The following is a 70,971-nucleotide window of genomic DNA, read 5'->3' on the forward strand; positions in this document are numbered from 1 at the left end:
ATTTATGGTTACAGTCTATTTATTGTTAGAGTTTTACAATGGAAGGAATTTTTTCAGAAGTAATTCAAAGCTAGCAAACACCAAATCACTGGTGGACTTCCAATGACACTTTTGCTGTCTGGAGTCCCTAAAACCAAGTGTAGTTGCTGGAGTTTCTCCTCTTGTTTTACATAAATCTTATTCCTCCTGGTTTCTCTTCCCCTGTATTCCAGGACAGCAGCCAGACCTTCTGACACTTGCATGATGTGGAATTTTCACCCATGGGACTCTAGCTCCTGTATCAGCTCTTTCCTGTCTGAGGCCTGGTCAAGATTAGAGTTTGTTAAAGGTAAAGCCAGGAGAGTTGCACCAAAAAAAAAAAATAAAAAAAAAAAAAAAAAAAAAAAAAAATAAAAAAAAAAAAAAAAAAAAAGCCACTAAAACAGAGCAGGAACTTTGATTGAATGAAACATCCCTGCTTCTTTGCTTCTTTCTTCAGCAAGACAATAATCATGGCAACAAGGAAAAAAAATACAACCAAAAAAAGAAATAAAAAAGTGCATCTTTTGCAAATAATATTATTCTCTCTTTTTTTTGGACTCATCTTCTTTTTCAGAGTTTAAAATAGCAATTTTTTCTCTTCCTTTTTTTTCCTAAGTGCAGCATCAGTCATTAGTTTCTTCTTTAATTTCTGAAAAAAAAAAAACCCCAAACAAATTTGTAAGAAAAGGTGACACAAAATACCTTGAATTTTTCAAATGTTTTACATCTCAAAATGAGGTGCACACCACCCACAAAGGCACCCTTCCAAAGAATATTTATGGCATATTACACCTTTCAACAATTCTAGAGTAAGGTAATTCTGTTTTCAAGATAAAAGCCTGAGAATCCAAGCAGAAAACCATCCCTTCCCCTTCTTGGTGAAGTTCTGCCTTGAAGAGAGGTGTTTATGCCTCTGGAAGTCTTAGAAATAATCAGTTGTGTGGCCATACAGCTCATAACAGAGGATGTCTGAGGAAATTTCACATCTATTTTACTGACTTTTCTGTCCCCATTTCCAAAAGCAGATGGATCTAAGAACTAAGATCATGGGAGCTGTCTCAAGCAGCAGCTCATAATAAAAAAATTATGCCAGTTTCCATCCTGCATTCAGGGGAGATACTGCTCTTAGAACTCTTTCCTTTCCCCCACCTCCTTCTCCAAGAAAACAATCAGCTGGTTACCATCACCATCAGTCGCTCCTTTCTCGCTGCTGCTCTCTAAGTCTTCTTTTTCAGTGAGTGCTGCCACCTCTGGCTCTGTTTGGTGGCTCTGGAAGGAACTTGGCTCTGGTGGTGTCAGTGCCTTTTGTTTTCCAGCCTGTGGCACGGATTCAGGCACTGCTCCGTTGGGCACTTGAAGGAGGTAGGACTCTGTGAGGTACTGTCCTCCTGCTGTGCTGGGAAAAGGCATTTGAGGATGCAGCTGATTGGAGAAAGGAGCTCCCTGCATGTAGAAATCACTCCAGGACACAGCTGGATAGGCAGGGATGTCTGCTGAGGGAAAAGCCACCAAGAAAAGAAGAATAATGAAAATAAAGGAAGCACATCTATGTACAAGATGTGTGTTGTGCTTTGCTCAAGGCAAACACAGCATTGCAGAGCAGCAATCACCACACACATCAAGGATCACTTTGCTCTTTACACTGCAGTGTATTTAACCAAAACATGGTTCTTTGGAAGAAAAGCTTAGGAAGTTCATAGCATTATTATAATCTATAGGAACTCCATGCCACTCAGCACTGATCCTGAGTGTATGTTATGACAGTAAAGACATCCCCAATTTTTTTTTCCAGCCTCATTTTCCAAGTTAGCTCTGCCAGGCACAAGATGGATGCTTAATCTTCACTTTCATTTATAAAAGCTGTAAACCAGGAAGCAGGATTATTTTGTTAATTATTATCCATAATTCAACTAAGCTGCTCACTTGCTTATGTGCTGATGTAAGACTCACAGGTGTGCCTGCACTGATAGACTGGTTTCCAGCCCTGCACTTTGGGAATCCTGGAACCTTTTCAGGAAGGAACTGCTCCCTTGTGAGGGTGGTAAAGCACTGGAACTCAGAGGAGCTATGGCTGCCCCATCCCTGGAAGTGTTCAAGACCAGACTGGATGGGCCTGGTCTAATGGAAGATGTCCCTGTCCACAGCAGAGTGTTGGAACTGGATGAGCTTTAAGACCCTTTCCAAACTAAGCCATTCCAGCATTCTCTGATTCTGTGAACTTGGTCATCAACCCCATTTCATAACCCAAAATCCATTCACTGCTGATTGTGCCCTGGACAGAAGTATGGAGTAAGAGAATTATCAACTCTGCCTCTGTTCCTTCAACAACCTTCTAATTTTACCACCTTGCACCTTTACACACCCTTTGATGCTCATACAACATGCCCCAAGGAATGCAACACACGCTTGGGCATCAAGCTAGAAAAACTGATTTCATGCAGTCAGGGGTACAGCCCTCTCATTATTTCTGGCACTTCAGACTGAAAAGCCACAGAAGATAATAATTATGCCTTGGAACTAGAGCAGGGAGCAGGGCCAAGTGTGTTAGATGGCAGGGGTGCTGCCAACCTTCTCCTGCAGAGTGTCAGCTGGGAAGAGTGGGGACAGGAGCCAGCTTGCAGCCTGATGTGAGTCACACTTCCCTCCCTGACAAGGTCCACACAACTGGTACAAAAACAGCAGCAGCATCTGTGGGCTAAAACTCTTTGTTCTTTCATGTCATCAGACAAGGGATGGAGCATATGGAGCGTGACCTTAATTTAACAAACCTGTCAGCCCAAATGAATTAACTACAGCAGTCTGTCATTTGATTATGCTTGGGCACAAATAACTTCAAAATACAAAGCCCAGACACAAAACAAGGAGCTTGACAATGCCATTTTTACCTAGAGGTTTTTGGTTTTTTTCAGAAAATTATGCTGGAATGCCTTTATTTCAATGCTGCTGCAAACTCAAGTCAGAGGAAGAACCTATGTCCATACTCTGTTGGCTCCTGTCTCCCTCTTCTTTTGTACTACCCTAAGATCCATAACATGATATTTCAAAGTGGTTTCTGCGAAGCCAAACAGTGAGAAGGCTGTTTTTCCTCACTATCTCCAACTATCCCATCTGCTGTGGCACCTTTTCCACTTTGCACCCTCGACTCCCACCACATACAACAAAAGGATGTTTGTGTATACAACAGGACACTCCTGGAAAAGAAAAGTCACTTCTCCAGTCCAGACAAAACCTCTGCACTATCTGACACATTCACATTTAATGCTCTTCCTGACATGTGCAGTCTGAGTCATAACTTTGAATTCAAATGAACAGATCACTCAGGACTTAAAAAAAAAATAAATCAAGCATGTAAGGAAATTAAGGGAAAAAAAGATGGGCACATCTATAGATTTGTGCAGGCATATGGATGTTCCTTCTTTCTGCCACAGTCATCAGTGAACCCCACTGACCATGCTGAATGTTTCAGGGTATTATTTAGTTATTCCAGAGGAGCGAGACACCAAAATATTTCAGAAATTTACCTGAATTGCCACTTGGCTGCTGTGGCATGAGTGGTCCCCCTGTGTGGTTTTGTACATAGCCTTGTGTGGCTCCATAGCTCATGGCCCCACTGTTGCCAGGTAAGTCAGGCAAGGCTGGATGGGACTCCAGGAGTGTTGGAGGAGGAAGGTGGTCACTGGAGAACATATTGCTGCCCAGGTGACCTTGGTGACAGAACTGGGGGAGCTCATAGATTCCCTCCTGGCTGCTGTACTGACAGTAGGTGGCTTCCAGGTTGTCTCCAGGCTCCAGCTGCTCTAGGTAAGGGCAGGAAACTGGTGAATTGAAGCTGCAGAGAGCAAGGAGAGAGGGAACCCAGAGATCAAAGGAGAGTCAACAGCTACACCAACCTGTCCAATTAACAACTCTTTTATCACCAACCCTCCCTTCCAAATGCCAGGCACAGGACAAGGGCCACAAAAGCCACTCTAGTGAAGTGCTTTCACAGCAGGATTCTTGAACAAGGGGTTCAAGTGGGGATTACCTTCCCACTCTGCAAAGCTTGGAACACCCTCACTTTGACATGACAGGCACGCAATTCTGAGAGCACTCTGAGTACAGGCAGCACCTGTCTCTTAGCAGGCACCCCTTATTATTCACATCATACAGCTTTTCACTCTCCCTTTAAAGGATATTGTCACATGTGCATCTCACTTTCCATTAATGCTCCCACCTAATTCCTCATCCCCCTGTCCCACATTCACCTTCCCTCCCCAAGGCTTCTCCCAGGGGCTGCTTTTCCCGTCTCCCTCAAAGACACTCTGATCTGCTCCTACCCTTGATTCTGGATGTCGTAAGAGAAGGATTCCCCAGATCCATTTTCCTGGCTGCCCAAGCAGCATTCACTGCCAGGCATGTCCAGCATTAGAGGAACAGCGTGGCTGTGGGGCTCGAAGGGCAGGCTGAGCGTCAGGCTGGCCCTGCGGATGGGAGGAGGGCTGGGGAAACCCGGGAAACATTCCACGCCGCTGGAATTGAAGTGCAGCTGTGGCAAAGCCTTGCCCTGAGCTTGTGCTTCGCTGGCTGCCACCATTCCTGCCACCGAGGAGGCTGGGAATAAAACAGAGAGATTGTCAAACTGGGAATCTGCAGGAGCAAGCAGAGGGAATGACAAGAGGAGCAGGACAGAAAAGCAAGATGCCAGTGAAAAGAGTGGATATTAATTGATGGGAATAAAAATAAATGAGGATCAGCGCTGCTGTTGAGAGGCAAAAGGGAGTAGAAGCAAGCTCTCTGGAACACAGGATGATGTTTATTTGGTTAAATAAAATTACCTTTGTGATTTCAGTCTCTGCATACTATCTTTATCCAGCTCTCAAGAAGGCAGCCAAATGAAGCAAAGTACTTCTTGGAAAAGAGCCAGGAACAATCCCCCAGTCATCTTCCATTTCTCCTGCCCTCTGGGAGAAGTGAGCTGCACAGATCACCCTTTTGAAAAAATGAACTGTGCTCTGAGAGAAACAAAGCTGTGCCTTTACAAATCCACTGTCTAGGCTGCATTGAAACACTCCTGGTTTGGCCTCTGATGAGTCATGGCAAAAACAAAAATTAAAAAAGTAGAGATGGCGGCTGAAGGTCCTTGGGAAAAAAGAAGATGGGAGATGGAAAAGGAAACCAACACCTTTTGGTTGCTAGAATCTTGTTTGGTGACCTGTCTCCTCAGTCACTGCTGGAAAAGGAGAGAGGAACAGTTTTCTACAGAACAGCCTCTGTGGAAAGAGGACAATAGAGGAAATTAAAGGCCAGAATGAGGTATGCTGGTGATCCAGAGTAACAACTACACATGAAGCTCAAGAAGCTTGGGCATGGTGCAAGAAAATGAGTTTCTCTTTAATTATGGCAATTAGCAAATGGTTTCTCTCTTCACAAATGTGTGCAGGAAGCTGCAATGATTTCTCCAGCCTAGGTAGGCTGAACCAGCACAAGGATGAGGAAGAGAAGAGAAAATATCACCAGCTGCTCAGGTGAAGCTCTCCCACACATGGCAAAGCTTTCAGGCAAAGTCTGCAGCTGCACTTCACCCTTGCAGGCATAGAGAGTAACATCAAATGCACTCCACCAGGTGTGACTCAAAGGCCTTAAACACAAACCTAAATATAAAAATGCCACAAGTATTAGCACCCTGTAGAGAATTCTGGAATGCACGTCCAGAGAGCTGAAGGGGAGTTTCCACTTCAACATCTTGCAGAACTGTTTCTCAGATTCCCAGTGTGCTGGGCAGTTTTGTGCCTCTTATTGCATCTTCCCACACTCTGTTTTTTTCCAGCTCTCTGCTGGAGAGAAGGAATGGAGAAGGAATCACAATGTTTCAATGAAAATTTTTCAAGTTTTCAATAGCCCTGACTTTGGGCTTAGTCAGAAAACTGAAGCAAGATCTAGGATGGCATCTCTAAAGCATTCACACACCCATGCAGTTCTCAGTAGTTTATTCTTCTTGTTTGAACACACTATTTATCCATACCAGGTAGCATTTCTGATGTACCTGTCACATTCCAGGTTTTTGGCTTAGCCAGAAATGAAACTGAAGATCTCTTCTGATCTTTTTAAACCCTTCTTTAGCACTGGTTCCCCTGACCATTGTGCCCCAGACTGTTCACACCAACGTTCTGGAACAGCAGTGATGGGGGACACAACTTACCTGAGAAGCAGCTCCTAACCAGGTAAAGCTCCAGTTCAATAATGACAGCAGGATGAGCTGTTCTGCAGATGGCCCTGCTCTTCCTCAGGATGAACACAAGCAGCCCAGGAAATCACTTCTAAACCTACTTTCATACCTACTTAAGATTTTAATTTTTTAAAAAAATATTTGCAATGCTTAGTGCAGGTAATCTTTGTGGATGGTGGCAATAGGACCTGCAGGCAATAAGACTCTGAGACAGCACCCTCCATCTCCTAAGAGCTGGTTCAGCCTTTTCTAAAGTCACCTCTTCTTCTCTGTCCTTTCAAAGAGACACTGAAATTGCGTCTTCTAAATAAAGTCACAAATGCTGTAGGAAGAAACAATTCTCAGAGAGGTCATATCTGCTGAACCTGACATATCCACAAAAGATTCTAGAGCTGTTCCATGAAGAATTCTGACCCCTGGCTTGAGATAATACTTACATTGTACAATTCTGTGGCTCTTCCTGACACTGATGTAGAGAGAGAGGGAGAGCCTCAGAAGGCTTTCCAGTGAACATGGGAATGTAACAGTAGGATTTTTATTTCTTGCTTCCATTACTTCTGGGTTCTCAGTCCATGAGACAACCTTGGAAGTTTCTGGAGAGCAATTCAGTAATTTATAGCTCCAGATCTCTGAACCAGTCCTAGCACTAAACTTGACTTAACTGGTCAATAACAGAATGGTTTTTCTGTTTCAAGCCTTTACTGGAGCATCAAGGGCCACCACAAAGCTTTTCATAGATTTGTCCTTGTCTTGAAATCATGAGAAAACATATTTGTTCAAAATTTGTTTGAAAGCCAGAGTCCTGTAAGTGAAGTCATGGAGCTTGTCATTTATTTCATGTTCTTTGACAGACCATATCCAACTTCATCCAATTGCTCCCAAGATTTCCATTAGAATCCCATCTCTGCCAGTGAATTTAATCACCTTGCTATTTGCTTAAGAGTTACCTGCACAGGCTGAGCTCCTGACAGGTGTCCTCAGCAAAGCAGACACATGAAACAAAGGATCTCCTGCAAAAGCAAAACCAGTGGGGCAGAAAAATCTCCACCCACAAACCAGAGGCACAGAAAGGAACTTTTCTTTCTAAGGGGTTAATTCTAAAGAAAACATAAGCCAATGGATCACAGACATATATGTATCAGGAAGAAATCTCAGAAAACCAAGAAAAACTTCAAATAACTGCCAGCATCAAAAAAAGCCCCATTAATTTCAATCATGCTGTCTAGCAAAAGTTAAAAAAAACATACCAAAATAAACAACAAAAAACCAAAACATTTCTAAGATCAAAGCAAGCTCAAAACTGGAGTTTTGAGGCACAAAAGGCTCTTATGGCAAGTAGTGTGGCTACCATATCCAAATCAGAAGCCATAACTGCCAGCAAGGTAACACACATCTCAAATACAACTCACTGACATTTTCAATCAGCTTGTTTGGAGAACTGGTAAAAACAGTGGGACATAAAAAAAAAAAAATACACAAACCAACAGACAGTCAGAAGAACTGGGTAGAGCAAGGAAAACCAATGGAAACTGCAGCACTGAACACTCTGCAAAGGTCTGGGGTAATAGATGACACTGTTCTCTGCACTTAAATAATTTTCTTGTCCTGCTGAAAGTGGTTAAAAAGGAAAGCACCTGAATAGCCACTCCAGCAGGTGTGGGGCCAACTGCACCATGATCACAGAGGCTTTTGCTGAAACCATCCATGAGCTGTTTCCACAAGGGACACTTCAAAGCAATTGGTTTTGCCTTGTAAATTGATAACCTTTTTTATTAATAATAATTTTATTATTATTTTCCTCTTTTGTTTTGCCTCTGTTAATCTGGATTTTATCCTATCCAAGTTTTGTCTCCTTCATTTTCTGAGCAACCCTAATAAAGAAAATAGGTGGTCCATGGATGGCCCTATTTCCAGGCAAGCATTTTTCTGAACAAGGATGCTGAATGTATTCGAGTCATGTTGGCTTTCATTTTCCTTCTGTTTCATTGTTTGTTTCATTCTTAAAGAGAAGAAGTCTGACTTTGCAATGGTAAACAACAACAAAAAAAATGAGTGAGTTTCATTCCCCATAGCTGAGTTATCCTACACCTAGTAAGGAAAAACTGCAACTGGAGCTTTCCAGGTGATTGTGCCATGCAGATCTCTCTTCTACAAGGACTCTCTACATGTAATATCAGTCCTTTTCCTCAGAGAGGACACTTGCCCTTTTTCTTCCTTACACACTGCACCAAGAATTCAGATGGGACTTTTCTTTACTATCATAAAGAATTGCTTGTGTTTTCCATATGGAGAGTTGCATCCCAGTGTGCAGATCCCCTAGGAAGAGTACAAGCAGAGTACAAGATCATGTCCCTGAATAAAACTTTTATTTCTCTGACAGACATTATCTAATAGGGAAAATGGCTTCACACTGACAGGGAGTAGGTTGAGGTTGAATATTAGAAGGAAGTTCTTCCCTGTGAGGCCCTGGCACAGGTTGGGCTCCCCCATCCCTGGAAGTGTCCAAGGCCAGGTTGGATGGGGCTCTGAGCAACCTGGGACAGTGGAAGGTGTCCCTGCCCATGGCAGGGGGGATGGAATGAGACAATCCTTAAGGTCCCTTCCAACTCAAACCATTCCGTGATTCCCTGATATTCTCTCCTGACTAAATACTGTGTCTGCAGAGGTACTTTAAGAACCAGGAGAGGTTCCTAAAGCATAGAAATCAGAGGATATTTGGCTTGTTTCCTTTAAATAAATTGTTACGCAAAACCTTGGTTTTTATCCAATTAAATACAGGGCTCAACAGACTACACCACTTCATCACCCTGAAAGCAGTGAATTACTCAAACACTTTGACCATATTTACTCTGTTGCAAGAAGTGGAAAAACTGGAACTAACTGAATTACAGTCCTACTGGTTAAAAAGGTCATTGGATTGACTAAAGGAGCCCCTGCCTTGAGAGGATGACAGGCAAATTTAAATAACAGAAGCACCAGATTAGGTTATACAGAAAGTATCTCAATTCCATACTTTTAGCAACACATTCTAAACTTATTGATGCAATCTCATGGTTGCTTTCCACCATACCAAAATACCTTTAAGGTAAAAGCACTGTTAAAAAAAATTCAGTAATTCTTAGAAAATTAGTTGCAGGAACTGGCCTTAATACTGATATATTTAGAATACAAGGGGACAGACATAATGGCATGAAATTCCAAATAATGAATTACACTGGCAAGCAGGTAAACACACACAGCAGTACCACATGTCAGCACATCCACTGCTTGGGAAATCCATCCCTAAGGAAGTGGTGGAGTCCTCATAACTTTGAAAATCTTTTCACATTGTGCCAACTTGGAAACACAAACGTATCTATGGAAACGCTTTAGGGAGCACCCCTAAAGCTCCAGGGAATGCTCTTGCACTGCACACATCAACAAACAATTAGACAAATCCTCTCTCTTTCGTTGCCATCAATCTTTTAACGCAGCTCCTCGGGTAGAAAACTGGTTGAACAGCACACCCCACTGACTTAAAACTCCACTGCAACAGTGAATCCAGCCCTCAGCTTTGGAACTCAGCTACTCTCACTCCCTCAAGGTCTTGCACAAAATAGCAACCTGCCCTGCCTGGAGAAGCCAAGGAAGGCCCTCTGGATGTTTTAAGGTGTGGAGTACCTGATGGAGCCTCTACAACACCAGCAGTTCACAGAGTGAATCTTCCTTAAACAGCTCACTTGGCTCAGGCTGTAGCCAGAATGTTTCCTTCTAAACCAGAATATGGGGAGTGTGTATCTGCCATAGAGAGCATCAGAACCAGAACAACACTCCCCTCATCATTTACAGCAGCAGGACCAGTGTCAAACACTGTTATGGAAGAATGCCCTGCTCACTTATCCTTATGAAGTCCTACTCAGAATTCCTTGCTGGCTTGTGCTAGGACAGAAATAAGGACTGCAAATCCGTTTCCAGAATTAGCACAGAATCACCACAGGGCTGGTACATAACTGGTAGAGACTCAATCAGCAGGGAGCTGTTGTTCCTACAGTCACAGAATCATTGGAAGAGACCTTAAGGACCATCTCATTCCATCCCCCTGCCATGGACAGGGACACCTTCCACTGTCCCAGGTTGCTCAGAGCCCCATCCAACCTGGCCTTGGACACTGCCAGGGATGTGGCATTCACAGCCTCTATGTGCCAGTGCCTCACCACCCTTACAGGAAAGAATTTCTTCCTTCCAGTATCTAACCTAAAGTTCCCCTCCTTCAGATTGAATCCATCCCCTTTTGTCCCACCACTACAGTTCCTGATGAAAAGTCCCTCTGCAGCTTCCTTGTAGGCCCCTTCAGATACCAGAAGGTTCCTCTGAGGTCTCCACAAAATTTTTTTCTCCTTCAAGCAGAACAGCCCCAACTTTCTCAGCCTGTGGAGTGACTCAGTATCACCTTTAGCACTGTTGGCATAAAGGCTCTGACATGGCCTTTCCTAAAGCATTTGGGAACCTCCCAGTTCCACCAGCTGATGCTGCAGCTGTGCAAAACACTCGAGGCTGGTTGGGGTCTTACCTGAGGCAGAGATTGGAGATGTAGGGTGTGTGCTGAGCAGGCTGGAGGAGTTCCCAGCTCCAGGGTCTGCTCCCAGCAGGGCAGGCTGGTCTCCAGCAGCATCAGGCAATGGAGGCACAGGGAGAGGATGTGCCCTGCAGCAGACACAGAGAACAAGGCAGGGCATTATGACCAATCTTGCACTCTTCTATCCAACAAGGGGCAGCAAGTGCAAAGGGAAAGCACTATCTGACTACAAGCACAAGGAATGTCGTACCAAAAGTCTTTGGGGAAGCAGCCCCAGGTCACTTGTATAGGACAGGCAGAAGGAGCAGTGCAATGAAGTAAGGTGCTCTCCAATCTTTCACTTTAATTTCTCCTCTTCCACTTAATTTTTCTTCTTTTCATTTGGTTTTGTTCATAAGAAGACACTCACTCCAGACTGCCATAAATACATCCCTATGGAGATTGATTTTTCCCCTCCCACATTCACCATCCCTCAAAAGACCATCTATCCTCTTACATATTCCCTTTCCCCCTAATAATGCCCCCTGCTCACATATGAAAGGTGCTACCTTGTATTTCTTCAAAGAAGTCCATGACTTTTTAAGACTGATCTAAGCAAGCACCATTTCCATCACCAAGTGAAAATCCATGGAAATGGAAAGCAGTGGTGGGAGAACTGGGTTAAAAGAATCCCCAAGCACACCCAAACCACCTGGCCCATGCATTCATAGAAACTAAAAATTAAGAGATGATTCCATAAACTTTTCCATCTCATCCCTTGATGAGGAGGACTACAGACAGAGAAATTTCAATACTTTTAGTTCAAAATTAATTTGATTAATCTGTGCTACAAGTTAATCAAGAGGACTTTCAGGAGGGGCCACCACAATTTACCCAGAGACCTGGCAGGCTACCTAGGTCCAACTCAATGCTCAGCTGTACACTGTTTAAAGGTAAAGGGAAAATAGCAAAAGAAAATATTTAATTTCTTAGGTATCAATCGTGGAAAAACAACAAAACAGAGTAAGTTCCTCACCCATAACTCTCTGATCCAAAGGGAACTGACAGAGCTGATGATGCTGGATACTTTCTGTTGCCTTTTATATTTGACTTCTGCAATTTCCGCCACTTTGCCCTGCGATTCTGAAACCAGACCTGAAAAATGGGAGGAAAGGGATGCATTCAGGAAAGAACCATCTACACATGGGGACACTGGCCATGTCCCAGTCCCTGCCCAATCCTTTTCTGCACAGAACCCACAGCAGCACTGTCCCCCAGCAGGCATTACCAGGATACACTTTGGTGCCACACCAACCACAGCCGCAATCTCCCTCCTCTTCTCTCTGTCAGGATACTGATCTTCCTGGAACATCTTCTCCAGCTCTCCTAGCTGCTCTAGAAATGATGCATTGTCCAAAGAGAGTGAGAGATGGGAAATATGTGACAAGAAAACAAGGAAAAAAAAAATTAACAAGAGAGAGAAACATTAGAAAATGAACATTTTTACTATACATGAGTAACAGAAAAGTTTTTTTTCTAAGTGAATCACAAAAATAAACAAAAATCTTCTTTTGCTGTTTCAAAAGCAAAGAGCATTGCTAGTGATGCTTCAAATGAAAGACACTCAGCAACCTTTATTAGTGGAAGTCTTCACACATCTAATGATGTGGAGTGCAGTGCAATACCAGTTAGAGCAGACCAGCATAGGGAAGGGAACACCAAGTGCCACTGGCACTGCCAATGTCACTGTGTGCCCTGGGATCTACCTGCACTGTAGAAGGTGCGGGGCTTCTTCTTGACAGGTAAGAATTTTCCTCCCTTGGCCAGGTTAAGGCTGCCTCTGGACTCCAGGACTGAGGAGCCCTTGTAGGAATTCTGAGCTGCAGCACTTCTGGATCGGTGAGGGGCCGGGCCGGTCTCCTCCTGCCTGCAGGGAGCTCCAGGTACTCCACTGGATGCTTTCTGAGTTATTTCCTTCTTTGCTTCCATTTCAGTGCCAGCAGGGCAGTAACTCTCAGAGTGCTCTTGTGACCCTGACTGACCTGTGGGCTCCTGTGCTAATCCAACCTTTGTGTCACCACCGAAATCCAATGGTTGCCCAAAGTCACGCTGGCCATCAAGGACAACAGAGCCTTGGGAAGAAGACCCAGCTACCTGCAGGGTGCTGTATACCCCATCTCCTTCCACCTTCTTCACAGAGCTGTTCCTATCTTCTATTCCCAAGTCATCCTCAACTTTTTCTTGTCTGGGTGTGCCTGGGAATGCAGGTAGCACACTGCTCCCTGCACCGTGGCTGCCAACAGCATCAGCATCCACCACGAAGTGCTCTGTATTCAGCAGCGTGTTCTCCTTCTCCTCCTGGAACTCTACAAGGCAAAAATTGGGGAAAAAACCCAAAACAACAAACCCCACCCCACATGCCCATTGCCTAAGGTGGATGTGCCTGGATTGGGAGTCACAGTTATGGGGGAAGGAAAAGCCCACACAGCAAAACCCAACAGTGACAAGAACCAGAGAGCTCAAAATAAAGACTGGTGCCTGCCAGGAAAGCAACAGCAAAGAATTTGATATGGTCAACCTGGAGGTATTCAAATGTGTGATGAGAAAAGCCTCATTTAAAAAAAAAAACAACTGTAAACTACAGGAGAGAGTAATTCCAGGCACAGAGAATAAAGGGAAGCTTGCACATATACAAATACAGTAGTGGGAAAACAGTCCCAGAGGTAACACAGGTCTCTGGAATAAGCAACAGAACAAAAATCAATGACCTGGCAAGATTCTGTCACCTTATTAAAATGAGCAAAAGAAAGAAGGAAAATTCTTGTCTACTGTGTCAGCAGGGATTACCTGACAAATATCATCACTTTTTTACTTTTATAGAATTCTATCATACCAAAGCTGGCCAAACAATAAAACATTTAAACATTTGTTGTATAAACTTCTAATAACTGCCTAAAATTATTTCTCTGCAGCTTCAGGCACACTTCTAAATAACAGACTTACAAGACAGTGAAAAATGGGGATGAGGACAAAATTAGGTACAGAAGTCTAACTACGTTTAACAAAAACCACAAACTGTATTACAATAAGAAAGACTGAATAGTAGAAGACAGGTCAGAAAGAACACAGCAAGAGAAAGAATTAAAACAGGCAACAGAATAATACAGAAGCCTTACACTTTCCCAGCTGACACACAAATAAAAAGTTCCAAAAACCTCGCAAGTGGCTCAGAACATGAGAGTCAGTGTGATTTCTGCTACTTGAAATTTTTAAAAAAGTGATTATTTCATAAGAATAGGAGGTAGAATAATAAACCCAAACCCAAGTATTTGCCTCTGTCTAGAGAGAAGAAAGTTTGAGCAGACTGTTGGCAGCATTTCAATAGCATGTGACAACAGAGAAACTTGATTTTTTAGGGGTTTTTTTTGTTTGTTTGTTTGTTTTAGTTGATTTTTTTTTGCGGGGGGGGGAGAGATAAAATAATTTCATTTCACTGTGCTCTGCCTTTGATAATATATTAGTACAATTCCAAAATAAAGGATTTGCTTCTGCCTCAGTGTCTCTTTCTGAAACAACTTAATCAAGGAGGAGCCCCACAATTCCAAGCAGATGAAGGAAACTTCATAGAAGTCTGAGGGGATGGCAGGCTGCTCCAAGAGCATCTAATTTGCTTTTTACAGGATTAAGAGAACCAAATTAGTTGCAGGGGAAAGAAACAGAAGCAGGAAACTATGCAGCTATAATAATTTGATCTTGTTAAGCAGCAGCAAGTTTCCACTGCAGTTAAATGAGATGAAATATCCTGATGGGGAAGGTCAAGAACTCCATGAAGAAGAAATTGTCTCTGGTCTATATAATTCCTTTTTCCGCCATCCTCCTGGTTGCATCTGAGCTTCTCTCACTCATTTTGTAGGGAAAAAAAAGTATTTTTACATTATTTGAGCAGGGTTTTTATTTGTTTCTATGCAAACCCCAGTATGTGATTTCATCACAAAATAAGTGTCCAAGTCTTATGTGAGTACCTTGTACCTGTAGCAGAAATGGACACCTGGGAGTTTAATATTCTTTACAGAAATAGTCCTCCAGGTGAAAGTAAGCAGCTGTGTTTTATTTCTAGAGCAGAGAGCAAAGACCTCAGAACCATGTGGGACTGCCAAGGAAAAGAGCTGAAATGAAAACCAAGTTTGGAGAGGAAGATGGGCCTCCCTGGTAACAAAGGAGGAGTTATAAAACCACTCCTTTCTCCCATCATTCAGAGACCAGACTGAACATCACTTTGTCCCACTTTTAGACAAACAGGACATCAAGCAGACGGGATTTTAACCGAGTGGGAACATCAGGAATAGCTAATTTGGAATATTTGCACTTGCAGGAAGCCAAGCCACCTTTTCCACCTCACAACCACCTCTCCTTAGACATTCCTCGGGACAAACCAAACACTTGAACTGCGAAGTTTTTTGGGGTAGTTTGGGGTGGTACAACGCCACAGTGAACACAGGCGAACACAGGTGAAAAGAAAAGGCTCCAGAGGTCCCTCCACACAAAGAGGAGGAAAACTGGACAAAGGGGGGAAAGGCGCAAATGAGAAACCCCAAAGCAGCGGGTGTGACACAAAGGAAAGACCCCAATATCCCCGGCCAGGTGCTTTTCCAAGCCCTGGGACAGGAGGGCTGGGGAATTCATCACTCCCAGCCGCAGGGCCAGGCTGTGGGAGGCTAATAAGGGCCCAAATACCCTCCCTGAGCAGTGCTTATCCTCCCCCGGGGGCCGCTCATTAGGGCTCATTGCCGGGAGCCTCCTCCCGGTTATTAACGGGAGGCAGCATCACTCATCTCTCTCTCCCTGTGCCCTCATCCATGAGTCTTACCATTACCACAGCCCATTCCCGGCTCTCCTGCCGGCCCGTCCATGGTGGTTGGGTGGCGGGACCGCTCTGGCCTGGCCCGGTTCGGTTCGGTTGGGTTAATGCCCCGCCCGGCGGCGCGTCCTGCCCGGCCCTGCCCGCTCTCATCAAGGGCACCTGCAGAGTGAGGGGCAAAGCCGCCCTACCCCCCTCACGGCCTCTGTTCCCTCACATACAGAGGCAATAAGAATGTTCCAGGCTCGGTAATTCCAGGATAATTCGGGGAGAATTCTCCCTGTGAGGAGCTGGGTGAAGTAAAACCTTGGTGTGGTGCAAAACTCGCCCACCCTGTGGATGAGGGAACCTCTGGGGCTGCTCTGCTGGACCCAGTGCTGGGCTCATCAGAAGGATGAGGAGAGGGTCTAGCAGAGGGAAACAAAGATGATGAGGGGTCTGGAATGTTTACAGGGCGCTATTCTGGCTGTGGAAGACTGAGAAATATCTTTACAGGGCTGGCATTGAGGATGGTGCCAGACTCTTCTCAGTGGTGGCCAGTGATGGGATGAGGAGCAATGACTGTGAACTAAAACACAAAAAGTTTCATCTCAACATGAGGAAGAAATATTTTTTTTTTTTTTTTTTTTTTTTTTTTTTTTTTTTTTTTTTTTTTTTTCTATAGAGGGTGGCAGAGCACAGGAAGAGCTGCCCAGGGAGGGAATGGAGTCTCCCTCTCTGGAGACATTCCAAACTTATCTGGACATGTTCCTGTGCCACCTGCTCTGGGTGACCCTGACTAGAGCATCTCTAGAGGTGCCTCCCAACCCTGAGGATTCTGTGATTCTGTTCTTTTCCTGTGGCCTGGCAGGAAAATATTTGTTTTTAACATGCTCTGGCTGCAGGTGTCCAGCAGCTTCTGGTTTTTCAGAGGTTGCAAGGAACAAATGGCACTTTCTGACTTCTGGGCACTCTTAATTTGTGTCCTTTCAATGCTTAGCAATTCTTAGTAAAAAGAAGGCTCCTAACAGAGCAGCACCAGGCAGTGCTTGCATGAAGAATGAGATTCACTTGTGTTCTGATGCACCAAAACAGAACATCCTTCATCCTCCTGTTCATTGGCACAGCACTGTTCTCCTCCTGGGGGTTTCCTCAAACCTCCTGTCTTTGTTTCAAGTTTTACTTTTAGCTCCTAAGGCCTTGCTTCTGCACACACTTTCACCTGGAGAGTCATTTCATCAGGTTAAATGAGTGTAAGCTGAAACACCTGTGCCAGTGTTTTGGCGCCAGTATAATTGGTCTAACAGTGCACCTGGTTCAGCCATCAGCTACAAGAAATTTCAGCTAAAATGCAAATTAATTTGTTAACAGCCTTCAGCTGACAAGACACAACTACCTTGGAGGGTCATAGGAACTCTTCAGTGTTAGAAAAAGTGCAAATATAAAAATCAGTATCTGCTTTAAAAGTTGTTTCTGAGCAAGGTTGTGTTTATTTACTGAACTTTGGTCCCAATGTCACACTTTTTTTTTTTTTTTTTTTTTTTTTTTTTTTTTTTTTTATGTGAAAATATTAAAAACTGTGGAGAATGCTTTCATTTATTTTCCTTGAGAAGGGACCAACACGGGTCTCCACCACTGGAGTTTTTCTGAGCCATACATATATGTGTGTGTGTGTACTTATATTTATATATAAAACCACATGTTTTATATTTTTATATATTAACTACTTTATACTTACATGTATTTTAAACTACTTTACATGAAAAAAATGTCAGCAGTCATAAAATTTGATTTTCAGACACACACCCATGACTTTCTCAGCTTCTCAACAAAACTTTTTAAATAGAGCTCTTGCTTGTACTTCATTGCTGTCTTTGTCACAAAAATATATTAGTGTAACTGCCCTCTGAGGGTTGTCTTTATTTCCCTTTTCCAGTGTAGAAATCCTGAATTTCTTTTGTCCAGATACATTTTGTATCAGTCTCCACAGGTTCCTGGGGAAGATACAATGGTATCTCTCACAGATTCTTTGGGAATACCAGGAAGTGTTGGGATTTGCATGATATTCCCTGTGCTTCTGTTTAATACTGATTGTCTGGTAAATCAGGATATCCACATTAGATAAAGTGGGGAGAAATCCTGACATAATTAAGACTGTCATAGGACACAGCAGGACTGTGCTGACTTGACTCCTGCACTGGGTGTTTGCAGTTGGGAGGGATATTGTGCTGGTGTGATGGAGTTTGTGCAAATCAAAGAGATGTCAGTCAGTTTCAAAAAACATTTCAGTGTAGATTTGTTTATGGATTTTAGTGGCAGGATGGTGCTGGGGATAAAAGTTTAACTAAATAGTGAGAAGTTGTGGCCTATCTGAAATGTAAGAAATCAAAGTAACCCAGGGTATTATAAGCAGTTGTTCTTAGAAGCATAAGCTGACTTTTAAATGCTCTTCAACATACAAAGGCCTGACATCAGGAAATAAAGGCTGTACCTGTCACAGGGACAAGTTAACCTTTGATCCAACTAGTTAAAAAAAAGAGTCTAGAAGTGCTGTCAATCATGACAACAGTACCTTTTGAAGTTTCCTGTGTCAAGTGGAAATTTGAACAACATACGGAATTTAGCATAGAAACCACTTTGGGAGGCTCCGATGAACAATCTGCCTGCTTGAACAAGACGACTTCTAATTTAGAATGGGAATATGTATGGCTGGCTCCTCCTGGATGAAGCTGAAGTGGATGTGAGATGCTTTGACTGCCTGTGTGAGATGACCAATTCAGCCGTGCTGAATTATCCCATGGCAGTGTTTTGTGTCCCACCTGAGACACTGACAATCCTGGGCACTTGGGAACTGCATAAATTCGTGTCAGCCTGAGACAAGCAGGTTTTTGGGATTATCTGAACATTCTGGGTGTTGTGGAGGATTGTAACCCTTCTTGTGTGAGTCTGAGGTAGAGCTCTGCTTTGGCTCTTAGCTCAGGACCAGCTCTAGTCCTTTCCCTCCAGGGAAAAAAGGTGTTAGCAGATTGTTGTCTGGACCATAGATTAAAAGTTGAATAACTGTGTCCTTCCTGTCTTTCTGCTCTAGTGGGCTGGACTCCCATTTTCTGTAGTTCATCCCTTCAGCTTACCTTCAGGTATGGATGACTAACACCACTGTGGAACCAGCAGCATCAGCTCTCCAGGGCTGGGGATAACACTGAAGAACCTTAAGGCTGGATAAGCCCAACTTTCCTCACTGCCTCTTCTAAAGAGAGCTGTTTGTACTTAACAGTCACTTAGAAAGGAAAGTTATAGCAAAAAAAAAAAAAAGAAAAAAAAAAACACAACCTGCATGTATAGTCAGTAAATCAAATTACTTACATTTGAGAGGAAAACCTAAGTAACAAGGCGAGCAGAAAGGTTTTTAACTGGAGAAGTGCATGAGTTTATTAGGACTAAAAGCAACTCTTTTTTTTTCTTTTAATCCAGCTAAAATTATTGATATAAATAGGCTGTAATAAGCTATTCTAGATACAGTGTAAATGGGATTTAAAGGCAGAATGTTACAGAGACAGAAAGCTGGAGATAGGAAGGTCACTAATTCTTCAAATATATTAAATGCAAGAAGGCTACAAGTGGCTTTCTTTGGTGTATTGATTTTTAAACTTGCTCTTGCATTGACTGAGCTGAACACTTTATCACAGAAAAAGTATTTTACAGATGAAGACATATCCTCAAACAGGTTCTGCACAAATGCATGTAAACTGGACTTAAAACCAGAGAGTTCTTAAAAAAGAACAAAGACCCTGGTGCATATTTTGACTTTATCTACAGTGGCTAAATATCTCAGTGTTCTCCGTAAGTGTGCAAAATGGTGCATGCAATACCACATCAGCAATCAGAGTAAGAGCAGCAGTAAAGTGCCACTTCATTGCATGTGCCTAGTCCTGGTTATTCTGTACGGGGCGTGTATCAACACAAAATACAAGTCTTTATCAAAAGTCACTGATCTACTTCCAGGGAAAGGCAGAGTAAAAAAAAAAAAAAAAAAAGTCAGTTCAGATGGCTTAGTGGGATGCTTGTTCAGAAAAGAGGTGACTTTTGTGAAGCAGATTCCTCAGCATGATACCTCTTGTGTGGGGGAAATCATCACAGTGGTTTCTGAAAACTCTGCTTAATTCCAGTGGATTTTGTAATGCTGTCAAGGACTCTTAACAGCATTTGGGTACAATGAAATATTTGCCTATCTAAACCCCAGTAGACCTGCATGATCTAACACATAAATTGCCCTAAATGGAAATTACACTATGGAGATCAACACCACAAAGGTATCCAGAGGATATTCAAACAGAATATTCTCCTCAGCTCAGTTGTGCTTTGCACTTAGCACCTTCCTTCTCAGGAACTCGAAGCTCTCAGGCTGCTAATACTAGTGAATTTAGCCTCACAACATGCAGTGAGGTAGGTAAGTTTTACCCCCATTTTGCAGTTGGCAAAACTAAGGCAGAACTCTGAAGTGACTTGCATAAGGTCCCACAACTTTGTCAGTGACAAAACCAGGAATATGTTTTCAGAAGTCCAGACCCCAGACCTCTGTCCGATTTAAGTCCCTCCCTACTACCACAAAGCAAGCAATACATGCAACCTTTATTCCTCCTCTTGCTGCCGTAGTCCTGCTGACACAGAGGAAGCTTTTCCTGATTGAATTCCCGCTTTCTTTGGCAAAGAAGCACCTGGTCCTGTCAAAGTGCTGTGAATTATGCTCTTTGCAGAGGCATTTCTTCTGAGGCACGATAGGAAAGCCATGGTTTCCCCATGGCAGGGAGACTGTACAGGTCCAAACAGAGTCTTATTTCTTGCAGAAGACCTGCTGCTTGGCATTCTTCACCCGCTGCTCCTCCTTCAGGTTCTTCTGCCGCACGTGTTTGCTGGAGATGTTTTCCACGTGTTCCGCGGGGAACCAGCCTCTCTCCCGGTCTGAGAGTTTTACTCCTTCCATCCATCCTGTGGTGGGGGGAAAAGCACAACATGAGGGAAAAGCCATATGGTTTTTTTTCCATTGTTTCCAAAAAAAAAAAAAAAAAAAAAAAAAAAAAAAAAGCCCCCTCCAAAAAGACCCTAAGAGCAAAGGAAAAAATCCCCTCTCAGCTACCAAATAAAGCGTCCTAAAGAAGATGAAGAATCCCTTTGTCTTCTCAATGCTGCAGTTTAAGACAGGCATTGTTCATTCTGCTCACCATCGTTGCTGTTCTGCATAACCATGATGATATCTGCCTTCTCCAAAGCCAGCTCATCGTTTTCCCGAGCCTTGTAGGTCTTTATGCACTGAACCTGTGGTGCATCTGAAGGGGAGGAAAGATCACATTGATACACTGGAAAGCAACAATAAACCGCAATAAAACAATAATCAGCTCCAGAGAAGGTGGAGAATAAGGAGCTGCCCAAATAAGAAGCAGAGAACTGGAAGGGACACTACAGGTCTTCATTTAAAAGAAGGAGTTAAAATACATGAAATATCTGGCAGCACCTGGCACTAAGGGAAAGCCCATGACTACATTCTTCATCTACAATACCCCAAGTATCCTGCCTTGGAATCCTTCTGGGATGTCCCACCTCACAGTGCCTGTGATTCCTGAGAGCCAGCCCACCCTCCCTGCTGCTGCAGAATCTCACCAGGGCATTCCAGGAGATCCAGTTCTCCCCGTGGAGGAGCCAAAGCAGAGATCCACCTCAGCTTCTCACTGCTGGAAAACAGCACAGGATAGGTGTCAGCATTCAATGTGAGGGACAGCAATCTGGTGACTGAAATGGGATGAGGTGAGGTGGGGTGGGGCATGTCTGTTCACATAAAGGGAAGCAGAGAAAGGAGGTGGGAAAAGGCAAAAATTCCCACTTTTGGAGGGTGATGGTATGACATAATGCAGTAGTATTGTATGAGCAGCTATGATGAGAGAGGAGGAAGGTGGTTCACAAGGAAATAGTTACAGCAAGAGGATGCTTTTCAAGACTTCAAGAGTTGGTATTTCAGCATTTGAGTAGCTGAGAGACAACCATCAGGCTGCTAGGCAGTGTCTGGCCATGGTAATGGGATACACCAAGGGTAAACCTAAACTCTTACTGTGTCTCTGTCCGAAACAAGAACTCCACTCTTTTCCCCTGATAATTCCGAAGCAGAAAGAGACGGAAGAGATTCTTGTTTGCCCCGTGGAGTTTCATCTCACACTTCTCCCCGCGCACGTAGGAGAAAGCGGCGTGGTCGAACACGACAAAACGTCCACCCCTGCAGGTCAAGAGAAGGAACAGAACAAGGTGTGAGCCTTAAGGTGATGAGGGTTACAAAGTGAGTCTGTGTAGTCTGCAGGAAATCAAAAAGCTTTTGAGGCTTTAGAGATGAGTCTGCATCTGTTTCAGACATCCTAAGCAGTGCTTTTGTTAGAAGTCTCAGAAGGCCAGAGAAGAGGGAGAAGGGGTTTAATGAAAAGGGTAGAAATAATAAGCTCTGTCCTATCAGAATTTTATTTGGTAGCTTACAGTTCAAAAACAAACCCACCACCCTCAAAACCCCAACGCAACTGACCAACAACTCTCTTGACAAACCAGTGATTTGCACATTCATTAGTCCTCATACTGTGCATTAGGAAGAAATTACCACCAAGTAAAACTAGAATAAATAGTTATTGTTCAAGTGTTTCACACTGTAGAGATGCAAAGGCAGAATAGAAGTGTTGTGCTAGGGACGACAAGGTAAAAACAATTTTATATTATTATATGTAATTAAGAGTTGGGTCTATCAATTTCCACATACTTGCATGATACTCACATCAGGTCGGGACAGAAGAGTGACTTGACAAAGGCTGCCACTTGCTGGCAGGCAGAGGGAAAGAACTCTGTCACCAAAGCACAGACCCCGAAAGAGACAGGTATTTTAGAAGGGGCAGCAAGAATTGTGTTGAAGCACTCACTCCTTGGGCCGAGACAGGAGCAGACAGTCATTGAAAAGGTGCAGGTAGATGGGCCTGCTGGTGACTTTCCATTTTGTACTCAGGTTGTTGAAGTCCAGTGCTGTCAACTCACCACACTTCACAAGTCGCCTCGACTGTGAGATGAGTGGGAATATCTGCAAGACGAAAAATAAATATTTACGCACAGGAAAACGAGTCCCCGTGAGTTTTGGATTTGCATTTTTGCCTTTCTCTTCAGGAATTGTGCTTTCAGTTCTGCAGCTGGAGAGGTGTAAGTCATGGCAGGCACCTTCATGTGAAGGCTGGTATGAATGACTGGGTAAGGAAAGCACTGATGAAGAGCTGGCCTGTGGATGGTTTTCCGGTTCAACAGCTCTGTGTCTATCAAAAGCCACAAAAAGTGGCTTTTGGGGAAATAAGAGAAAATACATTAGGCTAGAGCAAGGCCCAGGGAATGGATGAGCTCACCTTACACTCAAATTCAATCTTCTGGCTGAGGTAGATCAGCTCTTCAGTGCTCTTCATGCGCTGGACATTCTCATTGCAATCCTTGATGAGCTGCAGAGGAAAACAGATGAGTTTTCAGATGAGCTGCAGTGAGGTGGGAGCAGAACTGCCTGGTGGGATCAGTACTACTCCCAGGAGCCCCTCAGGACTCAATGTAAATGACAATTCCTTAGGCATCCTCCTGCAAGAAAAGTATATATTACAATCAGAGAATATTCTGAATTGAGAGGGATGCACAAGGATCATTGAGTCCAACTCCTGGCTCTGCACAGACACCTCAACAATCCCACCCTGTGCATCCCTGAGAGCATTGTCCAAACTCTCCTGGAGCTCTGGCAGCCTTGGGGCCGTGACCATTCCCTGGGGAGCCTGTTCAGTGCCCAACACTCTCTGGGGAAAGAACCTTTTCCTGATAACCACCCTAACCCTGCCCTGACACAGCTCCAGCCATTCCCTGGTCACACAGAGCAGAGCTCAGGGCTTGTCCCTCCTGTTTGTGAGGAAGCTGCAGAACTGCTGTGAGCTCTGGCCTCAGTCTCCTCTTCAGCTGAACAGACCAAGTGACATCAGCCACTCATTTTGTGTCTTCACCTCCAGGCCCTTCACCATCCTAGTGGCTTTCCTTTGGAAGGTCAAATCATCACTAGACAGAACAATCCACCTTATGAGACTGTACAAATTGTAGATAACTATTTGTCCCAGAAAACTTTAGACCTTGCCTCTATAATAAAGAGGATAAGAGGAAGGGATGCAATGGAGTAATGCTGTGGGGTTTTTTAAAGGAAGGTTTTCTTGCAGGGACAAGGGTGGGAGTTGATGATTAATTAGAGACAAAGGTAAGGCTGCAGAAAGCGTAGGCACCTTTACCTTTTCCAGTGCATCATAGGCCTGTGTTGCTTGCACTTCCTCCTCAGACCCGGGCCGTGTTCTTTTCAGGATATTCTGCGTGAGAAAAAATTATTTTCATGATGCAAACAGGGAAAGGTGGACATTACCACCACTGAAGAGTAGGATAAATAATAAAGCAGAAGTAGCTGATGACATATGGAGACAAGAAAGCCAAGAATCTGAGATGCAGAATGTCACTGATAAGTCACACTGACCAGGGCATTCCTGTAAATCTAAATTGTATTAATTATCACACAGGAGTTACATGGCATAGGAAGCAACCACTACCTAAACTACAAATGGATGTATGAAAAGAATAGTCATTTTCTCTTGTTAAAAAGAGGCTCAAATAGTCAAAAAGAAGAATTTAATAGAAAGAGCTCAAAATTAATTATTTAGGAACTGACTGGTCCCCTGTCTGGATGGCTCCTTATTAGTCAACATTGCAGGCAAAGCATTGACACAGGCTGCCTTCCAGAGGGCAGCCAAGGATCCCTTGCTTTGTTTTCCTAGCAGGAAGCCAAAAAATTCAACAGAATGTAAATCAGCATGTTCTGAGAAGACTCCATAAATTCTTTATTGGAGTACAATTAAAGTAGTGTCACAACAAAGGCCTAAATGATTTGCAAACAGCCCTGCCTCACACAGTGCCACATCCATCATTTCCTGAACACTTCCAAGGATGGGAACTCCATCATGTCCCCAGGCAGCCCCTTCCAATGCCTGCCAACCCCTTCTGGGAAGAAATTCTTCCTGATGTCCAACCTGAACCTCCCCTGGCACAGCTTGAGGCTGTTTCCTCTCATCCTGTCCCTGTTCCCTGGGAGCAGAGCCCGACCCCCGCAGCTGTCCCCTCCTGTCAGGGAGTTGTGCAGAGCCACAAGGTCCCCCCCGAGCCTCCTTTTCTCCAGGCTGAGCCCTCCCAGGTCCTTCTGCTGCTCCTAGACACAGCTTGAGGAAACTTGAGGGAAGGCAGAGAATCATCACAGTTACCTGTAGGAGGAGTTTGAGTCGAGTGATGCGCTGGAAGGGGAGGATGAGGAAGGATTTAAGCGAGAGGCGCTGGCACACTGGATCACTTTCCAGCCTCTCCAGGACTTGCTGGAACCCTGCATTTCCATTTCTGTGGGAGTGGCAAAGGAAAAAAAGACATTCAGGCTCATATAGAGTAAATAAATAACCTTCCCACAGTGTCAGATTTCAGGGAATGTTGGAGCACTCCCAACAGTCAGGTTTTATCCCTGGGGCAAGAAGGTATAAAGAAACTGCACCACTCTGCTGCTGAAGAGTAACTACGGGTTTCTAACAGCTACGAGATGGCAGTACAGCTGTTATTATCTCTCTCTCCTCTTTCCACAGCTCGCTGGAGTAAAAGGCAGAAGTAACATCTACATTTCATCTCCTTTTATCAGCAGTGCTCCTTCCATGGGGACAGTGGTGGTTTGCACTCTGGTTCTCAGTGATCAAGACTGAAAACCATTCTCCAGGGATGGCCATTCCTGCTTTCTTCAGTAGAGGGCAGACAGAGAACAGCCTACAACAAGATCAGCTATTACATATTCTTTTCCTCTCCAATGCTATGGAGGAGAAGCCTGCAGGAGCTCTGTGATGCCATTGAACTGAGGAAGATTCTTCTGGGGGCATAGCAAGAGCGCTGCTCAACAGCCCCATTCCTGCAGCATTCCCCATCATTTGAAAGAGTCAATATTCATGGAAGTAAAGGGGAGAAGGGTGCAGCAAATGAGAAAAACTTACAGTAACCTCTGGAAGGTTTGCTCCTGATAGGTCTGGTTTGTCACATATGGCAGATACACCCGGCGGAAGTCGGGGGCGTGTTTCAGAGCCACGTCACACACATGGAAGGTGAACATGTCCTCTTCAAATTTCTCCTCCAAGTCAAAGAGGAAACTGCAGAGAGGGAAATGTCAGTGTCTTTTAGTCTTCTAAAACCGTGACAGCCCACAGATAAGCACAAGACAGCTCTTTAGTTCCAGAGAGAACTGTAATGTCTGGACAATGACAATTTAGGGCTTGGTATCAGCAAGGAAAAAGCAGAGGCAAAAGACCTCTGTTCTTGAGAGGTCGTGCTTCTACAGGCATGGTCAGGAAACAGCTGGAAACTAAGACCTCACCAGAATAATTCTGCTGGTAGAAATGGGAAAGGTAGCAGCAAACCTTACCAGCTTAGTGATTTATGTAGTCAAGCCTTGCAGGAGGAAAAGCAAAACAGAATCCTACAACATACAGGATTCCTTGCATGTGGGGTCATGTCCAGATTTCATGAATTACGCTCTATTGATTCACATTAGCTTCTGTCAAGTGATGGATGTAGCTTACTTCTTTTCCCTTCTTCCCCCCCTGCTTTTTGTCAGCACTTGTGCAGCTGCCCCTTTTGTTTTGTATTTGGCAGGAGCTGGTTTGGGTTGGGGTCTAGTTAGTTAAGTTTAGTTGTAGTTGAAAGCAGTGGCACAAGGCTACGTTACCATTTGCAACATTCTGATCCCTTGCAATGAGCTCTGTGCACAACTGAGCCACGACATCTGGGATTTAACACCAGAATTTACAGTGCCCTGTCACCTAAAAAAGGTGAATATTCCTTTCCAGGCAGTGTCAGTGCATCATCACCAGGTGCTGTATCTGCCTTGAACAGCGAACATGCAGATGAGGAGTGAGAAATATTCCTTGTAATTCTCTGGGGGAACGGTTTCTCTCTCCTGACCCCCCTGGAGTCCCTTACCATATAGATTGACCCTTCCTTTCCTGACCTCACTGGCTGTGGTCCAGCTATCTTTTTCCTGAGCAAGGGGCTATATAACACCTCACTCTTCCTTGCTCTCTCTCTCTTTCCCCCCTGGAATCTCGAAGAATAAACGCACAGAACAAAGGTCCCAGGAAAGAGCCTCTTCTGGTATCTTTTATCTTGTTTCCCTCCAAAGCCTTCTAATAACTGAGCCAGCTAAATCCCCTGGAGGTGGGCAGGGGGCTATTATACAGCTCCTGATGGAAGCACCACATGCCTGTCAGACCTGGAAGCAACAGGGCCACGTCTCACCTGGCGCTGACATCGCGCACGTCGGAGAGGCGGGAAAAGAGCCACTGGCGCTCCTGGTTGGTGAGCATGGCCTGGAGCTCTGCTGAGCGCTGGAAGTGATCCACTGCCACGTTCAAACTGCGCAGGTAGGAAGCCTCAGATATTATCAACTCAAACTTGGCCTTGGGAGGGAAAACATCAGCATCAATACGCTGCACAAGGCTGTGAGGAATATTACGGAGAGGAGATGGGGCAAAGAAGGAAAAGCTCCCAGCACACAGGGAGTGTGTAATTACAGAGGAGAGGCTTTAGAATGAAGGGCAAGCATGCTATTATAGACTTTCTTTAAAAAACAGACTTGTGGCATGACTTAAAAATAGCTACTTGCTCTCATTTTACTTTTTATTCCCCCTCAACACCACTTTCACAAGGATCTCCATTTTCCAAGCTCCCATGAAGTCCAGCATCTGTACCACACACATTTTTCTCCTTCATGTTTCCATGCTGTTGTTTTCAACTCTTTCTCTGGGTCCTCCTGTCTACTTCTCAGATCCTCTCATTTTCCTTACCCAATTTCTCTGTACCATTGTGCTGAATCCATACATCTCCCTGTCTCCTCTCAGCCCTGCAGCTCACACAGATCAATTTGCTAAACTCATATTTTACCACAGAAAATACAATTTACTGTGGTCTTATCAGCATCTCTCACAAGCTTATGTGTAGGAGTATGCTGCAAGTCTCCTACTTTTATACACCCTTTTGCAGAGCATACTCAAAACTCCTTATCTTGTTCCCAATTTTCTCCGTGTTTGTTTTCTTAGAGTTATTGATACGGTGCAGACTCTGTCCTTCAGCACTGCTTTTCTCTAAAATTCAGCACCTCAGCATTGCTCTATTTCACACCCCATGCTGCTTCCAGGGGTAGAAGTGACCTCTGCCTCAACCACCTGCATTCCCACATCACAGTTTTTGCTCTCTGCTTTAACCCCTCTTCCAGAGACTCTTTCTTGACTACAGAGCACCCATTTAATGTGTCACATCTGTCCCTTACCTCTTGCAGCCTCTGCTCCTCACGGGACATGTTGAGCAGTATTCTGCTGCCCCGTATCATGGGGATGTCCTGCCAGAGGGATGCATTAGATGAGACTGACAGACGTTGCAAATATGAGTCCTGGGGAGACAGCACTTTCCTCCGTAGCCTCGGGGAACTCGGGAAACTTGACTCTAAATCCTCTGGATAATCCACTCTCTTCTGGCTTTGGATGGCCTTGTTCAGAACCACATCACTGTACTCCTGATACAGCAATCTTGCTGTGAAGAAAGACACATACATTTATCTTTTCTGTAGTACCAACTCTCCCTCTGCTTCAACCTGGAGAAAACTCTGGCCTGGATTGGGACAGGCAAATTCAGGCAAAGCTCCCCATCTGCCCAAGTGTACTGCAGGATTCCAGCTGCTTTCCCTGCTCTCTAACACTACATCCTCATAACCACCATGTGGCAGGAGTCCCTCTCCTTTGTGCTCACTGCAAGGGTGAGAGATGCAGGCAGAGAGGGAACTGCCACAGCACCCCAGGCAGGAGGTACTTACAGGAGTTGATAAGTTTGGAGTGTCGGCGCTTGAAGTTCTCTGTTGTGTCTGCAGGTTTCTTCTCTCTGCCAGGGAATAAGGATTATCAAAACACAGAGTGAACCAAGGGCACAGCACCAGAGATGGCTTATCCAAACCTTAGAAACTGCTCTGTCACAACAGGGACATCTCTTTTTTCCAACAAACTCAAGCTCCACAAGCTTTACTTGACACAAAGAGCAAAGTTTGGCTTAATGGAAAGGCTGTCCTGAAGGCACAGAAATACCCTACTCTGTTGCAGTGGGGTCATCTTCAAGAGAGCACAGACTGAAACACAGGCCCAGGGCATTTAGTTAAAGTTTTCCACTCCTTCTCATCATCTTTGGTAACTCAGAAACAATAGAGGTGTCTGTGCTGCACAAGGATTGGGGAAAATTCTAAGGGTCTTTGAGAGACTCACCGCATTATAACTGTTTCTGAGCTGACTGGTGGTTCCCTGTGTGCCTTGTGAGCTTCCTCCTCTGAAGGAACAGAAGAAACCTCTGTGTAGAAGACAATTGGAAAGTAAACACATCAGTCCATTTTTAGACTTTATCTACAATCCAAATGATACACAGATACCACTTACCTATACCTCACCTAAGTGGCAGTCTTGAGTTGGAGAACAAGTGCCCTCGTGACACTTATTTCTGGGTCAGAAACATTCTAGTTTCAAAAATCCTCGACATTACTTACACTTTACATCTGTTAGCTACATTTAATTTTCACACAAAGAAAAAGGCTGACATTTGAGGCAGAGACAGTAACTCTAAGAGCTTCCCTCTCCAGTTATGCAAGCAAAGACTCTGCCTGTGTGTCCTGTTTGGTGCTGTCCTTACACTTTCAGCTATCAAGGCCAGGCATCAGGAGATCAGTGGAGCCAAAGTGTAAAAATGGAGAAATCCTTTTGGTTTGTGAGGGATTTAATCAAATAAGGTGTGAAGAAATTCTAAATCTGAAATAACTGGAAGCAGAAAAAGGTAGAAAGCCCAAAGACTGAGCTGCAGTTATGGGTAAGGGGAAAGACAGTACTATTGCCTTGAATATTTTGAAATTTGGAATCAAGAAATTACAGGTCAAACATATGAACAGATCTTGATTCAAGTTCTGCCAAACCTTTTACACCCCTCCACGTACCCCTCCTTCTCCTCTCTGCCAAAAATCCAGCATGTTTCAAAGCTTAAAAATAGACTAAAGTAAGAGCCAAAAGAAGCAATTATTTAAAGTTCATGTTAGATATAGTAAAGAACAGACATACATCCTGACAGCAAGTACTGCTGAATGAGCTGCATTAGAGAAAACGCATGTTTTCCACTTGTGACATCAGTGATTTGACTTCTGTGCAAGCTGGGACCTTGGGTTTAACAAATTTGCATTCTTATCTGTACTCTCAAATCCTGAGCTCACAGGAAAATCATCTTCTTTAGAAGGTCAAGTAGGAACCTAAAAGTGCCAGTTGCAAAATAAGGGGAGGCAGCAAATAAACAACCGATAAGAGATGTGGGCTACTGAGGGTGTGTGCATGGCTCTTCCTAACTGCCTCAGGGATGCATGAAATAAATTTATTGTTGCAGGTATTAGTGTGGAATTGGGGGACTGAGCCCCAGTGTGCATCCCTAATCAAGGAAACAAGCAGGATAACCATGGCAAAAGAGAGGAAGGAGGGGACAGCTGAAAAGGGAAGCTTGGGGCAGGATAGGAGGGGGCTATAGGGCTGGAGCAAGGAGTATCACCAGAAAGGCACAAGATGGCAAGCTCTCAGCTCTCATGCCTCTCCATCACATTGTCTATTTAATTTAACCCTACTTCTTGCTAACTGTGCTAAGTTGGAGGGGAGAAGGAGGAAGGGAAATGGAAGAGTGGACTCACGCTGCAAGATGTCTGGTGGTACTGACATCCTCTTCAGGCCCTGACGGTGCCAGTCCTTGGTTTTGACTCTGCTTTTAGGTGGGTTTTCTTGATTGGCTGCTGGCTCCTGCACAGCTACCCCAACCTTTTTTTTGTCTGGCCAGCTTGATGATTTTTCCAAAGGTGCATGTTTGGCCGTTCCTTCTTTTGGCTGGCGTTCTCCTCCTTCCAGCCTTTGCCTGACCCTCCTCTCACCTTCTGTTTTTTCTGTGACTGCCAGTGGAGCCTGGATGTTCTTTGTGTCCACACCAAAGCTGCCTGTGGGCTGCTCCCATCGCAGCTCCTCGTCCTGGCAGGTTGTCCTGGTGGTTGGTGGTGACGGAGGGCTGAGCCGCAGGAAGTGCATTGGATTGGTGAATGCCAGCATTGGAAGGTGCTGTGCAGAGTCTCTGCTCCTGGAGTCTGTTATCAGGCCTTCCAACGAGGGCCAAGAATGGTGGTCAGGTGAGGATTTCCCACTCTCTATATCCACGTGGGGATCTGCTGTTTCAGGGCTGGTGTCAGAGCAGCCAACCAACATTTCGTTTCCAAGGGCTGAAAAACTTTTGGTCAGCAAACTGACCCCTGAGTCATCAGAAGTCTCTGTATCGTGGGGACCTGAGTCACCCAGATCCCACTCCCCACTCACTGGAACAAGGTCATCTCTCTCTGCTAGACTTTCTCCATCAGAAGGAGAGGCCACGGAGTTGGAATCAGTGGCAGTCCGAAGAGGATGGCTTGGGGCAGGGTGAATGGCTCCCAGCTTACCCTCATCCATCCCACAGCTGAGGGGGGGCCTGGAGCGTGGCCCAGGAGCCACTGGCTGGTAACCTTGAGGGGCTGGAGGAGAAACAAGGTGATTTGCATGGAGTGCAGGGGCCTGAGCTTGACTGGGCCTTTGGACGTGGGAAGGAGGATGAGGAAGCTGTTTGGCATCAGGCTCAGACACCAGAGGTAGGTTTGAGTGGGACACAGGGGACAGAGGTTGTCCTTGCTGGTTCACAGCAAGGACTGTGTCATCTTCAGAGGTCCAAGTCAGGATGCTCAGGACACTGGAAATTCTGGATCCAGGCTCTTTTTGGTATAAACTGCAGTCAGGCTCATCAAATAAAGGCACTTGTGCTTTATGATCCACATTTGCTCCCATTTCTTTTCCTTGGATAATGGCACTTTTTTGGGGAGAGTTTTGCTGAATTGTCTCTGAGTGGCTCAGGGGAGTGGAAGTCCTTTCTGGTGTTTGGGATGCTTCCAGAGGTCCTGCAATACTAGCCACAGACCTCCTGTCCCCAGGAAAGCTCCCTTGTAAAGGAAGGGAGCTTGTGTAGGTTACAGGGAGAGAAGATGGGTCACTAAGGTCCTCATGAAAGCCTTCCTCAGAAGTAAGGAGTTCATGGGAAGTCTTGGCCTCCCCTGCATCTGTCCTTACAACAGCAGTTTCTGCTGGTGTTGGGTCCCACCCTCGTGCAGGAGCAGCTTGGTTAGGTGACTTCCCTGCAGAGTCTGGCAGCTCCTTCAGGCTGGTGCCAGGACAGGTCACAGGGGCTATTCTGGCACCTTCCTGCTCTGGAACAGACACTGATGCTGCTGAGGTGAGCTCTGAGGGGGAAGCTGGAATGAAGTCCCAAAGCTCAGCTTTTCCTGTAACGGGATGCAGATCCATGGGATCAGGTGGCTCCAAGTTGCTGGTACCAGAGGAAGGGTGTGCTGGAACAAGAGCCTCTGGGTTCTCTGCACTAAAAGGTGCTGTCACCCCTCCACAGAGTGATGCATGTCTTTTATCAAACTTCTGGACAGCTTTCCCATGACCACCAGTGTGCTCATTTTCCCTGCTTAGTCGTGTCTTATCATCCCAGTGAGCTTCTCCAATATCCTGACCACCTATGGAAAAGCTGCCAGAGTCCTCCAGGTCTTCTGCCTGGTCAGAGACATAGCACATGTGTGGAGTTTCCCCCTCTGGGTTCAGGTTGTTTGAGGACAGAGGGCTGACAGCAGGTGGCTGACATCCAGAACCTGCTTTTGTGCCATGAGCTTTCAGCAGCACGTCCTCATCAGGATGCTGCTCCACAGAGACAGGTTCCCCAGGAGGAAATGCTGATCCTGTTTGCTCAGACAAGGAAGCATATTCCAAACCACACGCATCCACATTATGCCTGTGAACAGGAGGTATCTCTGACCCAAAAGCTGACAGAGCCTCTAGTTTGAGCTCTTCCCCCAGTCTGAGCTCTTCCCTCTGCAGTTGTTCCTGCTCGTTTTGTTCCTTGTTTTTCTGATCTTTGAGCTCCAAAGGTTTGCCTTCTTCCGGCAGATTCTGCTCTTTGCACTCTTCCTCCCCCTCTTCTTGCTGAAGTTCAGATGCTGCCTCCTCCCAAGCTGGCTCCTTATGCTGTGAAGCCTTCACTTCCTCTGTCCTTTTAGCAGTACTCTTTCCTTGGAAAGCACTCTCTGCTGAAGGGGGAGGTCTGCACTCAGTTTTTCTGTGATCATCTTCTAGATGAAGGCATTTGGAAGCAGATGAGTTCTCTTTAGGAACCATTCCCTGGTCTTTGACCATGCTGGTATTCCCTGTTTCACCTGCTGAGGTGTTTCCTCCTGCTTGTAGTGAACTCGTTTGGCTGTCACGTGTTAAGGCGGAAGACAACTGATGGGAAGAGGAAGATTCTGTGTTCTCTTTCAAACCCTGGGCTGCTCTTAAGCTTTCCTGAACATCTTCAGAAGTGTAAGGTTTAGCTGTGTCTTCTACTGCTCCCTCTGAGGTAGGCTGCTCATCAGATGCTGGTGCCAACTTTTTGGTGCTTTGCTCCTGCTCTGCACCAGCACTGACCTCCTGCAAAGAATCCTCGGACACGTTATCCAGAAAGGGTTCAGCCTTATAATGCCCTTCTGAAACAGTTTTACAGACCAAAAAGCACTTAGGTGCCTCTCTCTGAGAGGAAATGGCAACAGCCAAAGGGGATTTCGTTTGCTGGGCCTGAGGGTCTGAGCCATGAAAAGCCAGTTCTGCTTGGCACTGAGTAAACTCAGTGCTGAGGTTCACAGCCTGCAGGATGGGGCTGCCAGGGGCTGGCTCATCCTGGTCTCTGCTGTGAGAGGAAGTGTCCTGGTTGCTTTCCAGGTCAACCAGTTCCAATTGAGTAAGTTTCAGAGAATAATCCAGTCCAGCCTCCTCTAAAAGCATTTCTGCTTCCAGTTCTGAGAGTCCTTTTTGAGGCTCTGTATGCCCTCGGCCTTGTTCCAGTCCTGCTGGCACTTTTTGCATAGAGTTAGAGGGTCTGCCCAGCATCTCTGCTGCTTTCCCTGGGGCAGCAAGGCAGTCCTTGGGCGTGCTGAGCTCTGCTTCTTCTGCAGAGTTAGATGGGCTTGTGCTCATTTCAGCTGCTGTGTGAGTGGCATGATGCTCTCCTTCCACGGCTGAAGAATCCCAGGCTTCCCCAGTGATGCTGCTGGCTCCTGGGGGAGTGGTACCTCCCTCACTGGTTTCTTCAGACTCCATCAGTGACACATCCTGCTGAAGAAAAAAGCATTTTTCTGTTACTACTTCGCAATGATACGATGGCTCTAATTCACTGCTTCTACTGAAGCTGATAAAAACCAAAAACAAAACCAACACCACATGCCTAGTGGATGATAAGAGCTGGGAAACAAACACAGAACAGGCAAACACCAGATGTAAACTTGAAGTATGAGAGTAACACCAAAACAAACCCAGTGGTGTCCTTTTAGTTTCACATGCAAATGCATGTGAAAGTGACTTTGGTTGAAGAGCAGAGGTGCTGAGCTCTCTGCAATGGCCACAGGGCAACTTATGAAAGTGGTGGCTATGGCTGGTTATCTCAGACCCAAAAGGGGGTACCAGAAGGCATCCAGAGAACAAAAAAAATTTCAAAAATCTCCACTGATTTTCATGGAGCATGGTGGACAAATACTCCTGGCCTCTTCTAGCTGAGTTTAAAAGTTCTGTCTGACTTTCGCCTGCTCTTTTGAGCTGATGGCTCTCTTTACAGATCTCTGTGTAGGTCTGGACCTCATTGCAAATGACTGCAGAAATTAATTAACAAGACATAGGAACATAAGAATTTGATTAACAGGTAACCAGGACATGACACAAGACATGAGATATTTGAAGGCTGTAAACCACATGGGTTGAGAGGAGTAGCTCTGTTGTGTGTGGACTAATCTACAGACTATGAAGAGAAACTGTGTCATCATTTAGTCTACTCTTTTAGGGAAGGGGAAAAGAAAAAAAAAAAAAAAAAAAAGCCATCTCAGGATTGTTGGACAGTTTCCCAAAGGATATAGTGGAATTTCCCATCCACTATTGCATTTGAAGTTCAGACATGACAAAGCACTAGGGAAAGCACATTTGGGATATGTCTGTGAAAAGGACGGAAGAATCTGATTCACCACTTTTATCGCTCCGGCTTCTACCACGACCCAAAATTCCTACCTGGAAAAAACCTGAGAAAGAGACAAACCGTTGTGTCTCCCTCTCTTTTCTTCTACAGTGATTTCCTTGTGCTTGAGCAGCTCTACAGTCACAAGTACCAACCTCTCATCCCACACAGAAAGTAAAAGCAATAAGGGCATAATTACACCTGAACTAATTGTCCCAGTTAGCTCCATGGCTAGGGCACGCCTGGCCTGAGAGCTGGTTTAGCTTCTCTTTTCCCTTACGTCAAGTGAAACAAAACACCTGCTCTGAAGGCAAGGAGTGCATGCTCTGGAGACAGAACTGAAGCATTTTATACACCTTCATAGCATGGGTATTGTCACCATAGAATCATAGAATGGTTTGCTTTGGAAGGGGCATCAAAGATCATCCAGTTCCAATCCCCCGCCATGGGCAGGGGCACCTCCCACTCAACCAGGCTGCTCAGAGCCACTGAGCAAAACGTGGCCTTGGACACTTCCAGGGATGGGACAGTCACACCTTCTGTGGGCAACCTGTGACAGTGCCTTGCCACCCTCATATTAAAGGATTTCTTCCCAATATCAAATCTAAATCTCTCCTTGTTTGGTTTAAAACATATCCCCCTTGTCCTATGACTACCAGCCCATGTAAAAAGTAGTTCTCCCTATTTCTGTACACCCCTTTTACGTACTAGAAGGCTGAAATTATGTCTCCCTGGAGCCTTGCCTTCCTCCAGGCTGAACAACCCCAATTCTAAAAAAATGAGGAAAATAATTGAGTTAGCTAATTGAGTTAATTCATCCATTAACTACTTCCTGTGTACTTTTTCTCATGTAATCTTTAATTTTTGTTTATAGTGAAAAGACAGTCTTTCTTACAAAACCAAGGGTTTTCAGCAATTTGGATTTTCCCTCCCAAGCAGTGAGTAGTTGTAATAGCTGTAATTTTAACAACCAGTTTGTTTCAAAGGGATAAGTCCATTCAGGGAGTTCCCACGGGGTTTCCACCAGGTCTTGCTGCTGTCAGCTGCTACTAAACTGTCTTTTCAAAGGTTCCACATCAGGTCACTCTTGTGCTGCACTGCTCTTGGCTCTCCTGGCTATTCCCACCTGCATCTCCTCAGCTCCAGGCCTAGAAGAGTAATACTTCAAAAATAGGCTCAGTTTTCAAAAACAGGCTCCCCAGGAGCAGAGAGACTATTTAGGGAGACACAAGGTTTACTATTACTAAAGGTAGGATGGCTCATAAAGATCTGAATAGTAAGGTGCTCAAACTCAAGCCGACACTTTGTCAGGGGAAGAACTCTTCTTGCTCACAGATGTACACAGCACTGAATTTCCTCTTATTAAGCTCAAAATCCCAGCTTCCATTTCCATGGCTCTGTTGCAAGGGATCTGGACAGGCAAAAGGACGAGTTTAAAGCTGCATTTGGAGCAGTTCCACGATGATACTGGGAGGCAGGGTAGAGGGAGGTGCACAGCACATCAACACTGGGAGCTGCCAAGTGAGATTTGTCTCATCATATTACTGCCAGGTGTTTTGCACACCTCAGGGAGAGCGAGAGAGGAGCTCTGGGAAGTGAGGCAGGAGAAGGAGCAAGCAAACCTTCTGCAGAGAGACAGAAGGGGAGGACTTTTGCATCTCACCAGGGAAGCTGTTAACCTCCCAGTTGAAGGCTGGGTGCACCAGAGTAGAAGACACGTCTGCAATAAGGATTTCATGGAGATGGAAGAGGAAATAATAAAACAAGACTGACAGCACCCATAGTTCTTTGCATGCAGAGCAGCTATGTACAAGAGCCCAGTAATTAAGCCCCAGAGGAGAGTGCCTGTGGAGCACTGCCATGTTTAACTCCCAGTGCAGGTCTGCTCCATCAGAGGAGGGCCCAGGAGATCCCCAGGACCTCAGCTACCAAAGCAAACTTTCAATTAGGATTTTCACAGGGCAAATAACATGACAGAGCAGCACACAGGACCTATCTAGCATCTTCCAATAGACAGGATATGCAAACTCACAAAGAAAACTCACTGTTTCCCCTTTTAAGGCTTACTGATCTTTCACATCTCTCATTGCATCAGATGATGAGCTGACCATCACTCCCTCATATGCTCTGTCTGTGGAACAAGGTAAACTGATGTTCCCTGTTGAGATAAAGCCACTCATGCTCTTCTCCCAAGAGGGCCTGGAAACACCAGACTTCAGCTCCCACGCATCCAGCTTTTAGGTGATTCTGGGTGCACAGAACCCCTCCAAGCTGGAACAGTGAGAGGAAGCAGCTGGCCACACGCCAGCATGAAAACAAAGGGGTGATGCCTAGTCCTGCTGCAGTCACAGGCACAAAATCTGAGAGGAGAGTGAAGGAGGTGGCCTAGTGAGCAGAAAACGACAGCAGTGAAAGCACATCAATATCATATTGAGGGCCCAATCCATCCACAGCTTTCCCAGATTACAAATGGCAACATGAATGTCGTACTTCCTTCCACTGTGGGTTAATTCACCTGGATGGAGATGACAAACACTTCTGCTTTTAAATAGAAAGTACCTCACCTTCCCTCCCCCACTCCTCCAACAAACAAGAAAGGAGTGAAAACAAGTGCTATCAAGCACAGACAAGCCCTTCAGCTAGCCAGGAAGCAAGGCTACACACAAGTGGAACCCTGAAATCTTCCTCCTCCAAAAGCGGGGAGAGACGGAGCTCTCTGCCTGCCACCCCTGCCTTCTCTGCGTGGTGCTGGGTGCCACCCTCAGCCCCCATCCTGCTCCCCAGCCTCGGGCCATGGGGCAGCCCACACACCCAGGCTGCTGCAAACACGCTCCCAGCAGAGAAAGTCCTGCCCTGTGACGTGGGGATGGAGCTCCTGGCAGTGAGAGGAGAAAGCCGTTCATGACAATGTTTGAGCAGCATGGGAGATAATAATTTTTCTTATTTCCCCAAGTAGTCCCTAGTTTGGGTTTATCCTCGCTGGAGCAGCCACAGCCTGGTGTAGAAATGCCAAAGCTCAGGCAGGAGAGAGTTTCGTGTTTGGTTCTAATACCCGCCTAAAAAACAACAAGGCTGCCCTGAGCCTTTTCCTGCTATCTCATCTTGGTTTAATCAACTTGGTCACACAGTTCAGGCACACTTTACAAGGAGATGAAAGAGGGGAAATTTAGGTTAGATATTAGGAAGGAATTCTTTCCTGTGAGGGTGGTCAGGCCCTGGCACAGGTTGCCCAGAGAAGCTGTGGCTGCCCCATCCCTGGCAGTGTCCAAAGCCAGGTTGGATGGGGCTCTGAGCAACCTGGGATAGTGGAAGGTGTCCCTGCCCACAGCAGATGGGTTTGGGACTAGGTGATCTTTAAGGTCACTTCCAACCCCTTAACATTCTATGATTTGAATCAGCTCAGATCCAGCCTTTCTCCTTACAAAATCCAGAGCTCCATGTGCAGGACAGCACCATCTCTTCCAGGAAGCCACACACTGGACTTCAGTTTGGTGAGACACCCAGGAAACCGAACACAAAGCCTGCCCTGCCACAAGCCTCAATTTTTATATTTCCTCAGCTAGTCCTGCCATGCTTGGGCTGGCTTCTTCAGCTGCATGTCCCTCCACATGAGAGATTCCCACTGCACATATTCCCCTGCAAAAGAAACAGACTTCACACACCACCCCAGGCTGCTCTATCGCTGTACAACCCATCCAGGGAGGTGAAGGAGGAGGGGTCAAAACTCTTGAGTTCAGGAAGAGATAACACAGGGTGCTAGAGATAAGAAGGAAGGAGGGAAATAATGTCACGTGGAGTCAGCTTTGAGGGCATGGAGAGCAGAAGGAGCTTGCTGAAGGAAAGGACTTGGAGAGAAAGAAAAATTATCTAAAAAAACAAACTAATGTGGGGTCTACTGCTGTGCTACACAGTGCTGGTAATGTTCTGGCAACCAGGAGTTGCTTCAGGAGTTTTAGGCAGGGGAAAACAAAGCAAAGCTACCAATAGCACCTGATCTCCTGAAAATACATCTGAGCTGCTATTGAAGCTTGAGAAACACAGGTGAGACCTCCCAGTCACACCAGTGCAGAGAGTTTGCCTGAGTTTTAACATACCCAGTCACAGCTTTCACTCGTCATAGGCACACTCAAGATACACTGAACCTATTAATTATCTAATGACTCACTAACTAAGGGAAAAAAAAAAAAAAAAGGAGGATGCTTTTCCATATTTTCTTACACTGGTTTCTATTTAAGTAGATTATAATACTTAATGCTAAAAAAAAACAAGTGTCAGAGAAACATAATTTTGGGTTGAACACAATTTCATCTTGGAAATTGGCATGGAACATGTGGCAAACAGCAAGTGAAAAACGTGGCTTGGATTGTACATTGCACTTCCCAGAGATGCAATAAAAGTGATTCACTCTTAAGATAAAATAGGGTCACCTGTAATGCAAAAAAAACCCAGTTCACTCTAAGCAGAGGTTAAGTTTATATTCATAAAAGTAAGAGGTAAGCCTTGATATTCTGCAGTCTTCTATTATGAGAATAAACAAGAATAGTGAGTGATTCTCACTGCTAGAGAGCTCAGTAGAAAGATAATTGACACTATCTGGTGAACAGCAGAATTCCCACAGTGGAAGTAATTGAGTCACTGCAAATTGCTCAGTGCAATTTCTCTCTGCAAACTCTGGGGATGGAGACACAACTGACAGAAACATATGGAGCACAGAAGGAGGCAAGAACTTCCCAAATTACTTTCCCCATGACATTTTATGCAGAGGTGGTTGCTAGCAGCATGCTGTACACATTCCTAGATGGCATGTCTGCCATGAACCCCAGGAGTTCCCAGCTCCTCTTTGAGCAGGATGATTCAGGACCTTCATGGGACAGATTCTCCAGTTGGCAGCAGAAATCTGAGAGTTTCTCACTACGCTACAGAGCCAGAATCCCACACTGCTGTTTTTGAGTCTCAGATTAAAGAAGGCTCATGTTTGCACCAAACCACTCTGACAGATGCAAATGCCCTTTAAGACATCAGAGGACTGGGAAACACACTTGAAAGCTTGGCCTTGCCCAACCTGCACAGTGGAACCATTTGTGAGCACAGCTGTTGTCACGTTACCTGTCCCCATCCTGAGCACAGTTAAGCTACAGGCAGATAAGGATGAACAATATTCAGCAAAATGAACTGGGACAGACTGTCCTGCCCTGCAGAGAGGGCCTCCAAAGTTATCCTGTCTGATGCAAACACATAACATAACCTCTTTCACAGCCAGATCAAGTTCTACCTGGTAAAACTGTCAGATTTCTGGTGAGCTGTCAAAGCCCCACAGAAGATAAAGCTGGAACATTTTAGCAGAGTGGGATGACTGACAAGCTAAACACTTATATATACCCAGACATAAATATACTGGCAAAATCCTGCTTTTGTATCAATAGGTAAAGCACATCCTATCCAACTAAAAAGAAAAACAACTAAAATAACCATAAAACTGTATTTGTATATTATTTGTTATCACAATCAAAAATACTTGGCACTACTGTAACAGTGATGGAGCTTTGTACTGAAAAGTGCAGCTAAAGAAAGAAAGAAAGAAAAAAAAAAATCCATCCAAAAGGGATGTAGGGATGTATGTGGGAAAAACAGGTTTTGGTACAAACCTCCCCTGACCCAGCTCAGGGAACAAAACATTTTTTCCTTGGAAATTTAACTGGTGTCCTTAGATTGAAGAAGCTGCCACGAGACAAGTTTGGTATTGGAAGCAAAAAGTATTAGATATAAATAAAATGTTATAAGAAATGTAAATGTGGGAAAGCACCAGCGGGGACCCCTTCCCTCTCCTTTGTGAAAAAATAGCTTCACACACCCAAAGCCACAGGAATTGTGTGGGTGCTGAATAGGAAGGTACTAATGTGAACACACAGAAAACTTGTTGTTACTCATGGTCTAAGGCTTGTATGGCCAACTGGCACAGGTTTATTGTGCACATCACAACATTTTCTGTTTCTCATACAGTCCCACTTCCTAGAATCGTGTGGTTCTGTGAGAGTTTTGGCTTACAATTAAGAAAAAATAGATGTTTGGCCTTTAATGGGTGTGGAAAAGGCCAGAAAAACTAAGTATGACTCAAAAATTAAATCTCGCTGTCTGGGTTTATCTTAATTTCTTAATCCTAAACTTTGATTTGTAACTAAAGAGAGGAAGGGCAACTCCCCTTTCCCTCTCTGCCTGATGCCTGTTTTTCAAAGGTTGGGACTCATGACAGTGCAGAATATTTAGGCCTGATGAAGTGAGTTACATGAGCTACCAGGAACTAAAAAAAACCAGCAGTGACACTGAGTTAACAAAGATGAGTAACCAAATTTATCAGGCTCAATTTAGGTATTAGCAGATATCCTGCAAAGTTCATTTGTTTATATTCCATTCCTTTAAAAAAATAAATAAAAATAGAGAATTTCTTCAAGTCCTTCTGCTGCTGACTGTACAAACTATCCAACACCACCTGGAATCTTAATAAATCCCAATTAAGACCTGACATGGAACCCTGAAAATCCAGCACACCTGAAATCCAGAGCAGACCAATTTACTATGCATCAGGTGGCTGCCAACATCTCCCTTGTGCCAATGCACACACATGACCATGTATGAGCCATCCCAGGGAGTTGCCAAGCCAAAAAAAAACCAACAAAAAAACAACAACCCAGGAGTGGTGTGATGTGAGCAGCCATAAAGGTGTGACATAAGAGAAAAGATAAGTAGGTAAAGGTAAATCTGACAGCTTCCTCCAGTAGTTGTATATGGAATCAGAGAATAGTTTGGGTTGAAGGGTCTTTAAAGCCCATTTCATTCCCATCCCCTGCCATTGGGCCATTGGGCAGGGACACCTTTACAAAAGGCAGTGTGAATGTTATATTTCCTTCCACTTTGGAAACAACCTTCCACCATCTCAGGATGCTCTCAGCCCCATCCAACCTGACACTTTCAGGGATGGGGCAACCACAGCTTCTCTGGGAAACCTGTGCCAGGGCCTCCCCACCCTCACAGGGAACAATTTCTTCCCAATATCCAACCTAACCCTGCTCTCTGTGTCAGTGTGAAGCCATTGCCCCTTGTCCTGTCACTCCAGGCCCTTGTCAAGAGTCTCTCTCCATCTTTCCTGTGGGTTCCCTTCAGGCACTGCAAGGCCACAATGAGGTCAGCCCAAAGCCTTCTCCTCTCCAGGCTGAACAATCCCAATTCCCTCAGCACATCCTCATAGCAGAAATCCTCCATCACTCAAAGCACCTGGACTGGCCCCAGCAGGTCCCTGTCCTGTGTGTGCTGGGACCCCAGAGCAGCTGTACAAGCCACACAAAAGGACAAGAACACAGGGCTGGGCAGCAAAGCAGGAGCAGGAAAGCAGAAACCTGGACTTAGCCCTGTGTTCTGGTGAAACCACACCCAGGACCCAGGGACCAGTCAGTCCCTGACGTTTCAGTGTAGGTGTCTCTCTGTGTGTGACTGCCAAGCACTGCACACACACAGCCAGGTGCTCTCCCTTGGCAGCCCACACACACCAGCAGCAGCAGCAGAGCAGGGAGGTTTTACACCCTCAGTCCTGGCCCTCAGCTAGGAACATGCCTGCTGCCCTCCCAGGTGAGAAGTGGACACTGGGGGAACCAGGATATTCTGACTGGATTTACACCCATTTCCACATGAGCCATTGTTTTTATGGTTTAATGTTCCCTTGTCTTGTTATTGCCACTGACTCTGCTGTTCTGGTGAACCCACAGGGAGCCTTCTCCTCGTGGGAAAAGGCTGGCTCTGAGGGGATGTTGCATGGAAGAGAGGTGAATTAGGAGACAGCCCCTGTGAACACCTCTGAAAAAAAGCACCAACACCTAGGAGATCCTAGGGAAATCCCTGGAAACCTCCTCAAACCATCTGCAAAGTCTAGCAGGGAAACACTCCAAAGGGCAGGGAAGGGGAAGACATTCTTGTGACCTTCTTTCAGATGAATCAGTGAAAAGTTCTATAAATCAAGGGTTTAAATGCTGCAACTGATACACATCAGTCTTAGAAAATGCTTTTCATACCCATCTTTACCAATTACTACTACCTTATTTCAAGGTTTATAGTAGTAAATACAGCCCATAGATGTTGTAGTTAAGATTTAGCATTAGTTCCTAATACTATCATTAACAAAGCATATTATAAAAATTAAGGAAAAAAAAAGATAGAGGCCTAAAGGTACAATCTTAAAAAAAATTAAGAAACAGCACGCACAGATGAATATTGATATTCTCTGTTTCAATATTATTTCCCCTTCTTTGTCAATGGGCAAAAATTACATCCACGTATTTCATGCTCAGTACACCTCCAAGAGTGGATTAATTTAAAACATTAATTTTATACCAGCTCAGAAATATCACCAACATTTCTTTGACGCATTAATTAAAATATTTTTCTCATTTTAATAATCAAGCAAATTTCAATGCATAAAGAACAACTAGAGATATTTTAATCCTTCCTCCCTCCATTTTCATTTTTCTGCATATGAATAAGGGGGCAGAGTCTGCTCTCCACCACCGCCCTTCCAGATTTTCTAAAACAGCATTCCTTGATGGCTTCATGACTCTTCAGATATTAGCTGAGCAATCAGGATCCCAAGATTGCCCTTTGGGAGTCTTTGAAGACATCAACTCTGACTCTTCTCGACTGGCCTACGGCTTCCTTTTCCTCAGCCCTGTGGCATGTGGCACCACCTCTCTCCTTCCCCTCCCAGGTCCCTCCTTATCAGATGGCAATGCTGAGGAGCAAAATAAAGCCTCAAATTCACCCCAAGCTCCTGACTTCAGAGTGGCAGTGAGAAATCAGAGGATGAGGCAACTTAACAGTGGCCAGTGAGTAACAGTGGAAAAACCGAGCCAATAAAATTTCCTTCACCTCTTTTATGGCACGGCCACAAAACGACAGCCCTGGCTGAGGAATGCAAAGTCCTCGCGTCCCCTGGCCTACACAGGCGTGCACAGCATATTCTAATTGGACTGGTGCACACCTTCCCATCCATGAGAGACTTCCCCTGGGAAGCCAAAGGCACCAGGCAAATGAAATCAGAGACTCGGCTCCTTCGCCCTTCCCATTACCTGCTTTGATCAGTGGGGTGTGAATAAACACCTCAATGTCCCATCTCTCTGCCAAGGTCAACCAGATGCAGCAGAGCTCCTCCAGTCACCTCAACAAGCTCATTGGATTTGGGATGGAGGAAAATGCTTTGTTTTGCTTAAAAAAAAAAAATTTAAAAAAAAAAATCACTGGATGTAACAGCAAAGGGTATGTATGGTGTGGTGTGATCACTGTAGCTTGGGAAAGAGCAATAGGGAGCCTGAAGGGGAAAGGGTTGGGATCGTCAGTGGACCATCCTTCTTGGAATCTTCTTCTCAAATACCTTCCTGTATGGAAAAGTTGGTCTAACCTCTGCCAGACAGATGCACCTGAAGAACCCAGTTTTCTGCACAGATCTTTGCTGCCTATTACTGAAGCACCTCACCTCTCCCATTTGTGCCAGCAAAGGTCCAATTACATCTATCCCCACAGCAGGACAGGCAGCATTGCTGCTTTTGATGCAAACATGGGGAATACCCCAGCATTGCAAACCTTTGGCTACTCTTGCACTTGGCCTAACAGAAGGTGGCCAAGATGCACCCAGCTGTTTTAAGTCTTGCCTTTCCTCACAGGTACAACTTATGAGCAGTTAAACATTGGTGCAGTCACTAGAAATTTCAAGCCAGTGGGGCCCACAAAGGATAGCTGTTATCACCAATAACATAATCCAGGCTGGAAGGGGAACACACATTAGGATACCAGGAGCTCTCCTTCCTTCAGTGTCCCACTGCAGCCATTCACTAAAAGGAGTCTCTACAGAAGACCTAGATTGTAACTGGTTTTGATGTATTTTTAGGGCAACCAAGAATGGTCCCATCCAGCAGAATTTCCAGTTCCTAATTCTAGCTGTTTGCAGCAGTTTCTGCCCATCTGAGGGTCACCTGTGCAGGTGGGGTAACAGTAACCCCTCCCACCTCACAGCCATACTCTGAGGATTAGGCAGGGAGTGGCTGCTCAGTGTACTGAATATGCAAAGGCCTGTTACAAACCCTGTATCTGATTGCAACCATAAGCAAAGTCTTATTTAAGCAATCCCTTCCCCAACAAAAATGTATCAGCTGCTCACTCTGTTCTTTCCTTCCGTGTCTTTTTGATATTTTCCTTTCGTGCTGTAAAGTTGTTTACTGCAAATAATACAGATTTTTCACACAACGTAGTGTACATATAGTTGTTTTGGCTCATTCTGGTATCACACTTGTACTGGAGGAGTCTCATTGCTCAGTCAGTGAAAGCACCACTCCCACATGTCAGATATTCACAGTTGTCTATTTCTCACTGTGCCCATATTCAGGGAAGACCCCTTCTCCAATTCTATCAATTTTATGAACCTGAGACATACAGCATCAGTTATTTCTTGCTCCCTCTAAACCCAAAACTGTATTTCTCTACCAAACCACAGTTTAAAGCCAAGCTGGTGTTTTTGCACATGCTTTGCTTGATACTCCTGTATGTGTCTCCCACATCAGTTAATACCTATTTTTGCCTTTCAGTGCACTTTGTTCACTCTTTTTATCAATCACAACAAAACCTTTTACAATGCCACCTTTTAAATTAAGCTTTCAAAGGCAACATTCTAGTAAAATGCAATTATAATACACTTCAGGGCAGATTTGCTTCCATGCTGCCTCGCTGAGTGAGATTTCTGATCATACCAGTTTTCACTGCACACGCAATGCAGCACATCTCACCTTTTTCTTGTTCTGGTCTCTTCTCAAGTCATTTTGCTATGACTGTCAGAGTCAGAATCAATCCACCTTTCCCCTTTTACACTCAGATGCTTATTTTCATGTCTGATATCACTGTTACCACACACTCAGCAACTGGACAGGCAAAAATGACACTGGTAGGGAATGAAGGAAGAAATGTCTGTGGTGAATCTGAGCAATTCAGCTGTCATGATTCTTTTAAACACACAAACACGATTTTTAGCTGCTTTTCACAGCCCTGACCCTCCCTTGTGACAGAGCACACACTAAAATGACATAACTTGCATGCCTGGCCTTGCTCTTCCAGGACAAGGCACATCTCATTGTTCCAGCATACCTGCAAATTGCTCATTTTCCTCTCTCTGAGATGGAACAGCTCAGTTTACTCATTGTGCAGGGGCAGGAAGACAAGGTCAGCTGTAGGAGTGATGTGAGAGGATGACTGCCTTCCCAGATGGCACCAAAACAAGCAGTGCTCACCCTGTGCTAACAGAACACCTTACAGCCTCTGTTTCAGCCTTTCCCTGACAGAATATTCCCTTTTCCCAGCTGTGCCCAGGGATGAGAAGAGAGTGACATGTATTCCCTATACACATCACCAGTTATTAAGAAATTACTGGGTGACTTGAGGGGTAAACCCATCTCCCTCAATCACTTGCACATATATAAGAAAACATGCCACAACCCATAATTTGCTGTGAAAATAGTGGGATAGTCCCACTTCCCTTTGCCTGCCACAGCATCTTCTCTCTGCCCCAGGGTTTGTCACAGCATAGAGTCAGGACAGGGTTGTGTGTTGTACTGCAGCCTTGCCAGTGCTACCCGCCCTGCCCATCCTGAGATTCTGCTTTTCTGTACCTGGGACAAGCCCTTCTAGGAGAAAACACCCTGCCTAGGTGTTGGACATCAGTGTGGGTGCCTTCCAACTCAGGATATTCTACAGTCTTGTGGGGAGGGGTAGAGAAAGGTGAGAAAAGTGCATCATTCTCAAAGCACTCTAAGACCTACCAGCTCTGTTGCATCCAGACTCAAGCCTGAAATACCTTCATGTGCAAAGCAAGCCACAGAAAAAAGAGAACAAACAACAAGAAGAGTTACTTGAGCCATACCAAACCATCAGGACTGAATCCTCGCTGTTCTAAACACTGTGCACTGTTCTTGTCCTGAAGAGCAGGCAGCATGCACAGAACTTTTTCCCCTAAATCCAGCAACAGAATGGAAATAGACGCACTGCACCTTCACAACTTCACTAGCAGCCTGGCAGCCCTCACCTGTAAAACCAGACAATGATCTCGGAGCACCTCAGAAAGGAGAGTGACTCAAATGTTGCAGCTGGATTACATTTCATAGTTACCCTTGGATGCCTGCACTGTGGAATACCTACAGCAAAAATTCTGCATCTAAACTCAGGCTTAATCCAAGGATAAAGACACCTGATGCTACAGCATCAGAGCTTTGCTAGGTAGTGGTATGGCCTCTTTTCTTTTCCTGTGAAAGCTACATCTACTCTTTCCAAGTTTCCATGAGCCCCTCATCACAGACAGCAATCTGTAGTGAAGATTTAAGGGCCCAGGTAAGATTTAAGCTATTCAAACAATCTGTGTAGGCATTTTTGATCATTACACCTGTAAAGGTGAGTGTAAAGCATATATACCATATAACTTACACATCCTGATTTTTTGCAGCTGCCCAGAAAGATCACGGGTAAAGCATCTTCTATTCCTCCCAAGAGTGGCCTTTGTGTTAGTTTAACGCTGCTTTGTGCATCTATTTCTATTATCAAGTGAATATGCAAGTGTAGCCAAGGGAGCTACTTTGTGGCAGATGTGAACAGGGACCACTTGGAAGTAGTTACAGGTCTGCTTGTAACCCACACTCCTGTCCCCTGATCATCCCTGGGCTTCTGCAACCTGAACAAATCATGCCCTAACACGACCAGGATCCTAATCCCCTCCCCTGCCTCCAGAGGGGTGTATTTTGGATTCATAAACTCTACTGCTGGATTTGTTGATGAAGCAGGAGCTTTCCCTGCCCTCACCTCCTCCAGTCACACCCTGTGCAAGGCTGGGTCTGCTCAGCTCTGCTGTGCCCATGGAGGGGATCACCCAGCTCATGGATCCCACTGGGCACCACCCCAGCCTGGCCCAGGTAAGGATTTAGGAATTTCTGTGTATGATCAGCATTGGGAACCCCAGTGATTAATGACTCTGAGCACCAGCAAGGCCATGGGCAGTGAATCTCACACACTGAGTCCCTGCCTGCAGCTGGGTGTTCAAGCTGAGATCACCAAAAGTGTGTGACATTTGTTTTGGTGTCCAAATGTCAAACACTTCTCCATGAAACTGCAAATAGGATATGTTTTTAGGAAGGGAATTTATGGCCATCTCTGCTTTAATGCAGTATTCTCCCAGTAGCAGGTTCCTGTGCTTCCTCCCACCTCAGTTCCCTCTGTGTGCTATCCAATTACAGTTTCTTCTTCTTACACTCCTGCTCAACCTCTCCTAGCATCAGAACACCCTCTATTTTGTATACATTTACATATGTGTGTCTGTTTATCTATGTACATTTGTACACATGTCATGGTAATCACCTTCCCTCTTCTAAATTTTTCCCACTATCAAAACCAATAGCCCTCCCACTGACCTTGCACTGAACTTGTACCAAAGCCATGGGAATTTCTTCTTTGACTTCATTTTGCTTTTAATCCAAACCTGAGGTCAAAACAAAGCTCTGTTCCTCATCCTGCAGTGTTCTGCATGGGACTTGAAGGAATGGCATCTAAAATAATAGATGGGGAATGGATTTTGTCTCAGCAAACCAATTCTACTTGAAGGGCAAGAAAGCTGGAGTCACTTGTTAATGGAAGAGACAAGATTAATGAAGCTTTCCCAAAAGGGCACCCCACCTTGCTCAGCACTGAGAACTCATATCTAGAAAGCATGAATGCATTAACTTGGAACTTTTCTGCACCACTGAGCCCTTCATAGGTAGCAGCGTGTCACAGCCAAGGCTCAGACCTCCTTCTTCTTACATTAAATGCTCTTTCCCACACAACAAACTTCAACACACACTTCTTGACCAAAGACATAAAAGCAGCTGACCTAAACCCAGTCCTGGCTAAACCCAGTTAACCCAAGCCACACAACAGAGTTAACCTGTGCTACTGAGTAAATCAGGGCAGCTGCTCTCACATGTCAACTGCAAAAGGAAGATACACTGCCTTCTATGAAGATTTAAGGTAAGGTGTGCTTGTGACAACTCTTAGTTTCACTGACTCTTCACCTTGCCTAAAGCAGTTCCATCCTCTGCCCTTTCTCTTCTGGTGGTGGAGGTGCATGTGTGGTCTCACAACAAACCACAGCAGAGAACCAGCAGAGATGACAACAGCCAGGCACGACGGCTTCTTTCAACAGCAGTGCCAGCTGAGAGGATTTGTGCAACCACACAGCCTGTTTATCCAAGCACAGAAATGCAGGAACTAAATATGGGATTCCCTCTGGCATCCAGTCCTGCTGTTGGAAGAGGTGGTCCCTCACCACGTTTCTCAGGCCTGGTGTCACACTAGACTTCATCAGCAATGTCTCTGGCCAACAAGGGAGGCTAATCCAACTTCCACACTTTTTATCTTTAGGGAAGGGGGTTAATATTCAGTTGGAGCAGTGACTGGACTGATCTGAGGCCATTTGGTCACCAGAGCTGATCCTAGGGAAGCAGCAGGAGCTTGCAGTCAGGACTGGATGAGGACTGGATGGTGCCTTCAGCAGCAGCTTCTTGTCCTGCTGGGCTGCTCATCATGTGAAGCCCAGCTCTAAGCAACACCAGTTATTCAATCACAGTTCCTGGGAAAGCCCTGCCTGCACACAGACACCATGCCAGGCACTCTCCACCACTGCTCTAACCCACACTGATCACCCAGACTGCAGCTCCACGGCTGCCTCTTCCCAGGAGGAAGAGCTCAACAGGGCCAACAGCATAGGCTTGCAGTACAACAGGCCATTTTTTATCTGGAAAGTGTCATCCTGGCAGCAACAGGCTCTGTCACCCAGCATGAAAACTTGTAGCAAGGCTTTGTGGTTAGAAGCCAGGCTGGACAGATGGAGATAAGAAATTAGCGAGGGTAATCAGCCATTGGAATAATTTACCTGGGGAACCAGTGCAGCCTTATCACTTGATATCTTGAAATCAAGACTGGGTACTTTTCTAGTAGAATTTTGGATTCAATGAAGTGATAACCAGCTGGGAATGTAAATACCTGCCAGGGGTCAGGGGAAGGTATCTGTACCCAGCTGGCTGATGCTCTGAACATCAGCTGTGTGATTACCTCAGGAAAGAGGGAAATAACATCTCTGTGCAGCCCAAGTGCCAAAACAATAGAGCACAACTGCATTTGCACTTAAGTCACTTCTGAGTGCTTCATTAAAAGATTCAGCAGGAGTTCAGTGAGGAGCTGCAAAGCGGAAAGGAATTGCAAAACTTCCGAGGCATGACTACTGAAATAAACTAGCTGTGGATAATTTAGCCAAACAGTAACTAAGCAAACAACATGAACAACTGGAAAGATACCAGATGACAGAAAGCACAGTAAACTCTTAGAATCAAACATCCTAGGAAAAAAATGTGATTCCAATTAAGAATTAGAAATCCCTTGCGGGCTGTTCCTTAAATTTTGCCTGGGATAACTGTGGAGAGTGAATGTAATGCGAAGACAAACTGATTAAATAAAACAGCCCACTTTAAACAGGACTCCAAAGTAGATTACACTAAAAAGGGGGAAAAAAACAAAGAAAAAAACCCATCGAAAGCTATTTAATAATTTGGCTCTTTCCTGCTGGAAGGCACATGAAATAAGTGAACCATAAGAAAGGATAAGATTCAACAGAACAAGCACAAGAACATCCATCTAAAGTTAGTACGATGAAATGAAAAAAAAAAAAAACCAAAAAAAAAAAAAACCAAAAAAAAAAAAAAAAAAAAAAAAAAACAAACAAACAAAACAAAACCCAAAAACTGGCCTATGGAACAGACTCTTACCATTAAAACCTATCAGGATGCACTTCCCAGAAGAAGTATTTGTGTCTCATTATTTCAGAGAGCAGGAGCATCAACCTCAAGCCCAGTCGCCTGCTGTCACCAACCACTGGACCACACAGCCCCACTGAGATTTACCCAGACCAGGCAGGACAGGACAAATGCCACCCTCAACCACCACCTGGCAACACCAGGCTCTGCCAAAACAGAAGCCATCTGAGCTCTTCCTACCATTACCAAAAACTAAGAACTCAGATTTGTTACAACTTCAAGTCTGATTATGGATGCCTCCTCCTCCTCCTCCTCCTCACCCAATTCAGGAGCAGTTCTGCAATCTGGGTCACCCATACATTATTATTCCTCCAACTCAAGCCGCCTCCCTCCAGTGCAACCCTTTTAAAAGGACTCTGCCCTTATCCAAGCCATCTCCAAGTCATTTAGGTTATGAGAAACTCCAAAACACCGAGGAATCAGGTCACAAAACTTCCCAACAACACATTACACATGCAGCTTGGTCCAGGAGAATCCAAACACGGGCAATCCATATGCAGAAAGTGAAAACAAATAAGCTGAGCTCAGATCTCTGACCCCACAATTCCTACCGGGTTTGATGCAGCCTTAGCCAATATCTGGGAATGAAGGAAGCATCGAGCAAGGACAAACATGGGTGCTGGGAGGACGATGGGTGAGGTGGGAGCCGTGGGAGCTCGGAATGCCCCCCCGGGCAGGTTGGTTGGGGCGCTGCCTTTGCCATCGGAGCCGCTGCGGGCAGGAGGCAGGAAAGGGAGATCTCGCCTTTTCTCGTCCCCTCTCTGCCTTCTTCCCTCGGTGACAGGCCACGGAAAAGTCACGAGGCGAGGAGGAAAACAAGGAGGTGTCCAGAGTTCACCCCCGGCCCGCAGCTCCCGGCGGGAGCCGAAAACCCGGCGGAAAACACCGTGGGATCTCGGCGCTGCGTGGGAGGCACCATTTCTGCGGGGAAGAGCCTCCTGCTGCTGCTGCTGCTGCTGTTGCTGCTGCTTGGCAGCCGAGCCTGGGAGCGGGGCCTGCTGCGGGCCCTCCCCGGTGCCGGCGGGGGAGCGGGATGGGATGGGACGGGATGGACGGGATGGGATGGGATGGGCGCTGCCGTCGGGGCGCGGAGCCCCCGCCCGGGGATGCGGCCCCCCGGCACCGCCCCGCCCTAGGAGGATCCGACCCAAGCCCCCCTTGCCGCCCCTTCGAGGGGCACCGGGGCCGCCCCGAGCCCGCGGAGCTCCGCGCCCCGATGGCGCCCGCCCCGGGCCCGCCGCCGCGGGAGGAGCTGAGCGACGCTCTTCTCTCCTTCTTCTTCTTCTTCTTCCCCGGAGATCCCTCCTCCCGTCCCCCTCGGGTCTTAAAATGGTGGGTCGGCCGCTCTCCCTCCCCTTCCTTCTCCCCCTTGTGCTGTCCCTCCCTTCCCCCCCATGCCCGGTCGCTCCCCATTCCCGAATCCCTCCCGGGACAGCCGCCCCTCTGTCCATCCGGCCCAGCCCGCGCTCCCTCCGCGGGGATCCGGCGCCAGGCCCGGGAATACGGCAACGGCCATCCCGGGAAAGGCGGCAACGCCTCTCTCTCTCTTTCTCTCCCGGGAATCCGGCAACGCCGCCCCCGGCGGCCGCCCTTACCTGCGCCGGGCTCACATGGCGGGGCCGGGGCCAGCGCTGCCCCCCCCGGCGCCCCCGGGCCGCCGCCGCCGCCGCCCTGCGCGGGGCCGCAGGTATGTCATCAGTGCCGAGCGCGGCTCCAGGTGAGCCGGGCACACCTACAGGAAGGCAGGCGGGCCGCCCTGATTGGCGTGCGGGGCCGGCGGCCGCGCTCCGCTCCGACGGCGGGGAAGGGCAGGGCAGGGCAGGGCAGGGCGGCAGAGGGGCTGCTCCTGCACCGCTCCTGGCCCCAGCACGGCCACTGCCCCCCAGCACGGCCGAGCGAAAAATATTTCCCTTAATTTATTTTTTTCTAATTTTATTTTATTTTATTTTTAATTCGGTAATAGGAATATGGGTGAAGGTCCTCCTAGAAGGAAAGCCAACACGAAGTCGCTCGCTTTGTTCAGTTTGTTCAGTTTGTTCAGCCTGGAGAAGACTTGAGGTCAGAGCTCACAGCAGTTCTGCAGTTTCCTCACCAGGGAATGAGGAGGAGGAGGAGGGGCAGGCTCTCATCTCTGCTCTCTGTGGCCAGGGACAGGACACCAGGGAATGGCTGGAGCTGCGTCAGGGTGGATTTTAGGAGAAGTTCTTCCCCCAGAGGGTGTTCAAGCACTGGACGGGCTCCCCAGGGAATGGTCATGGCACGCAGCCTGACAGAGCTCCAGGAGTGTTTGGACAACTGTCATGGGCACGGGGTGGGATTGCTGTGCAGGGCCAGGAGTTGGGCTGGGTGATCCTTGTGGGTCTCTTTCAGTCCCAGACGTTCTGTGATTCTGTAATAACTGTGCCTCTCTCAGGTTTGGACACAGCACTTGTTTGCTTTGCCACTGGAGTGCACCTGACCCACCAGCCCAGGTGTTTGGACAAGCTTGGGGCTTTTTATTTTTTTTTTATTTTTTTAACCTTCCTTCATTATCCGTGTCTCTTGTTTTCCCACTCCTGGGGGTTCAAGGAAAAGTGGTGGGTTGTCCTAGACTTTATAGGATTGCAAGATCCCAGGCAGGATTACATCTGAGATCATCAAATAAAAGTAAATTAAGTAAACACTTGAATACAGAAGAAATTGATCAGGACGTGGGTAGAAAAACTCTGTAGGCTGCATTAAAAAGCTGAATCCACAGCTACAATTCCTGGGTGTTCCATCCCTTATAGGTACACAGGTGCTTAAAAGGATACAGGATTTATGTGAGGGTGCACTTTACCATGGTGTATTATATAGATCTCTGCTCACCAACATTGAAAAATGTGCAAAGAATTATCTTAGACATCATCCTTAGGCTGAGGAAGGCATTACCTATATTATATATTCTGTCTCTTCAAATTGATATCCAGAGTTGTCTCTTTGCTAAGCCTGTTTTTTTTTTTCTCCTAATCATTTCCCGAGGTTTGCAAGTGTCTGTCCTCCAGGATGTGCTCTGAAGATTTCAGCAAAAGAGAAAGAGGGAGCTTGACTCAACCACCAGAGAAACCCTGCAGCCCACAGCCAGGCAATCCTGAACCCTCCCTTCCCTGTGTGGAGTTTCCCAGGCAGGAAAACTCCTCTCAGAAGTGGCACAGTGAGAAGTCTCCCCAGCCAGCCACAGCATCATCCTCGTGCCTGCTGCTGCCTTCTGATTCAATTACTCCTTTCATTTGTTTGTGTGGGTGCCTTTTTTCAGCAGAGTGGATCAGCTCCTGCAGCTGAGATTCCCATTCCACATCACTGCATTTACAGTCAGCAGCAACGAAAGGGATGCTTCAAATTCCCAGAAGCTGACTCTGGATCATGTTCTCTTAGTTTGGTGTCAGACCTCTGGGACATGATATAAATAGCCAGTGCATCTTCCCACTGCATTTTCTAAGTTCCTAGCAGCTGGCAGCGGGTTGGAGTTGGTCATCCTGACTGGAAAACTGCTCCTCTTCCATCCAGAAAAGGGCAACTTATTGTCTGAGGTGGGCTTAACCTCTTCCCCTGTCCTTAGCACCTCCAGGATCTGCAGAGGCAATTTTCTGTTTGATTTTGTGAATCATATCTGGGGATACTTTGCTTTCTCTGCCTGCTGCACAGAGAGTTTGAGTGCCTGAACACATCTGGAGCCCAGCACAGTGTGAGCAGGAGAGGGCCTGCCCCATGCTGTGAGTATTCCAGGTGGATTGGGCTGTGCTTTGGTGTCTTAGCCCACCAAACTCTGGGCTGCAGCAGCTGAGTGCCTGCTGTGCCCCTTTCCCTTCAAGGACATACCTCCTTAGGGTGTATACATATATATATATATCTCCCTGGTATGTCCCTTCCCTGCAGAGAGACCCAGCAGCACCAAGAGCAGAGCCCTGTACCCTGAAGTGCTCCTGCTTCCTGCAGTGCCTTGTGCTATCGTCAGGCTGAGGGGCAGTTGGGACATTAACCTCCCCACTCCTCCCACTCCAACATCCTCCTCGTAAACATCCCGTCCCGCTCAAGTCCTGTGCTGTCACATCCTCTCTGCTCTGCCCAGACGCTATTCTGGGTTCAGTTCTATATGCAGAGCACACAGCTGGGCATGCCAAAATCCAGGCAGGCAGCAGGGCAGAACAGTAACTTGGTTCAGCTGCTGACATACCACAACTACTGCAGAGGAGGGGAGTTGTTTGAAGGGTCTTCTTAAAACTAAAATCATCTGCTTGAGCCCTCCTTGGAAAGCCAGTTTGCTTCTCTAGGCGTGTTCAGCAGCTGTGCCTTACTCCAAGCAGACTCAAACCTGCATATGGCATGAAAAGCCTTGGTTATAATGGAAGGGGGCAGAACAGAGAGCTTGGAAACTGCAGCACAGTAAGTTTACACAAGCAGCAAGTTAAACACCCATCCCTGGTGAGTCAGTCCTGGCCATTTCCTTCATTTCCTTCAAGGCTCGCTGTGAACATCCAGTGGTAGCAGCCCTTCTGAAATCCCGTTGTCTCCTTTCCTGCCCCTTGTTTACAGCTTTCCTTCAGCAGGGAGCACAGTTCCAGCCTCCAGCACTGCATTTTCACTGCAGCAGGCTGAGAGAGGTGCTGACCCTCCCCTGGCCTCGGCTCAGCTTTGGTGCTGCAGTGCTCTTGTTGCTTTTGTGGGTGCCAGCACCTTCCTGGGTACAGCAGGTACTGAGGTAAGAGAGGGAAAAAGTCACAGTTGCACAATATGTTTTTTTAAATCTTGAATGCAGCTGCAATTGACAGAGGTTCTTTATCCATACAGTCATACCTTTGGATTCACTCTGGTAGGGCAGAAAAGGTGCAGTGAGGTATTAGGTTGTTTCAAGTGCACAAACCATCCCCCAGAGATGTGGTTTGGAGCTTCCCTACTTCAGATTGAGGTGTATCTCATGTTCTGATTTCCCCACAGGACAGCAGCTAGGGAGGAGGATTATTTTTAGCTTTTGTTTACAGGAAGTTCTTCATTTGTGGGAGTGAGCTTGGGTGTCTCAGTCTGAGAATTCACTTCAGTGCCAGCTGTGGATGCAGTTACAAGGGTGAATTCCTGCTGTTGTCTGGGAGAGGCAACATTTATCCCAGGTGTTCAAGAAACTATGGACTTCACACAGACAAATACTGGTTTCTGGGATCTTTCCTGAAATTTGTTCAAGGAGATGTCCAGGTGGCTGTGACAGAAACCTTTAGCAAAATACAGAAGTGGGAAATTCCTTTGGGTGATGTGGCTAGAAGTGCTTTTCTGTGTGAAACTAGTTACAAATCCACATTGCTGACATAACCTGAGTTAATAACAGTAGCTCTGAGACAAACCCCGTATTGTCAAAGAACATGAACATCCCAAGACAAGAACAGACCAAAATGGGCTTCCCCCATTTCCTTCTCAAGTGCCTTCTCGTGGGAATTCCAAAGAGCCTGCAGCCAACAAGTGACCTAGATACAAAGCTGTCTTTGCTCTTATGGAGTAAAACCAGGAGCAAAATAATCCACCCAAATTATATATCTTTATTATCCTTATTCAGTTTCATCCAGGGTTGCTTTTTTCATATAAAAAGCAGTAGGAACTGTTTGTACAAATGCATACCTGCATATGAGCCACGGAGGGATAGGTTTTTGTCATGATGAATTATGTACCAGTTACAGTGAAGCTCTACATTGTATGGATTAAGTGTCAATGGCCCATTTAATGTGTTGTACAAATTTTTTGCAACATAATAGCAGTGCATGGCCTGATGTGCAAGTCAGGCCATTGTCCTACACAGCTAAATTCCCCTTTTTTAAACAGGGTCTGCCAGGAACATTTAAACAAACGGACAAGGCTACAGACTGTCTTGAGACAAAGGCTGCTGTTAGGGGCATGAGAATAGGGGATAGTCTGGAGAGTCCCTTCCTGTCAGCCACAAAAGGTGGTAAAAGAATGTTTTTATTTGCACACATCCTGTGGCCTGACGTTGCCCAACATTTCTCTTGGTTATAAGCTCCTGCCTGTTCTGAAAGGGATGAGGTGGTTCTGAACTTGTGGATGTCAGCCTGGGGGAGGCTGATGGGCTTTCCCAGCTCAGTTTACAGCAGCAATCCAGACTGATACCAAGGAAAATGACTGCTCATGCCACAAGCTTCAGAAAGGTGAGGGCTGCACACATGCAAATGCTGGCTTCATAAACCTTCCCTGATCTTGATGGAATTGAGGGTAGGAATGGCCAGTCTCAAACAGCAAAACCAGGCAAGATGTTACTTTAGTTTTGCTAAGGGTGTAAAAAATGTCAACTGGGCAGAAGGCAAGACAAACTGCTCAAAGCATAGCTACAAAGCAAAAAAAGAAGAAAGAAATCCCCACAATGTCTCTCCTGCTCAAGATTTTACATGAACAACTGCAGCAAAACGTGACTCAAAACTTCACATTTATTTGCTTACATACTGTTTTTCAAAAGACAGAAGGAAATAGCTTAAAAGTTAGTCCAATTCCATTAAAATCCTTTTATTTGAGTTTAATAAACTATAGATTCCTTTCACAAGCAAGAAGCTCCTTTGAGTAAATATTGGGGGAAAGAAAGGAGCTATGCTAAAGGGGTTATATTCTCTGAAGCAGTTACCGAACCTTTAATGATACATACTGTGGTTAAAGCAACCTGTTTCCAGCTCACCAGTAGCATTTGGCAACTCAGTGATGGAATTCTCAGTGGATCTCTAGTGGAACAGTAGTAAGCTCTTATATTTTTAGGGGGATTTCCCTCAGCCAAACTTGCAAAAATTACAATTTGATATATCTAATGCAGTATAACATCACATTCTTTTCTTCCTGTTGAATAAATGGCTTTTCAAGCCTTATTCCCACATGATTAACACATGGAGATTTATATAGAAGTGTCCCTTGCAGGTAAATAACACAAACTTGAATTTAAAGGGTTTTGGGGTGGTGTTTTTTGGTGTTTTTTTTTTGTTTTGTTTTGTTTGTTTTGTTTTGTTTTTTGTTTTTTTGTTGTTTTTTTGTTTTGTTTTGTTTTGTTTTTTTGTTTTGTTTTTTGTTTTTTTGTTGTTGTTGTTTTTTCCAAAATATATACTGCAGTGAAAGGGTGGTTTGTGGCCAAGAACATTAATGAGGGTATTTTTTGGTACTGTACTCTGAATGTCAGCAGTGTCTTTTACTGAATAAAATTATTGCTGTAATTTCTGGCCTGGAGTCCACACATATCAGGAGGTCCATGGGCTACCTGAGGAGGATCCACAAGACACACCCAGAAAACACAATACCTGTAAACAAGGATCCAAAAAATAAAAGCAGGTTTAAAAACTCCAGTGCTTCATACTATTAAGATGCCTCCAAAAGGGCAGAAAGACATTATGGAGAAGAAAAGTGTATTGGGGGAATGAGTAGTCAGACAAAGAGGAAGATAGGAAAGCTTTTAGTGGCCTTTGCCTTTTCTCCATTTTCCAAAGTTAATTTTTTGATAATCCAGGATCACAACATTGATATATCCAGAAATACCACACGCAAATTTTGGAAAATCTTAATGAGAACTGGTTAAGCAAATAAACCCAAGCACCTGTTCTTATACAGCAGTCAATGCAGGCAATTCCAAGCTCAGTTACAATTTTAATGAAATCTTTGGGCTTATCTTTTTTTCTGCCCTGAGATGCTCCATGCAAAGGATAGCCCTGGTTGCTTGTTCCTGTCAGGTGCCTTACCTGGACTGAAATCCCCAGTTGCAGCTCCAGGTTTCCTGTAGCTCCAGGGACCCTTTGGGAAGCAGCTCTTGGCTTCCTGTGGTACTTTCCATTTCCGTGTTGTGGGATTCTGAACTCTGCAAAAAGCTGGATTTTCCCAGAAATCCTTCTGTGATTCTTCTGTTGCAGCTAAATCCTTGTGCAAATCTGAAGCAGAGTCCTCATACTGCAGTAAATTATTACCCAGTTCATGCTACCTTTCACATCCACATGCAGGTAATTGCTGGATTGGAGTCAGCCTTGCCCTTTACCTGCACTTCACACACTGATGTTTCCCTTCCTTCCTTAGCAGTGAGAAAAAGCCTGAAGAGAGAGGATCCAGGATAATGAGAATTGTCTGCTTCCCCCCTTTGAGAAGTCCTGGAGAACATCACTGGGACTCTTAAATACTTCCACTCCATTTGGAAATGCTAAAGCAAGAACTTCATCAGAGTCTTCCTCTGTACTTTTATATATAGGTGTTGATGGCAATAACTTAAGTTGGGCTGTGGGGGGAGAATGACACTCAAAGGCTTCTGTAGAAATGATTCTGAACAAACCAATCAGTTCACTACCAGAACATCTAGAACACTTCATTCTGCCTTTGTTTCTCTCAGATTCAGGTAGGCTACTTACCCTGTAGTCATTACTTCAGTCTTTCTGCTCCAGCTATGAACTCTGGAAATAAATTACTGTAAGGGAAAGGTGCAATATGGACAAAGTCACACCACTGCAGGTACTCTTACTCTACTCCAGACCTGCTGAAATAGTTGGGACCTCTACAAAACTGAACATGGAGAGCAGAAATGAAAGCAGCATTCTGCCTTCGTAGGGCTTGCTAAACATTCCTCTGGTTCCAGCTGAAAGGAAGGATGTGGCTGTGTAGAAGCTGCATTGTGTGCAGGCTTCTCCCCTTGCAGGCAGCTGCAGCACCTGAGTGTGTGCAGCCAGGTGGGAGGATGACACCCAGCAGCTTTCCCCAGGGCTCAGAGCAGCTGCCTATGCCCCAATCCCATCCTGCCCATCCCTCCACACTTGGAAACCACTGTGCCAGCAAGTCACTTCTTCCTAGCTGAGGTCCTCATATGATAATGTCCATTTAACTGTTGTTGCTTGTGGTGTAGGTCAGTAGTAGTGATTCAGATCAGCCCTTCACTTTCCTTCCTCTTGTTGGCTAGACACAAAATCCATCCCACAAATTAATCTGTCCCATTCACCAAAAAAAGAGGATCCCCTGTTCATTAAAAATTTGCATTAATTTGTATTAAGGTCCTCTTCAGTAGCTGTGAAATCAAGCACTTAAAAGTTCAGAAATCCCAAATTCTCCCTGCATTCCAGATACAGTGTTTGGGATTTTTTTTTTCCTGTTCTCTTGGTGGACAGAATTACACATTTATCTTTTAATGCGATAAACACGGTAATTTTTCATCATCGGAGTTTTTGCAGAGGAGGATAAACAAAGCTGAAATGTGCTTCCCTCTCTGTTCAGTGTCTTTGCACAAGTCCTGAGGTGGAGCTCTCCAAGCCTGGATCTGTGATGGTGTAGTGCCCCCTCATGGGAAGCTGTCAGTTCCTGACACTGATTCCTGGCTGCATCCAGGTGAGAGAACATGAGCCCAAACACCAATTCTATTCGTTGCATCTGCTCCTCTGTGTTGGTTGTTTTCACACCAGCAGGTTTAGAGAGCAACTTCCCTTTTCCTCCTTCAGGTAGTTTTTGTTAGGATTGGGCACTGGATTACTGTTAAGGCTTTCTCTCAGAGTGTTCAAGAAACATCCACATTTTATTGTAGTTTCACCTTTTTTAAAAAATTAAATCTTTGGGATTTTAGCCACCCATGGTGGCTTTCCTGGGGGCCCTAAACTTACATGACATGAGATAACCAATCTCATAATAGAAAAATGAGCACACATTCCTGAATCACCTCCATGATGTTGGCCTGTTGTATACTGAGAGAGGATTCCCTGTGCCCCTCACTCCTCTCAGCTCTGAAAAAAGCAGCCTTTCCCTTAGGATGGATTATAAAGATGGATATGAGCTTGCACAGAAATACAATCATGCACACAGGATGGGGAAGCATTGTTTGTTTGGAGTTTTGATGCTATTGTTGAAGGGCAGACTGAAGCAGGATTGTTTCCTATGAGCAAAGGAACATTTTTCATGAATTTTCATGAGCTTTTGTTAACACACAAAAAGAGCCTTTTTTGTGATTCGCACTGTGTGATATTTTTAGTTTTCTTTGCATTTAGTTCAGAACAGCACAACAGTAATCCTGCAAATAAAACATAAAAGCAGACTGACCATATAAAAAGAGTGGTGTTTCTGCCTCAGCAAAAACTTGGTTCATTACTGTAGAGGCTCAGGGTGTAAAGTGGATGTGGTAAGGGCCACATCCTTGACCTGTGGTCAACGTGCTTTGTCACAGACTCTTCTTTCTCTTCTCACATTTTCACACCTCCTGAGATGCTTGAGTTGAAGTCCCCAAGGAGTCAGAGAATAAAGAAACAAAGACCAAAAGATTGTTTAAAAGTTAGCTTGTCACAACTGTAGGTAGATGTTTGATGTTCCATTCCCAGGACCTCCCCCTCCCTTATTAGTGATTCTCAAAAAACCCATATGAGGCCCATCATCTTAGTATGGTACTCATATCCAACCCCTGTGCCCTGGAGCATTGTCAGATTGTTCTCTGTAATTTTGGGGCTTGTTGGCCTCATATTCCCTGCAGGATTCTCAGCAGTGGCTTGGATATTTTTGCCTTTATCTCACCTCTGGTGCTGGAATGACTTCCTGGCAGGTCTCACAGTGAGCACGTTTCACTCAGGGGCTGGTTTCCTGCTGAGGTGCTTTCACTGATGCTGGGTAAGGAAGGGTGAATCCCAGCTCCAGCTCTTCTCACTAGGAGCAAACAGATCAGGCTTTTCTCTGGGGTCAACCAGCTGCTCCTGAGTCAGTTCAGAATTCTCATCAAAACCCTCACCACATATATGCCCTGTGGGAATCTGCCTAGATACCCATTCATCAACTCAAAAAAACCCCCTAACTCTGTGTCCTTTAGGTACTCCATTACAATAAGATGTCCTGGTGGCTTTAATTACTCCTTACTTTATTTTGGGAATATTCTCTGCAGTGGATCCCAGAAGAACCATTTGGTCTGGGTTTTCTTCCAGTGCCTGAGGTATCTTACGGCCCTGTATCATCAGATGGTGGAGAGATGACTCTGTGATCTTGCTGTGAGACTGGCCCAGCTCACAGACATTTCAACAGGAGTAAAAGTGCTTTACAGAATGTAAAGCGGGTGCTGTGTCTCTGCATGGGAGCAGGAGATAACAGGAGAAAGGTTGGCTGCAGGAAGGAGTTGCCATGTGACAGAAATAGGCAGCATTTACCTGCTCAACAACTGCAGGTTTCTTTGAGAGGGAAGATCAAAGTTTTCTATCCAAATAATACTTTGAATTTAAATGCCTGCATTGAAATCAGGATTTGTAAATTTATAGTAGCTTTGTTATCCAAATGCTCAAGCTTTTTACCCATCACCCATATGTTTAATGATCCATGTGACATGCATGGATGGTTTTTAGTTTATTTTTGAAAACGGTAGATGGATTTTTGCTTTTCAAAGGCTAGCTTGGGGGATAGCTTGGCAGTCCTTCCTCTACTGACAGAGCATGGTGATGTCTGGTTAACTTCTGGTGCAGGAGGTTTCACAACCTCCCACATAATCTTTTCCAGCTCTGGCTTATGCAGGGAAAGTTTTTGCAACATATACTCTTGTTCTTTTCTCCTGTCTTCTTTTCTTTCCTGGAAATTAAGCTGGTTAGATCTTATCTCTGTCCTTCCAGCACTGTAATCGCTGCCTCTCTTAATGGCAACCTCTTATGTACTGCTACTGCACTATCGTGTCTTGCCCTATTTCCAGCCTTCTCCTCTAGACTCAATAAACCCAGTTCCCTGTTTTCTTCCCAGAGGTTGTTTTGCAAACCTCTTATCTCTGCAGATGTGTTCCCACACCCAGCCTGCACCAGCCTGGCTGTTTGCTGTTCCCTGTCCTGTGCCAGTGGTGGCTTTTGGCTTCTCCCCGGCCGTGTGCTGCTGCTGCACCTCCTTCTCTGTTCCCAATGGCTTCCTGCAGTGGGCTTGGCCAGGATTCCTGCGTGGGTGTGGGGGGCCCTGCTGGGCCAGGTGCTGGGAGCAGGTGCCAGGCCCCCAGGCCCTGCTGAGCACAGGAACCAGCATGTGCAGCTCACTCCTCGTGCATCCCAGCCCTGCCGGGAAACTCGAGTCCCCGTGGGACTTTCGGGGCTTTGTCCTCAATTCCCAGGTTCAGGAAAGTCACCACCTCTCTCCTCAGGGAATGGTTTGGGCTGGAAGGGGCATTAAAGCTCATTTCATTCCAAGCCCTTGCTGCGGTCAGGGACACCTTCCACTATCCAGGTTGCTCCAAGCCCTGTCCAGCCTGGGCTGGAACAGTTCCAGAGATGGGGCAGCCACAGCTTCTATGCCAGGGCCTCACCATCCTCACAGTAAAGAATTTCTTCCTCATACTTAATCTAAATTTGCCTTCTGTCAGTTTGAAGCCATTCCCCTTTGTCCTGTCACTCCCAGGCCCTTGTAAATTGTCTCCATCTGTCTTATGAGACCCCTCTGCATATTGAAAGGTCACATCTCTTCTCCAGGCTGAACAACCCCAACTCTCTAGGCCTGTCCTCATAGGAGTTAATTAATCTCTAATTGATTTCTGGTAATCCCCTTTGGAGAGTCTCCTAGGGGGAAAAGGTTCCCATCTTCTAAGGAGTGTGAGCATCTCAGGAACTCCTGAGAAGGAAGGGCTGCCAAAGAACAGGTATAAGTTGTCTCCTTCACTTCAGCAGCACCAGCTTCCAGGATCAATTGGAGTTATGTATCCTCCTTGTATCAGCTATTCAGTGGAAATCATGGTCACTTGCAGTGTTACAACACCAAATCCTTCCAGTCTAAAGAGTGCAAACAGTATAAATATTCTAACTAATACTTTATTATAAAAGCAGCACATTCTGTTGTCATTTATTTCACTCTCTTCCCAACACCCTTCTCCCCCAGATTATCCTTACACTATTCCCATGTGCCCAAGAGGTTCAGTGACTCCAAACCAGGTATTTTATCATACTGCCAGGACAAAATACTGCTTAAAATGCCAAAGAACATGGACAAGGCAAGTTCTCCCTGCTGATCCTCCCATGGGGATGCCAGCAAGAGCTCTGCTGCACCTGGCCACTGATCCCTGGCTATAGGAGCATTGATCCCTTGATACAGGAACCTGCTCATCTCTGATTCCTCTACATGCTTGTATTTGATTGAAATGAGACAGTTGGTTCTTAATGGGAAACTGATATCCCTAGTGGGATAAAAAACCCCTCTATTTCCTTCAGAAACTAGAGGAAAAAACCACCCCCAAGCCTGTCAAAATTACACCATGAAATTAATCCCCAACTCTGAAAATATGTATTAAAGAAAGCTTTTGAACTGTCTTTGATTTTGAAACTTCGTGGGAGAAATGGACACTGTTAGATGGTGATTCATCTGACCTGTTTTAGGTGTCTACCTTAGGAATAGGTGAAACATGCCCTAGAAATGCTGTTTCAACATTTGAAAAAGGGGCTTTTCTTATTTTGTTTGATGTTCTATTCTCAGTTTGTTATTACTTACAATATGTTACCATTTTTTTAATACTCAGTCTTCACTCAGGACAAGGATGGGCTGACAATATATCTTTCTCTGAGAACTGTGGTTTCAAAAAATCAGCAGTTTCACACCTGTGATTTTGCAGTTTTTCTTCTGGAAGGGATGTGTGGAACAGAAACAGTGAAGTTGTAAGACCAGAGAAGACAGAAGCCCAGAGGGAAAAAAGGTGAGCAAGTCAGAATCTGAAACAACACAGTCAGGAAACGCAGATGATGTGGTTTCTCTAAAAAGCTTGTTGGTTCAGTTAGAGGGAAAGGGAATTTGTGTATGCATAGCTGTAAGTTTTACTAACTGTGTATAAAAAAGGCAGATTATTTATTGCACACACTATCCAATATCATTATATTAGATGTTATACAGTACCAGGATATACTGTTAAAGATTTTTACATGTGTGTGTGTGTACTGCCATAAACTCCAAATCTATGTGCAGAGCAGCTTTACAGAAAAGGACCTGTGTGTGGAAAGTGGTGGAATAATAATTTTTTTTCCTATGCTCAGTGATCCAGCTTTTTAAAGTTGCTGAGACAACTCTAACCCTTCAGTATAGCTAAGAAACACCTGCAGATGAGACCTCACTTAAGGGATGATCCCCTTATGTAAATATTAACTCAGTGGGATGTAGACTTGAGCTCTAACTCATGTTCCTGTGGTTGTCTCCCAGCTCTAGGCCAGGTTTAGAGGTTCTTCGTCACAGATACTTTATTCTCTCTGTTGTATTTGCTTTCCCCTCCCACTGAGCCTTTGTTGAGAGCAACTAATGAGCTGCATTCAGTGTCCTTTTTCATGTATGGGCTCTTATGAAGGCTGTATTTAAAAGTAGATATGTGTTCATAAACTTTACTTATGAAAAGGGTGATAGACTGAGGGATAAAAGTAATTTTGTTGGGCAGAAATTATTTTACAGTAGATGAACGTGCTGTTATTCAAAGTAAGCAGCATCCAAGCTATTCATGGAATGGCATTTGTCTTCAATAAATATTTCACATAATACATACAAGTTATTTATGGAATGGCATTCATTTTTCGTAGAAGTTTTATGGAATGTTGGCCACTTGGGACTCCCAGGGATTAAAGATTTGGTAACAACATGGTCTCTCATTTTCCGTGATTTTGATCTCAGAGCTACAAAAGTGGTTGTAATGTGAGGGTTTCTTTTTCTTTTTTTTTTCTAAATTCCAGGCCCCCTGAACATTTCCAGTCAGCTGCTGTACCTGCAGGCCTGCTAATAAACCTTTGCTTTCCTTTGTGACCTCTCACAGATCACTCAGTATTTGTCTTAATGCCCTCCTCCAAAAAGTCATCCACTTGTAAACTGGAAATTTGTGATGTGTCTGTGATGACTTCAGTTTTGGGAGGTATGGGATCTATTTTAAAGCATAACATAACTGGGGGGTGCTTTTTTTATTTCAAGTACTGATGACAAATTCCCCTGGAAGCTCAGACATTAATCATTGGGAAAAGTGAGTGTCAGGAGCCTGGTTATGGAGCCATGGAGGCATTTATGGACACCCTTTGCTGAGGTTGGGTGTGGGCCACAGCAAACTTCAGCCAGGAGGAGCAGGAGATACTTTGCCTACTGAGTCATGGCACTGAATGTGCCTTCTACAATTATTAGCAGTGAAATTCAGTGGAAGAATGAATCAGGTCGTTGGTATTTAGTCTGAACCAGAGTTGTGAAACTGCAAGTGACTGCGCAGGAGGGAGGTTACCATGATGATGTGCATCATCCAGGGAAAACGTGTCCTTGTGCCTACACCTTGCCTTGTATTTCTTCCTTGTGCTTACACCTTGCCTTGTACTTCTTCTTGCTTATGTAGAAAACCTGTATGTACGTTAACCTGAAAGATTGAAAGGCTTTTAAAAACTTCCTAAATTAAATTGCTGCTTGTCATCCTTGGATGTGATTCTGAGATAAGAAAAAAAAAAAGCCAGTATTTGCACGGGTTTGTAATTTCCTGGGACAACCCCAAAATAAGTGATGGCCTTGTCCACATTTTCGGAGTGCTGCTGCAGTGGTGATCATCATAAAGGAAGGAAAACACACAAATGAACCATGCAAAGTACGACTGTTTGTGATTGGACTTAATGACCTTAAAGGTCCTTTACAACCTAAAAGATTCTGAGTAGTTTTGTTTGACCCTTCCAGCATCTGAAGGGAGCCTGCAGGAACGATGGAGTTTGGAGTGACAGAAGAAGGAGGAGTGACTGACAAGAGAGGAGGTTTAGATTGGATATTGGGAAGAAATTGTTCCCTGTGAGGGTGGGGAGGCCCTGGCACAGGTTTCCCAGAGCAGCTGTGGCTGCCCCATCCCTGGAAGTGTCCAAGGCCAGGCTGGATGGGGCTCTGAGCAACCTGGGAGAGTGGAAGGTGTCCCTGTCCATAGCAGGGAGATTGGAACCAGATGACCTTTAAAGATTCCTCCAACCCACACCATTCTATTCTGTAAATCCTTTCTATACTTCTGCCTTTGGATGGAGCAAAGTCTTCATGAAACAATATCCCCACCATTTCCTGCCCACAGCAGCAGTTGGTCAGGTGCCAAGGAGCATGTCATATGCCTCAGTAAGTGATTTTAATTAACTAAATAGATTTTTTTTTTGCTTCTGAATAAATCTCTAAATTTTTTATTATACTTTCCATCTTTGTGTCAGAATCACTCTCTTTTGATAGTAGCCAGTATTTAGTATGTGTCTCAGGCATGGTTTTTGACCACTATAAACACATTTTGTTCATGGCTGATGCCCTGGCAAATTTTGGTCTCTGCAGGACTTGGCCTTTAAATGTACAGGCTGGTCAAACTACAACAGCTAAGGCAGCTGTGAGGAACACTGCTTTGCCTACCAGCAGAGTTGTTCAGGCTCCCTGCATTCAGCTTGCCTTGATTCCTGCAGAAAGGGGCAGCTGTACCAGACACAGACCCATTTCCTTTCTGTGGCACAGACTTGGGAAAGTTCCCTAGGCTTTGTTTCTCACATAAAAAATAAGACATGGAGCTGTAGAGAAGTTTAAATGACTGCTGCCAGCCATTTAGAACAATCACTCATGATTGTGGTTTCCCATTTGGTACCAGTGATGATTAAACTCGGCTAAGCCTCTCCTCTGCTTCCCTCAAACATTCTCCTCCTGCCACACCGACACAGCTGTTTGTGTGTCTGTACAGTGGATTGGATCAGGAACTGATCCAGCTAAAAATAACCAAGGGTAGAGTGGAAAACTATTACTATTCAACCACTGAAATTGCAATCTGCATTGTGCTGCAGCTGCACTCAGAGCTGCACTGGCACCACGAGCAGAGCTCAGGAGGAAGTGACCACAAGTACACACAGAAGAGGAGAGGAGGCTTTTGGAAGAAAAGGAGGTGGAACCACAGCTCCAATGGGATGAGCAGAGTAGTACAAGCCTGGCAGCTCCACTCCTCAGAGGTACTTAGCAAGAGATAAGCACCGATGGTAGCTGTGTGACATCTGCTTGGAAAAAATTCCTAAACAGAACCTCCCCTGCAGATATTCCTCGTATGCAGAAAAGGGCCCATTTCTGTTTGATGGCATGGATTGCATGGTGGCATTACTAACTCAAGGAATCCTGAGATATTTTACTACCCACCCTGGACCGCAATTCTCCCTCACTTGTGCCAGCCTTGCTGTTTGTGGAGCTGTGCTGAGCACTGGATCAGGGAAGCAACCCAAATTAAAAATAACCCAGCTGCGTGGCTGGGGAGGCAAGAGCTTTTAGCCATCCAGGATAACCTGCAGTTCACAAATCAGTGAGCTGTTTGCCATTTTTGGATGTCATGAAAGCCCAGCCTCAGAGATACCTATCTAATACAAGGAATATGAACCTTTCAGCCAGTGAAGGAGCCTGGGGAAAGAGGAGGCAGGAATCCTTTGCCCATGTTCATAAGGGACACAGGAGGAAACCTTCCTGTGCCCAGATGGCAGCACAAAACATCTTCACATAGGCTTTGCTTTAGGAGTCCTTCACATGACGCTTTTGGAACAAAAGTTAGTGGCAGTGTGTGCTGTTCCACTGATGGATGTTCTTAATTCTGTGGATTAGGGAGAAAGCTCCCCAGATTTTTAAGGGGGCTGTTATCATCAAGAAAGGGAATAAAAGAGCTTTCTTCACAGACAGCTTCATGGTACAGAGTGAAGTAAGAATTTGTGGATGCATTCCAGAAGAGGATGTATTCCTCTTCTCTGCTCCAGAGAAACAATGCCACTGCTGTGATGCACCAGCACTAACATTCATGCTCACACCAGCAGTGACATCACTTTCACCTACTCAGACTCGGAGGAAGCATCTGTAATTAGTCATTCCCTCTTGTATTCCAAGCTGTGTCTGGTTTTCTTCTGGCATCTCTCTTCAGTTCATGGTTCATGCCTCCTGGGTTATTTTTAAGTACCAGTCATTTCCTTTTTTCTTTCCCTGCTGTTTCTGACTTGGCACTTCACTGCTTCTCTCCCCAGGAATGCTCCTGCTGGGAGGTGACTGACTTGAGCACTGGTGAATCCGAAGACTCCAAGCCTGAGGAGTTTCAGGATCTTCTCGGGTTACATTTCTAGAGAAAGGAACTCACTTTCTCTCTGCATTTGTGGCTCTGGTCACAAGGAGGTGGAAGATGCAGGTGAAACACACAGTCACATTTGCAGCTGCATCTGAAATTAGCCAAAGGCAAGGAAGTGCCTGAAGCTTAGGGCAGGATGTGGCTGCCCTTAGGTAAACCCTGAATGCTTTCACAGCAACCCCTGTCCTCAGCACAGCCCTGACAGGCAACATCAAGGCTGACCATGGCAGGGAATTTGGATTCAAGTGTCCAGACCAAATACCATCGTGTTTTGCCATCTTCTTTCACCTCTCTACGAATATGAGTTGTGTTCATTGTTCTTAATTCTTCCTTCTCTAGACACAGGAAGAATGTTCTGTTTCAGCCCTTTGTTCCCTGCATTCCCATTGCTGCTTCCCCTCTCTCAATAATTGTTAAAATACGTTGTTGTGGTGTTTTTTTTTTTGGTTTTGGGTTTGTTTTTTTTTTTTTTCAGTAAAGCATCTTGTGGTTCGTGTTTCACCCTATGTTTACATAAAGGCTTGATCATATGTCCAAAGAATTGGGAAGGTGCCTGAAATCCCTCTAATGCGTACTATATGTAAACTCTGTTTTTCCTGTTTTGCTTGGTATTTCTGCCTGAGGGCATCAGGAGAAATCCAAAGGTCATCTGTTAAAGAAATCAGGCAAGAAAAGAAAGCAATTGACCAGCAAAGAGGCACCTTCTTAAGCACAACAGCCAGGTGCAGAGCTGTGGGGAGAAACTTCCCTGTCCCTGTACTAGAAAAGATCTGCTAAGGCTGGGAAAAGGGAAATGGAAGGACACACAGAGGCCTGTCAAAAGCACTGTACAAGCAGGGGCACATTCTGTGTGCTTGGAGGTGGGTAAACAAGGCAGAACAGGGACTGACACAGAGAAGTCTCCACTGTACTTGAAGATGGGAAGGCACAAACACCTCAGGCACAGTCAGGCAGAGTTCAGCAGCCTTGTGGGGAAGGTCAGCTGGAGGGAGAGACAGAGCAGAAAATGGCCCAAGGCAACACATGAGCAACTGCAAGAGCTCTGGAAAGCAAAAGGAAGCAAGTCCAGGTATGAGGGATCAATGGGAGATCTGGAAAGTGGTGGCCCTTCTCCCATGCAGATATTATAACCCCCAAATTACATCTTCCCAGCAGCTTTGGGAAGTCCAACCCTCCCCTAGTCTTCATTCCCAGTTGTCCATCCCATTCCAATCCCTTCTGCTCTCCCTTCCCCCAGTAGTGGCCTGGTTCAGCCATTCACCACTGCAATGGCAAAATGCCTGGGGACACCTTGACTGTGGCTCTGTAGCCTCTTCTGGCCTTTCTTTGCTCAATCCCCTGAAATCTCCTGTGTTTCCTTTTTTCAGAGATGGGGGCTCCTCCTGATGTGTCTCTGGCTATTCAGACCAGTCTTGCTGAGGTGCAAGAAGAAGCAGAGCCTGAAAGAAAATTCCTCTGTGCAGGCAGGGACATCTTTGTTTATATGTCTCAAAAAATGTTTTAGAGAATAGACATAAAATACTTCTAACAATCTATTGAAGACACAAAACACACCTCTTGTCCAAGATCAAAAGAAATCTGTTTTTCCAGTCACAATGAAGCAAAGAGTGTAAAAAGCTGTATTTCAGTCATCACTATTACATGACATTTTTCCCAGCAGTGGACGGGAAAACTGGATCCTATATAACCCAGGTGAGAAAATAAATCTCCAAACCAGGTTCTTCTATCAGTAGGATGGTGTGTCACTGCAGAGAAAAAAAAATTCAAACCACTTTCCCTCATAAAGGAATGGTGAGCACTGAGTGCTCTCCTCTGGCTTTTCAGATTCTTTCAGAAATGTGAGAAAATTAAGACCAATTCTAAGAATGTCCCTCAACTCCAGATTCTTGGGCTGAGAAACTGATGGGAAACTCATGCTGGGGAGAAAGAAAGAAAAAAGGGAAGGGAGGGAAGGGAATGATAAAAAGAAGGAAAGGGAGATAGAGAGGGGAGGGGGGAGAGAGTCGGGATAACAACACCAGGGTGACAGATTTTATTTCAGAGATGTTATTCATCTATTTGTCTCTCAAGTATTTCTAAACTGCCACAGTCCCACTGAGCACTGTTAGTACAACAGAAATTTACAGTATTCTACATCCCACAGCTGGCAGGAGCATTTTGCCACCAGCTGGTGAC

General features: G+C 45.3%; 2 protein-coding genes across 4 annotated transcripts; both read right to left on the bottom strand.

Moving 5' to 3' along the window:
• Positions 1–644: 644 nt before the first annotated feature.
• Positions 645–15,643, bottom strand: NOBOX (NOBOX oogenesis homeobox; the record flags this gene model as incomplete). 2 transcript variants are annotated; one of them, XM_083859093.1, is made up of 9 exons in its annotated part: positions 645–670; positions 1,209–1,514; positions 3,543–3,850; positions 4,338–4,611; positions 10,776–10,909; positions 11,797–11,915; positions 12,049–12,155; positions 12,527–13,126; positions 15,628–15,643. In XM_083859093.1, the coding sequence occupies 9 exons, from the start codon at positions 15,641–15,643 to the stop codon at positions 645–647; spliced, it is 1,890 nt and encodes a 629-aa protein (XP_083715219.1). The 2 variants fall into 2 exon arrangements, 1 of the variants encoding a protein (XP_083715219.1); XR_014589818.1 differs by lacking the exons at positions 645–670; positions 1,209–1,514; positions 3,543–3,850; ... (3 more) ...; positions 12,527–13,126; positions 15,628–15,643 and adding an exon at positions 4,836–5,011 and having other exon boundaries at positions 4,500–4,611.
• A 3,211-nt stretch (positions 15,644–18,854) lies between these two features.
• ARHGEF5 (Rho guanine nucleotide exchange factor 5) lies at positions 18,855–51,720 on the bottom strand. 2 transcript variants are annotated; one of them, XM_083859322.1, is made up of 15 exons: positions 51,320–51,720; positions 30,446–33,965; positions 28,998–29,079; positions 28,559–28,623; positions 28,019–28,278; positions 26,989–27,149; positions 25,692–25,844; positions 24,930–25,059; positions 23,916–23,990; positions 23,010–23,099; positions 22,542–22,696; positions 21,698–21,859; positions 21,253–21,323; positions 20,817–20,921; positions 18,855–20,583 (listed from the first exon to the last, which is right to left on the bottom strand). In XM_083859322.1, the coding sequence occupies exons 1-15, from the start codon at positions 51,380–51,382 to the stop codon at positions 20,429–20,431; spliced, it is 5,247 nt and encodes a 1,748-aa protein (XP_083715448.1). In that variant the 5' UTR covers positions 51,383–51,720; the 3' UTR covers positions 18,855–20,428. The 2 variants fall into 2 exon arrangements, with proteins under 2 accessions (XP_083715448.1, XP_083715447.1); XM_083859321.1 differs by having other exon boundaries at positions 30,446–33,968.
• Positions 51,721–70,971: the final 19,251 nt, after the last annotated feature.

This window comes from Zosterops lateralis (assembly GCF_965231275.1).
Source record: "Zosterops lateralis genome assembly, chromosome: 4".
Classification (NCBI taxonomy): domain Eukaryota; kingdom Metazoa; phylum Chordata; class Aves; order Passeriformes; family Zosteropidae; genus Zosterops; species Zosterops lateralis.

Excerpts from the sequence above, each read along its gene's own strand:
- ARHGEF5 (XM_083859321.1), bottom strand. The coding sequence starts at position 51,382 with ATGTTTGTCCTTGCTCGATGCTTCCTTCATTCCCAGATATTGGCTAAG. Across the intron at positions 29,080-30,445 it reads ACCACCAGACATCTTGCAGC|AGGTTTCTTCTGTTCCTTCA; the intron begins GTGAGTCCACTC and ends TCTTCTACACAG. Across the intron at positions 25,060-25,691 it reads CAAACCTTCCAGAGGTTACT|AAATGGAAATGCAGGGTTCC; the intron begins GTAAGTTTTTCT and ends CCACTCCCACAG.